We start from the raw sequence: 72,089 nt of genomic DNA, 5'->3' as shown, positions 1-72,089 counted from the left end.
AGAAGCTTGATAAGAATAACTTCCATGCTTGGAGGTTCAGGTTGACGAATTTCTTTATGGGAAAGGGCTATTGGGACTACATAGAAGGTGAGCATGAAGAGGCACCAGAGATACCGGACATAAATCCGACTGCTGCAGATGTGAAAGAGTTTAAAGACTGGAACCAAGGAGCCAGGAAAGTTATGTATTGGCTTTCCACCATTAGTATACAGGACACCATGATTGGGCACATTCAGGATGCCAAGTCCCCCAAGGAGGCGTGGGACACCTTGGTTAAACTCTATGAAACAAATACCAAGGCACGTAAGATACAGTTGAAGAATGAACTTCATACTGTGGAGAAAAAGAGCATGTCTGTGAATGACTATGCGCTGAAGATAAAGGGTATTGTGGAATCCCTTGCATCTATTGGTGTGTCAGTAGATGATGATGATAAGGTGGAAGTTTGTCTACGTGGTCTTGGGCCACAATACAAGGCATTTAAGAAGACCAACAGTCTCTTCACAAAACAAAAACAGTTCAGAGCACAACAGGCCTTCTACACAAGTTCGTAGAGGACGAGGTAGAGGAGGCCGTGGATGCGGTCAAGGAGGTGGCCGAACAGGTAATCAGAATTATGGCGAGCAGCAGCAACAACAACAATCCCAGAATACACAACAACAACAACAACAACACGCAGGTGGAAGAGGCAAATTCAGAGGCAGGGGGAGTCAAAGAGGCCGTGGAAATTGGCAAAGGCAGTATAATGAGCTGAGTCATAATACCAGTCCTGCAAATGTGATTAGTACATCACGTAAAGGAAAAGAGAAAGTGGTTGAGCCCCTTGGTATGCCTGACATTTTTGCAGGGCACTCATGTTGATGGAGAGTCTAGTGGCTCAGATATGAGCCTTGATGAGGAGCTTGGGATCCCAGCGATGAGAACACCAGGTGTAAAGAAGGCTATGGAAGCCATGAATGAAAAGCTGCGAAGATCTGGGAGAGTGAAAAATCCTGTGCAGAGATTTACCTATGATGGTTATGTGGCACATCACTATGCATATATGGCAAAGATTGTGCAGGTTGTTGAGCCCACATGCATTGATGAGGCTGTTGGAAATGTGTGTTGGGAGAAAGCTATGGATGAGGAGATGAATGCACTATATGGAAATGAAACTTGGGACTTAGTGCAATTGCCTGAAGGCAAGAAAGCCATTGGGTGAAAGTGGGTGTACAAAGTAAAACATAACAGTGATGGAAGCATAAACAGGTATAAGGCTAGGTTGGTAGCCAAAGGGTATGCGCAAATATATGGCATTGATTATGAGGAAACTTTCAGCCCAGTTGCCAAGATGGCAACAGTGAGAGTTGTGATAGCAGTGGATGCGTCAAAGCAATGGTCTTTACATCAGATGGATGTAAAGAATGCATTCTTGCATGGGGATTTGCAAGAAGAGGTGTATATGTTGCAGCCACTTGGCTATGAGGATGTGAGTCACCCCGAGCATGTTTGCAGGTTGAAGAAAGCCTTGTAAATGTCACAACCAGTGACTTCAATGTGCATACATACACCCAATGGCAACTGTAGACCTCTTTGCAGCACCCACAGTGTCTGCACAGTCAATCTGTCTTCCTGCAGTTCTTAAAACAGAGTTCTGCAGAGAATCGATGACTTACCCGCAGTACTCGAAATCGCCTGTTTTCTGAAAAACGGAGGTCCAGACGCGCTCGAAACACGTTTTTGGCCCAAAAATCTCAGTCCAATAAGACTATATAGTTGCCCTATAGCTTTACTCCCGCGAAGAAAGCTCCTCAATCAGAGATCGTTTGCCGATGCCTCCCGTAGAGCTCCCGACAAGGGTGTAGTCACCAACACAATAGGGAAGAGTAGTTGAAGCTCTCACCCTCGTACCGCTTCCTGTGGTTCTCTTGCTTGCAGCTCAGCCCTTAGCACGAACCAGGCTTTGATACCATGAAAAGATGCAGGGGGGAAGAGAGCTTGAGCTCTTGCAAGCACACACACACACTCACAAAACCCTAATAGAGAACACACAAGGTGAGAGGCTGAAAAATCTTCTTCTTCTCTACTCAACACTCAACACACCATATATAAAGATAAGAGTACACATAATATGAAAGGTACTCAACCAATACATACACGGGTTCTCTATAGTGTGAACCCGACTAAATGAGCTGGTGCTATAACTATGCCAGTCTCTAGAATGGCTGTCACACAGCCTGTCATCCCACTGGCCGCATATCTCCCATGATCTCACCAACCATGCTAGTGGTGTAAGTGTGGGGCCTATCCCCCAGGCGGGTCATCAGTGTCCACCGCCTCACTAGACGAGCTCGATATCTCAACAGATGGACACTACCACCGAGCTCCCCACCCTTGCCATCCCTCCCCAAAACCCTTTCCAACTCCTAGATCTTAACTTCCGAGCCATCCACCTCAACCTCCTCCAGCATAATATCTTCCTCGACAAACCCATCTCCCCCTCCACATTTTCATACATCCTCACCAAGCTCCACTCTGTCTCCATCTCCTCACCAAGCTCCCCTCTGTCTCCATCTCCTTTCCTACCACTCTTTTCTTTCAAGGCCAACTTTCCTTCACACATCCCACCACCCTCTTCGATTTTCCCATCCACCCCCTCCAAGCCAATCTCCTAAACTGGCCCCACCTACTTCGGCTCACGCAACTCACTACCCATGGAAGACACCATCAACCTCACCATCCTCGACGACAGGCTCTGCCCATATCCCTACTCCTCCTCGCACACCACCGAAGCCCTCTGCTTCCTCCACCACACAAGGTGGGAAATCATCTATGTATAATACAAGTCCCTCCACCACCGTACGAGCGCCCCTTACACCCTCGAAAGACTTCTCATCTTCTACCACCGCTGTCATCTTCAACTCCAAATTATCAAGGCCCCTGGGATCATACAATTTGATGACTCCCATGTGGCCTTTCCCCTTGAAATCTCCCCCTAAGAAGCCAAAGTTGCCCATCGATTCTTCCACTCCAAGGGCACCGACAATACCTCCTCTGACGACAATACCTCCAAGGGCACCGACAATACCTCCTCCTCCTCTGACGATAACAACAATGATCAAGATGGAGGCACGGCTTTGGGCAACCCCCTGCTAAGCCACCACCACCCTCATCTCCTCCGCATCAACCTCCCCTCCTCACCCATCCCGACCCAATACCAAATCCCAACTACCACCACCCCTGTGGGATCCTTGTTCCCACCGAGCAACAGATTCGGGGTACTAGCAACGGAAGTAGCACTTCTTGCACGGGACAGGAGTCCCACATTTGGGGCCTCGTCCACACAGATATCCGGACAAGAGACTAATCCGTCGGTTTTTCCAAAACCGGACTCGAAAAAACTTCCCTTACCCGGAAAGCACGGGCGATTCCACCAGGATAACTTTTTACTCTAACGTAGTCAAGACCATTACTTATCAAGCTGATCCGATTGCACCTATAAAGGTACTCGTCCAGATCAAGGAAGAAACTTGCACTTGAATCATTGGAATCAACGCTTTTTTTCCCATTCAAGAGGCACAGCCGTTGATTCCTATCCATAGAACAATTACTATCCGGGATTTACTTTATCTATCGTAATAACAGAAATTGAGTCTCGATATACGGATCCATCAGTCCAACCTAACCCCATCCGATCCCATGGGTTAGCCAACCGCCCCCAACCACTGTAGTGATGGGATCCAATTTGGAATTTGGTTAGGTTTTGTCCTGGGTACCAAGGAAAAGAGTTCCAAGGCCCCCTAGCCGGAAGTTCATGCAAACATAAAATTAGGCACACCACTTACACACCCAATATGAAATTGCCTTTTTCTTAGCATCAGCTAACTTTAAAACAATCCTTTAATGAAACCATAGTACCACTGATCACAGTCTTCCAAATTATCCGGTTGATCCTCAAATTTTCTATCATTCCTTCATCAGAGTATCTATGGCATCATTGGCAACTAGAACGCTCACCACCTGTCCACTCAGGGGCCGTTTCAATAGTTCCTAGCCCATAATACTCGGCAATATAATCACTTATCAAGATGGACTCTCGTTGAAGATCAGCAAGATCAACCAACAGATCCATATAAAGAGCCATGGACTCATCCATTGAAGACCAGCAAGGTCAATCAACCAGATCCATGCCCGGTTTCAGTAAACAAGTCTTACTCCTTGTTCCAATATCTTCCTCGACGCACGCGTGGGTATCCTAGGCGACATAGAGCCCGAGCACCGTATGGTCAGTACCCTCTAGGATCCTTCGCAGGTTACCTAGCGCTTCACTCATAGGCCGCTTCCTTGGTCCCTCATCCACCGTACCGGAAGCTCACCATTTTAATCGAACCCAAGCTGGGGGCCGACCTTGCTATGCGAGACGTCCTCCATTGACTCTCCGTCAGCAGTTGATTGCAACTTTAACAGTTCAGTCTTCATGACCTTAATCCTCAAGACGGTCAAAATGCTTCCCCAGCATTCTTGACATAAAACAACCATTTACAAACAGCATTTACAAATAGTTTACAAATACAGTTTCTATATTAACTCTCATTTTTCCACATTATCCCTCATTAATCCACATTACTTATTCCACATTCCATTTATATGTGTACTCATCCAATCACCTCATTTTCCATCTCTTCACTTTAGATTCCTTCACATCACATATCATATATTCACATCCATATCCACATCCACATCCACATTCACATCCATACATCCACATCTACATGCCTATCTCCATTTTTACATCCTCATTTATACATCCACATCCCATATCCACATTCATACATACACATCCATATCCACATCCACATGCATACATCCATTATCACGTCCTCATTCATACAGCCACATCCACATACATACTTACATCCACATCCACATTCCCATTCACATCTATATATCCATATCTACATGCACATTCACATCCATACATCCACATCTATATCCTCATTCACATCCATACATCCACATTCATGCATCCACATCTACATGCATACATCCATACATACACATCCACATTTACATCCATGCATCCACATCCACATCCTCATTCACATCCATACATCCACATTCATGCATCCACATCTACATGCATACATCCATACATACCCATCCACATTCACATCCATATTCTCACCCTATCACAACCCATATACATCTTATCCCATCACATACACTTCTTACCTCATCCCATACACATCCTATCACTTCTTAACTCATCTTATCACATCCTAACTCATCTCATATGCATCTTATCATATCTTATCACTTCCCATATCTTTTATGCATACTTCTATGCATGAAATTCAATTATGCTAAAAGTAACACTTTTATAATAAAATATTCATCTCTTATGCATACCTCTATGCATGAATTTCAATTATGCTAAAAGTAACACTTTTATAATAAAATATTAATCTCTTATGCATACCTCTATGCATGAAATTCAATTATGCTAAAAGTAACACTTTTATAATAAAATATTCATCTCTTATGCATACCTCTATGCATGAATTTCAATCATGATAAAAGTAACACTTTTATAATAAAATATTCATCTCTTATGCATACCTCTATGCATGAAATTCAATTATGCTAAAAGTAACACTTTTATAATAAAATATTAATCTCTTATGCATACCTCTATGCATGAATTTCAATTATGCTAAAAGTAACACTTTTATAATAAAATATTCATCTCTTATGCATACCTCTATGCATGAATTTCAATTAAGCTAAAAGTAACTCTTTTATAATAAAATATTCATCTCTTATGCATACCTCTATGCATGAAATTCAATTATGCTAAAAGTAACACTTTTATAATAAAATATTCATCTCTTATGCATACCTCTATGCATGAATTTCAATTAAGCTAAAAGTAACACTTTTATAATAAAATATGCATCTCTTATGCATACCTCTATGCATGAATTTCAATTAAGCTAAAAGTAACTCTTTTATAATAAAATATTCATCTCTTATGCATACCTCTATGCATGAATTTCAATTAAGCTAAAAGTAACTCTTTTATAATAAAATATTCATCTCTTATGCATACCTCTATGCATGAAATTCAATTATGCTAAAAGTAACACTTTTATAATAAAATATTCATCTCTTATGCATACCTCTATGCATGAATTTCAATTATGCTAAAAGTAACACTTTTATAATAAAATATTCATCTCTTATGCATACCTCTATGCATGAATTTCAATTATGCTAAAAGTAACACTTTTATAATAAAATATTCATCTATGCATACCTCTATGCATGAATTTCAATTAAGCTAAAAGTAACTCTTTTATAATAAAATATTCATCTCTTATGCATACCTCTATGCATGAAATTCAATTATGCATAATATAAAAATCAATTGCTCTAGGATTACAATGAATATCTTTCAATTAATCTAGGATGATAATTCCTAGAATATGGTAGGAAATCCTCTTTTTATGCTTTGAATGAAATTATTTTATGAGTAATTTTTATAAAAATTTTGCCATAGCTCCGCTGCTACGACTGATAAATCTCAAATTTTCTAAGGGATAAAGCTTATCTTTAAGGAAATAATTAGAATGATCCCTAATTGGATCATTAATCCCTAATGGATTGAATCATCAATATTCATGAAATACATAAACTAAAAGCATAGAAAAAAGCCATTAATTTGGCCTTAAGCATAGATTAATCTTGGATTAAGAAAAAGCTTTATGAAAAGCTTCATTTGGATTGAGAATGGGTCATGAGTATGACCATTTCTTGAGTGAGAGAGAGAAATTACATAAAAACCATTTGAATTAAGCATAAATGGAAATTTATGTAATTCTTAACTATCATTAAACAATTAACTTCAATAGCATTCATCAATTTATGTAACTCTTCACTACCATTCATCAATTAACTTCAATAGTATTCAAAAACCATTCCAATTAAGCTTCTCAAGCTTGAGAGGGGTTGAGAAGAGAGAAGCATTGAGAAATTATAGAGAAGATCAAAATTTACCATTTACCTTACAAATTGCTTGATTCTTTGTTCACGGTAGAGGCCCCCAACCAATCAATTGGTTAAGTATGTTGATGGAGCCACCAATGGGGATTGAAGAAAGAGGGAAGTTCCAATTTCTTCAATTTGGAGAGAATTTTAGAGAATAGTAGAAACTAGCATTATTTTAGCATAACTCTAGTATAGTAAAATTCTTCTCCTTTTTTCAAAGGACTCATGTTCTATTTATAGGAGAGGGAAGCTCTAACCAACGCTAATTGAATTCTAGAATTTTCTAAATTCAGTTTGGTTGAATTTGGACTAGATTTGGACCTAGTTTGGTTACTTTTTGATTCGGTTTGGTTCCATTTTGTTTTGGTTTGGTTCAAGAGAGAGGAGAGATAAAAATATCACATTATTTTAGAGTTTAAAACTCATTCAAGCATGTGAAATATGCACCTCCTTTAAAGAATTTCCCTTCCTTACATATGTGTCAAAATGGAATGATTATACCCAAAATATCTCATATTTTTAATATTGCTCATAGTTTTTTACTAATAAACCTTGTACATATTCAACTCTTCATCTTATGTGAGCATTTACTCATTTTTGGATACTCAATTTATCTCATTTTTTTGATATTACTCATAGTTTTTTACTAATAAACCTTGTACATATTCAACGAGTCTTCATCTTATGTGAGCATTTACTCATTTTTGGATACTCAATTTATCTCATTTTTTTGATATTACTCATAGTTTTTTACTAATAAACCTTGTACATATTCAACTCTTCATCTTATGTGAGTATTTACTCATTTTTGGGTATCTTCTTTTACAAATAGAATTTATCTTCTCCCTACACATGGATTGATGCTATTGGTCCATAGGAACCTTAATTGGACCATAATCCAAAAATTTCTGAAAATCTAGACCCTTAGACTATCCATTTTCAATTAATTCTAATTGCATATTGGAAAGTTCTGTTTGAATTTCTTTTTCAGGGGAAATTATTTTAATAAGATGAGTTATTTTCTATCAAAAAATATTCATAATCTGAATATTCTCTCTCTAGAATATTTTCTCTCTCTATGCCAAAACAGGCAGAGACAAGATTTCTTATATTTCAGAAAAGGGAATTGATTACAGGGGAATATGCTGGACATTTTGAGAGACTGGGGAGGAATCTTACATTCACTCCCACTTGAAAAACGCGAGATGTCCTCATCTCGCAAGCTTGGGATAATTTTGCAAGATGCACGAATATGAGACTTAGAGAAAAATTAATTAAGATAAACCATAAAAAAAAGTCTCAAAGAGAGTAAGATTTGAGATAAGAACAAGATTTAAACTTTATTCATTCTTGAAACATATACAGTAAAGATAGAAGAACTCTTTACACTTCCATAAGCCCGTCCATCATATGATCACAAAAGCAGCACTCACAAGCTGCGCACGTATAAGGTAACGCATCTATGGGAATAATTCTGTTGGTTATTGCCGCACCTATCTCTGTGGTATGAGGTGATGTAACAAAAGGACCTCTGAGAGGTAAGCCAAAAACGGGGTAAAGACATATCTTCTGATGAGGAAGAAAACACGCCAGTAAGAAGACCCGCTCAGAAAACCCAAGATGCCTTGATCTCATGACGCAGTAGTATCGGGGACCCAAACCCAAAGCTTCAATAACCATGGCCAAGCGAACATTGTTACGAAAGTGCTACTGACCCCAGGGTGTTACCCTAGTTATGTCTTGATAGGTCCGCCATTTGGTCTGAGCTACAGAAGTTCCCAAGTGAGGGAAAAGTGAGCGCTCATACTGTTCTATAAAATCCTTCTTCACAGACTCACTTGCGTCTTGAAGGTGAGAAATCATCATGGATAAAACTAATTCTTGTTGCCAAGCCATGAAGGAGATTAAGAAAGAAAGAAGATCGATGGGAGTAAGATTACTGTGAGTGACAAGTAAAAGTTACAACTTATATAAAGGAAGGAGCTAGCGTAACCTAGAAGCCAACGGTATCTTGCCACTGAAATTTTACCGTCTTTCCATGATTTGGGTTTGGCACATATATCTATAGAAGGCTTACATGAATACATTATGAACTTTGAGATGAGGAGGTAAAAGAAGCTCGTAGGCTAAATCACTTACTTTCTTTGAATTCAGATAAGGTTCACAATATCTGGGGGATAACTTCTTATACTCCCCAAGAGATAAAGAACTTCTTTTGGGCCGTACTCGAATGAAGACCAAAACCTTGGTATCCTAAACACCGATTTTCACTTCTGAACTCATTGTTCTGAATCCTTAAAATAGGCGTGACTCCTGAGAAGTATTCTAGGGAAAGGGTCTTCCTTTTTTAAACAGAATCTTTCTTTTATTTTAGAGAAGGAATAATTATAAGATCAAAAAGGGATATTCTTACTCCTGTACACCTCGAAGGCTGGGGAGGAATCTTACATTCTACCCCACTTAAAAAGTGCGAGATGTCCTCATCTCGCAAGGTAGAGGACGACTCTTTTTCTTAAGATCCAATTTTATTCTGGGGTTCCTTATATTTTCTGGTCAACCCAACAGAATACTGGGATAAATATCCCTTATATAGAACTCATCATTAATTAACAATTCATTCAAATCATATCATTCATATCTTTAACATGATAATGGTCCATTAGACCGAAAAAATTTCCTTCTGAATATTCCTCCATGGGAATTTCAGTCAAGTAAGTTCTCAATTTGTCATCCCTTAACTTGATCTACTGGTCAAGTGTTAACAGTAACAATTTGACAGCACAACCCACTAATCTCATAGTGATTTGTTGAAATCGTTATCATCATTCTAGTTATGAATATCATCACAGGGACTCGTCCCATTCACCCTCATTGTGGTTTCGTTCAGGTTATTATATTTCAACTAAATTTCAGAAATCATTATTTTTCAATCAGCATCCAAATCGATTCATCAATTCTCAAACAGAATTAAAAATCATACCAACCACATTCGAAATCATCATCTGGATAGCATTAACGCTTATAATTTCAAGTCTTAGATTTACTCGTATATACTGCCGGTAAAGAGCTGCAGTTATACCCTCGGTATATATGGGTAGTCATGGTACTTCGAACTATAAGGTAAATACTATCATGTTTAGGCCTCAAGCAAGTCCGGGATTCCATACAATTGCGGTAATTCCAATTGAAGACCCAATTGCTAATTTACGAATTTTCAGTTTGAATATCAAATTGTATGAATTATATCACACAATTACAACCTTTTTGTGCTTCTTGATAAATCTTTGATATATTTGGCTTCTCAGTTGATCTTTATTAGCCAATTCGCTCTGATACCAACTGTGGGATCCCTGTTCCCACCAAGCAACAGATTCGGGATACTAGAAGCGGAAGTAGCACTTCTCGCGCATTTGGGGCCTCGTCCACGGATATCTGGACAAGAGACTAATCCGTCGGTTTTTCCAAAACCGGACTCAGAAAAACTTCCCTTACCCGGAAAGCACGGGCGATTCCACCAGGATAACTTTTTACTCTAACGTAGTCAAGACCATTACTGATCAAGCTGATTCGATTGCACCTATAAAGGTACTCGTCCGGATCAAAAAAGAAACTTGCACTTGAATCATTGGAATCAACGCTTTTTTTCCCATTCAAGAGGCATAGCCGTTGATTCCTATCCATAGAACAATTACTATCCGGGATTTACTTTATCTATCGTAATAACAGAAATTGAGTCTCGATTTACGGATCCATCAGTCCAGCCTAACCCCATCCGATCCCATGGATTAGCCAACCGCCCACCAACCACTACAGTGATGGGATCCAATTTGGAATTTGGTTAGGTTTTGTCCCGGGTACCAAGGAAAAGAGTTCCAAGGCCCCTAGCCGGAAGTTCATGCAAACATAAAATTAGGCACACCACTTACACACCCAATATGAAATTGCCTTTTTCTTAGCATCAGCTAACTTTAAAACAATCCTTTAATGAAACCATAGTACCACTGATCACAGTCTTCCAAATTATCCGGTTGATTCTCAAATTTCCCATCATTCCTTCATCAGAGTATCTATGGCATCATTGGCAACTAGAACGCTCACCACCTGTCCACTCAGGGGCCATTTCAATAGTTCCTAGCCCATAATACTCGACAATATAATCACTTATCGATATGGACTCTCGTTGAAGATCAGCAAGATCAACCAACAGATCCATATAAAGAGCCATGGACTCATCCATTGAAGACCAGTAAGGTCAATCAACCAGATCCATGCCCGGTTTCAGAAAACAACTCTTACTCCTTGTTCCAATATCTTCCTCGACGCACGCATGGGTATCCTAGGTCCGAGCACTGCATCAGTACCCTCTAGGATCCTTCGCAGGTGACCTAGCGCTTCACTCATAGGCCGCTTCCTTGGTCCCTCATCCACCGTACCGGAAGCTCACCATATTAATCGAACCTAGGTTGGTCAAGACCTCGGCCGACCTTGCTACGCGAGACGTCCTCCATTGACTCTCCGTCAGCAGTTGCAACTTTAACAGTTCGTCTTCATGACCTTAATCCTCAAGACGGTCAAAATGCTTCCCCAGCATTCTTGACATAAAACAGCCATTTACAAACAGTTTACAAATACAGTTTCTATATTAACTCTCATTTTTCCACATTATCTCTCATTAATCCACATTACTTATTCCACATTCCATTTATATGTGTACTCATCCAATCACCTCATTTTCCATCTCTTGACTTCAGATTCCTTCACATCACATATCATATATTCACATCCATATCCACATCCACATCCACATTCACATCCATACATCCACATCTACATGCTTATCTCCATTTTCACATCCTCATTTATACATCCACATCCCATATCCACATTCATACATTCATACATACACATCCATATCCACATCCACATGCATACATCCATTATCACGTCCTCATTCATACAGCCACATCCACATACATACTTACATCCACATCCACATTCCCATTCACATCTATACATCCATATCTACATGCACATTCACATCCATACATCCACATCTATATCCTCATTCACATCCATACATCCACATTCATGTATCCACATCTACATGCATACATCCATACATACACATCCATACATACACATCCACATGCATACATCCATTATCACGTCCTCATTCATACAACCACATCCACATACATACTTACATCCACATCCACATTCCCATTCACATCTATACATCCATATCTACATGCACATTCACATCCATACATCCACATCTATATCCTCATTCACATCCATACATCCACATTCATGTATCCACATCTACATGCATACATCCATACATACACATCCACATTTACATCCATGCATCCACATCCACATCCTCATTCACATCCATACATCCACATTCATGCATCCACATCTACATGCATACATCCATACATACCCATCCACATTCACATCCATATTCTCACCCTATCACAACCCATATACATCTTATCCCATCACATACACTTCTTACCTCATCCCATACACATCCTATCACTTCTTAACTCATCTTATCACATCCTAACTCATCTCATATGCATCTTATCATATCTTATCACTTCCCATATCTTTTATGCATACTTCTATGCATGAAATTCAATTATGCTAAAAGTAACACTTTTATAATAAAATAATCATCTCTTATGCATACCTCTATGCATGAATTTAAATTATGCTAAAAGTAACACTTTTATAATAAAATATTCATCTCTTATGCATACCTCTATGCATGAATTTTAATTATGCTAAAAGTAACTTTTATAATAAAATATTCATCTCTTATGCATACCTCTATGCATGAATTTCAATTATGCTAAAAGTAACACTTTTATAATAAAATATTCATCTCTTATGCATACCTCTATGCATGAAATTCAATTATGCTAAAAGTAACACTTTTATAATAGAATATTCATCTCTTATGCATACCTCTATGCATGAATTTCAATTATGCTAAAAGTAACACTTTTATAATAAAATATTCATCTCTTATGCATACCTCTATGCATGAATTTCAATTAAGCTAAAAGTAACTCTTTTATAATAAAATATTCATCTCTTATGCATACCTCTATGCATGAAATTCAATTAAGCTAAAAGTAACACTTTTATAATAAAATATTCATCTCTTATGCATACCTCTATGCATGAAATTCAATTATGCTAAAAGTAACATTTTTATAATAAAATATTCATCTCTTATGCATACCTCTATGCATGAAATTCAATTATGCTAAAAGTAACACTTTTATAATAAAATATTCATCTCTTATGCATACCTCTATGCATGAATTTCAATTAAGCTAAAAGTAAATCTTTTATAATAAAATATTCATCTCTTATGCATACCTCTATGCATGAAATTTAATTATGCTAAAAGTAACACTTTTATAATAAAATATTTATCTCTTATGCATACCTCTATGCATGAAATTCAATTATGCTAAAAGTAACACTTTTATAATAAAATATTCATCTCTTATGCATACCTCTATGCATGAATTTCAATTATGCTAAAAGTAACACTTTTATAATAAAATATTCATCTCTTATGCATACCTCTATGCATGAATTTCAATTAAGCTAAAAGTAACTCTTTTATAATAAAATATTCATCCCTTATGCATATCTCTATGCATGAAATTCAATTATGCATAATATAAAAATCAATTTCTCTAGGATTACAATGAATATCTTTCAATTAATCTAGGATGATAATTCCTAGAATATGGTAGGAAATCCTCTTTTTATGCTTTGAATGAAATTATTTTATGAGTAATTTTTATAAAAATTTTACCATAGCTCCGCTGCTACGACTGATAAATCTCAAATTTTCTAAGGGATAAAGCTTATCTTTAAGGAAATAATTAGAATGATCCCTAATTGGATCATTAATCCCGAATGGATTGAATCATCAATATTCATGAAATACATAAACTAAAAGCATAGAAAAAAGCTATTAATTTGGCCTTAAGCATAGATTAATCTTGGATTAAGAAAAAGCTTTATGAAAAGCTTCATTTGGATTGAGAATGGGTCATGAGTATGACCATTCCTTGAGTAAGAGAGAGAAATTACATAAAAACCATTTGAATTAAGCATAAATGGAAATTTATGTAATTCTTAACTATCATTAATCAATTAACTTCAATAGCATTCATCAATTTATGTAACTCTTCACTACCATTCATCAATTAACTTCAATAGCATTCAAAAACCATTCCAATTAAGCTTCTCAAGCTTGAGAGGGGTTGAGAAGAGAGAAGCATTGAGAAATTATAGAGAAGATCAAAATTCACCATTTACCTTACAAATTGCTTGATTCTTTGTTCAGGGTAGAGGCTCCCAACCAATCAATTGGTTAAGTATGTTGATGGAGCCACCAATGGGGATTGAAGAAAGAGGGAAGTTCCAATTTCTTCAATTTGGAGAGAATTTTAGAGAATAGTAGAAACTAGCATTATTTTAGCATAACTCTAGTATAGTAAAATTCTTCTCCTTTTTTCAAAGGACTCATGTTCTATTTATAGGAGAGGGAAGCTCTAACCAAAGCTAATTGAATTCTAGAATTTTCCAAATTCAGTTTGGTTGAATTTGGACTAGATTTGGACCTAGTTTGGTTACTTTTTGATTCGGTTTGGTTCCATTTTGTTTTGGATTGGTTCAAGAGAGAGGAGAGATAAAAATATCACATTATTTTAGAGTTTAAAACTCATTCAAGCATGTGAAATATGCACCTCCTTTAAAGAATTCCCCTTCCTTACATATGTGTCAAAATGGAATGATTATACCCAAAATATCTCATATTTTTAATATTGCTCATAGTTTTTTACTAATAAACCTTGTACATATTCAACTCTTCATCTTATGTGAGCATTTACTCATTTTTGGATACTCAATTTATCTCATTTTTTTGATATTACTCATAGTTTTTTACTAATAAACCTTGTACATATTCAACGAGTCTTCATCTTATGTGAGCATTTACTCATTTTTGGATACTCAATTTATCTCATTTTTTTGATATTACTCATAGTTTTTTACTAATAAACCTTGTACATATTCAACTCTTCATCTTATGTGAGTATTTACTCATTTTTGGGTATCTTCTTTTACAAATAGGATTTATCTCCTCCCTACACATGGATTGATGCTATTGGCCCATAGGAACCTTAATTGGACCATAATCCAAAAATTTCTGAAAATCTAGACCCTTAGACTAAGGTCCTTCATATCCATTTTCAATTAATTCTAATTGCACATTGGAAAGTTCTTTTTGAATTTCTATTTCAGGGAAACTTATTTTAATAAGATGAGTTATTTTTCTATCCAAAAATATTCATAATCTGAATATTCTCTCTCTAGAATATTTTCTCTCTCTATGCCAAAACAGGCAGAGACAAGATTTCTTATATTTCAGAAAAGGGAATTGATTACAGGGGGAGTATGCTGGACATTTTGAGAGGCTGGGGAGGAATCTTACAACCCCCAGGAACCACCCTTTGTCTTTTTCCCTCAAAATCCTCTACACCCCCTCACATCCCTACTCTGCCTCCATCACCAACACTTGCCTCACTCCCACCCTCCAATTGGGCCTTCCCCTAAACCTTAAAGATATTTCCTTGATATGTCGGCAAGTCCCACACCTATCCTCACCTCAACCCTTGCCATGGAACCCTCTCCGTCATCACAACAGCCCCTCCACCCTCATCTCACAACAGCCCCTCCACCCTCATCACAATCACCCCCCTACTTCCCTTCCCCCACACCCCCTCCACCGGGTTGTTGCAAGATCAGGGTGTCCAATTTTATCCAGTTTTTGCTGGACTGGGACAATGCTTGGAGAGCAAATTTTAGGGGGTAAGGTACTTAAAATGAGATCAAGCAAATAATAGAAAATATGCTTGCCCTTAAATTAACCGAGTATAACTTAAATTAATATAAATTAGTCTAATTAATTTTCATTAATTAAAAGTATGATGAAATGATAAACAAATGATCTTTCCATACTTAGAGTGATCCAATTTTTTTTTCCATAGATGCACCATTACAAGTACACTAGTCCCTATAGGTTTTAGATGATTCACATCAAAAATGTAATTTTACTAATTAGATTATTAATATTTACAAGCCTTCTGATAGTCTGGAAGAATTTTAAAAAAGAGATCATTAAAAATCCAACCATTGGATTTGCAATTTTCACTAACCACCACATTCTACTAATGTCTCAGTATCTACCCACTCTTTTGATCTACAAGATTGAGGACTTTAAGTGGTACCTATTGTGGGTACAAAAAGTGGCGTATATTATAACACTTTAAAGACCTTGAAATATTTAAAGAAAATAGACAAATATCTTAAAATTTTCTCAAAAAATCAAGTTAAGCTTCATATTATGTGAATAAGGTACAAAGTGGGAATCTCATATGAGTTTATATGTAAAAGATATTAGCATTTTATGGAATCAGCTCAAATTTGGGACAGGGTGTATACATTGACTTTGTACCTAAGAAAATGAGGACTTTTGACTATCTAATGCTTAATCAAATTATGCAACTATATTTTCAACTTTGAATATGACGTTTCAACAAAAGAGCTTGAAATGAAATTCCTTCATTTACTAGGAGAGATAAGCCACTAAAGGTAAACAAATGCCTGTTTTTTACTGTTTACAGGGTGCCTGAGTGGACAAAACTGGGCACCCTGATCTTGCAACCACCCCACCCTCATCTCACAACAACAGCCCCTCCACCCTCATCACAATCACCCCCCTACTTCCCTTCCCCCACACCTCTGGAGGAAGGCGAAATCCTCCCCTGTTATAATTTCGTGGTGCTCATGCTAGATCATTATGTGGAGGAGAGAGACTCACAAAATACAAGAAAATATCTTGCTTATTAAGTTGCTCAAAATACAACTAGGCTTCTTGCTCTTGTGCACTTTGAAGCACATACATTGCTAGGTCTAAAGCAGTGGCCTCATATAAGCTTATGTGTTTAGCATATCCATGAGCAACCCTCATACTTGAATGCTTTGTCTCTGATAAATTCACAGAAGGAACAAATCATGTGTCCTTCTTATATTGTTGCATGAATGATCCCCCCCATTGGGAAACCCATATATCCCACCATGCCAACCATGTCTCAAGGGCAGACAACTCACCATATTTTACATGCATAGGTGTCCACTTCTTTAAAGCAGCTTTACAAATCTCTACACTAGCATCCAATGTCGCTCTCTTCCAGTTTCTACACATCTGCTTATTCTCTTCTTGAAAAGGAGGCCTAATGCAATTCCTTGTATGCTCTATCATCCTCATTTCCCAATGAAAACCACATGTTCTCTCTTTACCCTCCATCACATTATCAGGTCCACAATTATACAATATTCTAACTGCAAGCCAATTTTCACCTGCCTCTAAATTATGACAAAGGGAATCCATTTTATAATATTTGATCATTAATGAGCTGCGAGAACTTTATCTGTGCATCAGTTTCTTCGAGCTTAAATTCACATGTAGCAATTGTGAGAAGCTCTCTGATGAAAAGGTCATACACATGGGCACCCATGGTAGACCATCCCTTAACCCGATGGACATGGTCAAAGTGCAACCATTGTTTCCCCAAGCTACCACTTGGCCTCATTCTATTAACCAAGTCAAACCCTGAACCTGGACCAATAGTAGACATCTTGAAGACATGAGGTTGTTGATCATTTGAGAGTTGTCCAAGAAATAGGATACTCTTTAGAAATGGATATCTGCACTGTCATTTTAAATTCAGCAATGAATCAAGCCCACAGTCCACTCCTTCTAACCCATAGCTACCTGACTACACGGATCTTTGAATCCTCCTTCTTTGTGACAATAATGGTGTGATTGTCTGAAGAACTTGCTGAACACCAAGCTCATCCAACTTCGCAGTTGCTTCCTCTTTACCAATAATCAACATGTCCATGACAATATCTTTGGCAACACCAACTTCAATATTTTTGCAAGACATGAAAGGGTTCGTTCTTGCATGGTTTGATACCATTTCATCTACTTTATTTTTTTTACCTCAACCACTCCCCTTATCCAACAGGATGCTCATGAACTCCCACATGCATTGCACATCTTGAAGTATGTTCTCACGATCATGCAGAATGCAGCAGTAAATGAAAGCTTTACATTGTGCAACACAGATTGGTATCTCACCACAATTAATGCAAACCAAGAACCACACTCTCTATCAATTGGACCCACTGGACATGTTTTTCCCAATTTTCCTTTCCATTGAGTTTCATTGCATAGTTTTGTCCGATCGATATAAGGGCACAATCTAAATTGCAACACCTCAAGTAGCCCACACACCTACTTATTCGAACCATTCCATTGAAAGAGTCTTGCGAGCTTAGCAAAGGGGGCTCCCGGGAGGCCACGATATCGCGGCCTCCCGAGAGCCCCTTTTGCTCATTTTTAATGGAACTTCAAAGTGTTGAGAGACCATCAATGCCATGAAGTGATGGTGGCCATGTCTATGACAAAATATTGATGATATGATAAAGCTAACATTGATCGATGTCATGGAAAAAATGTCTTTGTTGATGGTGAGTGTGTGGTGAAGACTAGTAAAGGAGAACAAACCTCTTTTGCATTTTGGCATTATGAATGCTTTAGTTTTTTGGTTGTATCTTTGACAAATATTTTGATTTTATAAATGCCTTTATGCTCAATCATCAATGCAAAGCCTCATAAGTAATCCAAGTTATGTGTATGTACAGATGGATATGGGTGAAAGTACAACTCTTCCTTTAAAGACTAGAGGGAAGGGAAAAGACAAAGCCTCAACACCTCCAAAGAAGATTGGGAGAAAGAGAAATCCTCCACTTCATGCATACACTGAGGAGGGTGCATAGTGGGGATAGATCCGAGATGAAGGCTCCTACAGGCACAGAGGACACATCTACAAATGTCAATGATTTAGATGGAGAGGGAGATAAGACAGACTCTTTCATTGAGGACATCTCGGGGGGGTCACTCGTATAAATATGTAAGTATCACGTGGGTTCAACAGAAGGACATTTTAAATATTTAAAACTTACAGAAATATATTTATAGAGGGGATTTATTTATTGTATTTCAAAAAAAATTTACAGATTTGAATAGGAAAGGATACATTATATTCACTAAAAAATTCACAGATAAGGGACTTTTTAAATAGGCCTTGAACGCACGTGATATAGAGGATTTACATATAGTGACCCCCCCCGAGGAGGACATTAGCTTGGATCTTGTGGGAGGGGGTGACATCATTTCTAGATGTAGGCTACTCACTTTAGATGAGTGCCCTAGAATCCCATTGTGTAGACTCATTACCTATGCTAGAGTAAGGGGATTGAGAAGTATGTCATTGCACTTAAGAGTGCGTTCCAGTATGAGGGATACCTCCCAAAAAAGGGTGCATTTATAATTTATATCTTCTTACGTAGTGGGGAGGAGACCTAGGTTACACCAGCACATTGAGGGAGTCTTGGTCACCCATGTGTGTTAAAATTACAGCAATGTGATGAGCTATGGTGGATCAAATACTAGAATCAACATCATTAACAAAGTGATTAGATAATAATTAAGATATGATTAGTGAGTAATTAACTAATAGCTTAATACATGTAGGCATGGATAATCAAAAACCAGCAAATTCTCATTAGGCCAATGCCTCAATTGATAGAGTTTACATCCAAGCATCTAATCCCACTGATTTCTCCTTGATTCACTCCACCTCTTTTGCTTGATTCTCTCCACCTCTCCCAGAATATCTCCACACTTCCTAAATCTTCTCATGCTACCCTTTATTCACTCCCAGTAGATTCTTCTCACCTTTTCATTGGTTCTCTCACATTTACACATTCTCTTTTATAGCCTCTTGCCAAGGGCTTGTTCCCGCACACATCCTATTCACTTGTATATTTCAACACCTCCCCTCAAGTGAATACTCCTAGCACACCTGGACCCTATACCAAGTGAATACTCCTAGCACACTTGGACCCTATACCAAGTTTCCCTCTTACTTGATAGTCAGCAGCGACCAGTGTCTAGCACACCTCCCCTCAAGTTAACTTAGCACACCTGGACCCTATACCAAGTTTCTCTCTTACTTGATAGTCCGCGACCAGTGCCTCAAGTCCCTAAACTCATAGTCCTTGACACTCTCTCTATGTGTCCAAGGCTACTACAAGTGCCCGCGACCTTGACTAAAGTACTCACACATACATATACCATGTGGCCTACATCATCGGTGGCTCAGAGGTGGTTTTACTTTTTTGGGGCAGGTTACATTGGGTTGTGGGGTCTCTCTCTCTCTCTCTCTCAGAAAAGATTATCCGACTCCACTTCCTTTGGAGCCTCCATGAAGTTTGCGATGTCGTTCTTTCTCCATTGGGTTTTCTGTAGCAGTCTCTTGCCATGTGTCCTGGCTTGGCAAGTGAAGGTCCTTCCTCCTACTCTGCCTCTTCCTCGTCTTCGTCCTCGAGAGAATCCTCCTCGAGTGAAGAATACTTTTTCTTCTCTTGCTGTTGAGTCGAGCCATTTCTTCTCTTTGCCTCTTCTCTCTTGCTCTAGTAGAGCTCCTTCTATCTCATGTAGCTTCAATTCAGGTACATTCTTTTAGTGTTGCTACAATGTTTTCATATTCACCTTTGTCCACACTCTTCAGCAGCACTGCTAGTGCCTCATCATCTTCTACCTTTTTGCCAAATTTTGCTAGTTGTTGCGTAATGCTTTTATATTTGTTCAAGTGTGTGATTAAAGGTTCACTTTCCTTCATATCCAATTTGTAGATTTTCTCATGAGCAAATACATGGTTTTTGTCTGCCATGTGTAAAATTGCACCCCATTAAATTTGACTATTTCTTGTGCTGTACTCATGATAATGTGAAGGGGGTCTTACCTCTTGATCCAATTTCAAGATTCAAAGGAAGTGTCTACCCTTTTACAACTCAATCTGGTGTTTAAGAGATGATTACAACAGATTTATCAGCATAAAATCACCAGAAATTACATTAAATCAAGGGTAACCAATTTGTACGGAATGGTTGGAGTATCAAACCATCTTCGAATTGAAATCTGAAGTTATAGGGATCTATATCAGATATCTAATGGTTAATTTGAACTCTCAATTATTGCACCAAAATACAGTGATTAGCACTGATTAATCACTGATTATAGCAAATTAATCCTCTGTTTTGTGTGCAAAAAACAGAGTATGCGGGGAGCCCAGATCTGAGGCCTTAGAGTTCAAATGAGCTCAAATCCTTTCAAGGCCATCAATAGCAATTAGTATAGTAGAGGATTAAGCCAAGAAACACAAGATTTGACCAAACATTGAATGCTTAATCTTTGTTTTACCAAAGTCACCTGAGATTTGATGAAGAGCTTGGATCTCACTGTAAACTTGATCAAATTGAATTCTGACTTCACCAGCTTGTAGAGCATGCTTGAAAACCCTCGGGTCTAAGAGGAATTAGGCTGATTTGATTTGATGAAGTAGAGATATTTGATTTGCTACAGAAAAACGGTGCCTACTAATCAGCGAATTTCCAGAGTTCTACGCAGCGATTTGACGTTCTGTCTTGATGAGCTAAATCGTGGGATCATGGCTGTATGTGGCTAGAAGCAATGGGCCTAATGTTGAGCATGGAGGGAGATCAAGCCCCTCCACCAGTTGGGGGTGCAGAGAATAGTTGAAAAAGAGGAAAAAATTATAATTAGCTACTAATCCTAATTAGCAAAGTGATTAGCAAGATAATGGGCTCACAAATTAATGGATTCTAGGCTTGGCTCTGATACCATATTAAAATTACAGCAATGTGATGAGCTATGGTGGATCAAATACTAGAATCAACATCATTAACAAAGTGATTAGATAATAATTAAAGACGTGATTAGTGAGTAATTAACTAATAGCTTAATGTAGGCATGGATAATCAAAAACCAGCAAATTCTCATTAGGCCAATGCCTCAATTTATAGAGTTTACATCCACGCATCTAATCCCATTGATTTCTCCTTGATTCACTCCACCTCTTTTGCTTGATTCTCTCCACCTCTCCCAGAATATCTCCACTTCCTAAATCTTCTCATGCTACCCTTTATTCACTCCCAGTAGATTCTTCTCACCTTTTCACAGGTTCTCTCACATTTACACATTCTCTTTTACAGCCTCTTGCCAAGGGCTTGTTCTCGCACACACCCTATTCACTTGTATATTTCAACAATGTGGAGGGAGGTGGATGAACAATTCGATAAGGAGTTATAAGCTAAATAGGAGTTCTAGTACCTTTCTAGGAAGATGTTCTATGTGTAGGAGAGCAACCATAGAACCATGGCTTAGATGTCAGTGATTGCAGAGTCATACAACAGAGAGACTCAAGCATGGCATATTCGGGTCATGTGCACTTTGATAGACCCACAGAAGACAAGTGAAATTGCGCTGCTTTTGCAGGGCTATAGAGGATGAACTTATAAGCCTTTTTCTCTTTTTCCTTTCTTGTTTTTGTCTACTTTAATTTTGATTCATTTAATTTTAAAAATTTATGTTTGTAGATTGAATGAGCATGCAGTTATTAAACCAAGCTTGAGGGATGTACTCACACGAATGCTAATAACATTTGTGAGCGCGATGCTCAAGTTTTCATGAGCTCCTTGACTCCCCAAGAGCTTCAGGTCATAAACAATGCAAGAACTAGGGAGTGAAAGGAACTGTGGGCTGTTGGTACCCTTTAAGTAGAGGCTACTTAGCAAGGCTTATATTTTAGGTCGTCAGAGCAATGTCCCTTTTCTTGCCTCTTGTTTGTTTGGGGTATTGACTCGTATTTTTTGGACGTACATTCTGTTTGCTTTGTAAATCTGTTGCAGGTTGAGTTTAATACAAACATTAAGAAGGATAAAGGCTACAGTTCCCATGGAGGAGAGAGCAACTGTAGAGAAGAAGGAGATTCAAGCAGTGCAGCGGAAAATATCTGATCGGATGGACAAGATATAGTATCTACACTCTATGTTTGACATTTGTAAGTGGTGTTGAGTGTGAGAAGTTTGCGTCTTCTTACTATTGAGTTAATGTTGTGTAGGTCTTAAATTGCCTTGACCCACAGCTTGGAGATGTCTGGAAATCGAGATTATTTTCCTTGAATTTTGAGACTGCAGATAAGGACATCACTCTAGAGAAAATTAAGTTCATTGCACTTGCTCCCCTTAAGGTGGAGAAAAAAAATAAGTATCTCTCTTTGTTGGAGGCTAATGCTATCATGAGGAATATGTATTACATGCCTTCAACAAATACTCCTTATAGAGGGTGAGCTTTGTATTTGGTGTCTTTGTTTAGCATTGATAATATTATTTGTGTTGAATTCAATCTTTTGATGCATTTCTTTATTGCAACTAAAGATAGTTAGCTAGAGAGATTTTTTTGGATAAGATAGAAAATCATGCCCTTGCAGTGCTTGAGGAGCTCGACTATAGCAAATATAAGGCAGTTTTTACTCTACCTCCAGGCTACAGTCTCACTCACAGTATATTATGAAGACATAAAGCCGGAGGGGAGAAAGTATATGTTCACCTCTATGAAGATAAGAGAGAGTAGTGAACTAAGAGGTGTTGGGAAGGCTGAGAATTTAGTTGCCAAGAAGAGAGAGCTCGATTAGGCAGCACATAGGGTTGTCTTTAGGTAAGCACTTCATTCATTATTTTTGCTAATGTCCATTTAAGTTTCATTATCATTGTGCCATGCATAAATTTAATAGTTTTTTTCGGTTGGAATGACCTAGATATCTCACATACTTGAAGAGTGAAGCCAAGTTTGATGACCTTCCTCAACATTGCAAGGGGTGGACAGAGATTGAAACCCCTACAACATCCATGTATCCAATCTCCATGCATGGCTGCTCCTAGTGGGAGTTGGCCAATTGCCATTGGTGGTTGGATTTTTCTGGTGGAAATGTGCTAACACGAGAGCTTGATCTCTATAAACGGTATTCTACCACCAAGAAAACCGATGATCCTCCCAAGGGTCAAGATACTCCCCGAAGGTCGAGATCACGGAACAAGGATAAGAAGCACTACAAAGAAGGTTGGTTTTTTTTCAGTGTTTGCAACATGATACATGGAGTGCAGTATACCAAAAGAAGTAAGATTATATGGTGTTTAACCTTTCTTTTTTGTTCTTGCTGATAAGGGTGGATGTGGAGTGGACACCATCTCCGCCACCTGGGGATTCCACTCTTGATATTCATGATGGCGGTGATGGTAATCTAACTACTCGTTTTATATCATGAGTTTTGAATTGCATGTGATATGGGTAGGTAGTTTGGTAGATGTATATGTTTCTTGATGGATTGCTGTGAATATCATTGAATTCACTCATTGGGTTTTAATTAGCTAAAAGGGTAGTGAAAGTTGTCACTCCCTTTATCTATTATTAACCACCCTGACTAGATAGGACACTGGGCCATGGTGGATTGGATACATTTGGATGCTCAGTAGGCGACTATATCTCCATGGGTCAAGATTTTTTGCGTGGAAAAAAAAAGGACATGTATGCCAAGATACATGACTTTTTTTTGCTAGCATGTGACCCTAGTAGGGAGTATAAGACGAAGATGAGAGTAGTTCGATGGGCAGTAGATTTCATTTTCTTAGACTTTCCCACCATTAGGGCCAATTTGGATGAAAAAAGGGCTGTTTAGGGTTTCTCTATTCTTGATCTAAGGGTCAAGGAGGAGCCACGTGTCAAGAAGTATGGCATTTTTGTGCACGTGTCAAGATCTCCTTCACTTACTTTTGGAATATTTTGCACTATTTTAGCCATAACTTTTACATATGAACTCCAAATTTAGCGCTCAAATGGTCCACAGGTGGCGCTTTGATGAGCTCTATCCAATGAGTACCCATGTTGAATAGTTTTGGTAAGATCTTCATGGTCTTTTTTAAGTTGCCCCTTTTTAGATCCTTAGACAGCCCTTTTCTTGTCCAAATTGGCCCTAATGTGAAGCTCGCCATTGCCTCCTTGGAACTTGCTTTCATAGGACCATGTCAAATATGGTTTAGCCACATCCGCTTCTAGTTTGGGAGATAGTGGATGGCTTGCCATGGTTTCCCCCATTGCAAGTAATGTAGGATATTCATATGCTAATTGAAAAGTGTATGCCTTTTTTCTTGGTTTATATGATGATCTTAAATAATGTGCTACATTTCTAGGTCCTTGCTTGACATGGATCGAGAGGTACGTCAAAGTCTAGGACCTCCAAGTGATGAGAAAAGTGGTGGTGTTGGACAAGAACGAGTATGGATTTGTTAAACATTATGGGGAGGACATGCCGGTACATACATCCGCTTCATCTCTATTATTGAAAATGGTTTCTATTGGAATAGATTTCAGTGTTATATGAAGTGTCTACTCTTGTGTAGCTTTGTACTTCTATGTTGGTGTTTGCATGTCACAATGGAGCCACGCCACCCATATTCATGGCCGAGGGCCTTTCCCTATTTGAGATACATTGTGTGTGAACAAGTAATGACATGTGGACCCACTACATGATGGAGGTACAGTAGACTCATGGCCTCTCATCTACGAGTGCACTAGTTCAGGGTGCTAGGGGTGCACTAAAGCGCTCATGTGGATTTGTTTCTATGATTTTGAGTTTGCTATGTGTGTCGAGAGGTCTAGTCCTGGAGATGGGTTACGGCACAGGCCCTCTCATGAGGTCATGTCAAGTTAGTGGTAGCTCTTATTATTCATTTGATGTGGATGCACTCATAGTGGATATGCATGTGTTACCACTAGCGTAGGCATCTGTTGGCAAGAGAACTAGTAGGGATGCACTCATAGTGGATATGCATGTGTTACCACTAGTGTAGGCATCCCCGTTGGCAAGAGAACTAGTAGGGATGACAGAGAGGGTGGGGAGGATGATTATTTAGCAAATCCCTTTTCTAATCCCTTTGATGACAAGATGTGACATGGACACATACCCAAATCATTGATTTGCTAATTATTTGGCCTACCTCTGTGGGAGGGATCAGGTTTCCAATAGCCTACATGCTCATCAGCAGCTAGCTTCTTCTATTCTTGCTTAAATTTCTTTCTTTGATCCTCATTAAGGTTTCCAGAAGGACCTGAGCTAGACTTGCACTCCTCCTTTTGGTGTTTAGCATACATTTCCTTCTCCTCCTCTAGGCACGTACCTTTATGCATCTCAATCTATCTCTAGACTTGCACTCCTCCTTTTGGTGTAAATAGCATACATTTCCTTCTCCTCCTCTAGGCACATACCTTTATGCATCTCAATCCACCATGGGAGCTTCTATCTTTCCCACTCTTAAAGTACTATGGTGCCTTCTGCCACCTTTCCCTCACGAAAAATAGAGCATGTGTACATATAGAACTGTTGATCTTTAAGCATTGTCTCCATGATTTGCATACTTGTGGAACGGACCCAATCTTCTTTGTGTTGGCTAGACGATGTAAATACCTAGCAAGAAAACAAGCCTATGCACATTTCTCCAAACTCTAATGACAAACACAATAAGCAAGGAAGTTGTCTCAAGACCAAAGAGTTAATTACCTATAAACCGGCCAATAACTCACATTAAGCAAATCCACTTGCTTCGAAGGTGGGGTCTCCATTGAGAGAGATCTCTCAAATGGCTCATACACATCTTTCATGTGTCTAACTATCACATCCTCATAATAATCAACCAATGTGGGATGGTCGGGTAACTCAAGAAGTGTGTCACCAATAGTTGTCTTCGCTACCTACGCAACCTAGTAGCATCACACCAAGTATTGAAAACTTCTTTTGCAAAAGCCATGGTATGAAAGCATGGTCACTTGAAGGCGCATCTCATAAGTGCTCTTTAGATTAGCATCTGCACTAAGCAAAGATAAAATTGCCAACTGTTTTGGCTCGCCAGATGCCACAATGGAAAGCTGGTACAATTTATCAACTTGGCGGAAGGGTTCTCAAAGGGCAAAGACCATAGTATGTCAAACCATTGATTAGCATCTGAACCAAGAAAATAAAAAATTACCAATTGTTTTGGCTTGCCACATGCCGCAATGGAAAGCTAATACAATTTATCAATTGTCAACTTGGCACAAGGGTTCTCAAAGTGTAAAGACCATAGTATATCAAACCATTATTTTCCAAGTAAAGGATTTACCATAAAAAATCTACAATCATTTCAAAAACACAAAAGCACAAACATTTCCTACAAACCTAATACATGCAAAAAAGGAAAGAAACTTCCAGTCTCACCCTATGCAGTTTTCAACGATAAGTACTTGTAATACTCTTGTTTATTGCATTGACTTTCACATCACTCTCAAATTTATCCAGGCCTGGTGGTAACTTTTTTCCATGCATCATCAAAATCTGCCTTCCATTTTGTCTGCAATTCAAGATGCAAGAATTGTTTTTGTACCACACCTCACTAACTATAAGATTATAGTGCAACCAATTTTTGCTTACCGAAAAAACCATTCGATGAAGAACTGCTTAAGTGAGTGGATACTACATTGTCTTGCCCGAAAGAAACTCCCTATTTCTCATGACTTCATTGTTCAACTTCTCCTCTTCGATAAAGTGTGGAAGCATCACAATTGGACAATGAACTTGTATGGGAGAGGTAGTCCTTGAGATTGGTGGCAATGACTACATGCTCATTCATACTTTGGAAAACAAATGGGTGGGAAAGTTAATTTAAACCATCACAACCACCAAACACGAGGAAAAAAGGAAAGAATATACTTACAAGTTAAATCTTTGTAGAGCAGCGCATTATGATCTCTGCCCGTGACTCTAATGTGTCTTGACTTGTTGTTGACAAACAACTCATCAATTCTCTCCATCTACGAGGCTGTCCTATGGTTTTCCTTCCACACCCAAAACATCTTATTGCTCAAGACCCCATCGTGATCATCCTTTATCTTATCTTCAAACTCAATATTGACAATGTGCCAATTTTTGTCCCACTTAGCTTTTCTTTCTTCATCAACCTCTTTTGAGGTTCCATCGAGCAAAACAATCGACAAGATAAAATTCCCCTTTGTAGTTACGTATCCCTCAGCCTCAAAAGCTCTCTTCAAGACAATTAGATCACTACGGAGTTGTCTAACAACAGGGTTAAAATTTGTGAATCTACAAAGTGGAATTCTAGGACAAGGAACACCAAGATTTACTGTCAAGCTCTATATAATGGATGACCCCATTGGCCTATCAATGGACTCGGGTATAATGTCATCAACATCCATTTCTTGCTTATCCTTGCCTTTCTTTCTTGTTGAAGATGGGTTTTCAACATTTGATCCAAGCCATCATCTCCTAACATGTCTTTCTCTTGTTTTCCCTCCATTACAATTGGTATGGCTAGCTCTTTATCTTGAGGGTGTTTTTTCTTTCTCCCAATATTTCTTGCATCTCCTGTTGCTTTCCTTTTTTGGGTGGCATGACTTCTACCAAAAAAAAAACACACATTTAAACATAGAAAGCATTGAACCTTGCTTAATCTAAAGTGGAGTATAAGCTTAGTTCTCCTCATGTGGTAAGTAACAAATCTTTCTATCTTTACTTAATCTAAAGTGGAGTATAAGTTTAGTTCTCTTCACTTAGTTTGTGCACTTGCTATCATTGCAAAATATGAGACTTCATTTCCCTAATATATAACCAATTGGGAACCCAATACATAGTCCACTCCCCCCCCCCCAAAAAAAATAAAATAAAAATAAAAATGTTCATGGTTATGTACATTGAAACCATATGAAGAAATGTTCACATTGTCCATACTCTCCGCATTCAAACAAGTTGACAAGAAGAAAAAAGGATCAACATGCCCTGCATGTAGCAACTGATAGATGTGTGTGTCATGATAGGTCATGATGCCTTCCAAGATATGTAGCAAGATAGTAGCAATCACCATCATTAGCTCTTAATAATGATAAGGCATAAGAAGATATTTGTTGTGAAGTAGATAAAAGAACCAAGAGGAAGATTTAGCATTAAGAAGCATTCCAAGCATTGCAATAAAAAAGAGGAACGATAGTGAAGACAACAGGTTTACAAGAATAAAAAATGTTGTTCCCACTTGTCCACCTGCATGTCCAGACGATCTTTCCTTTGCATACACCTGAATCAAATCAAGTGACTATCAAATTAAAAAAGAAAATTCACTCATCGAAAAGATTAGGAGATAATGATGATAAATTTCATGAGATTCCATGAAGCTAAGAGTGGCAGAATGAGGCCCATAGGGTACTTCACCAACGGAATACCCCTAAGATGATGGTTTTGGACTGTGCGCCTAGTTTTGGATGTTGTAGTGGGACTCTACCATTGGGATGCTCCCTATTCTCTAGTTATGTTTTCTTAAGGAGGGAGGAGGCATGTGTGTGTATTTGGTGTCTGATTAGACTCAACAAGGACTTCCACTGCCAACTGTTGGCCTCTAAACTATGGGAGCTCCATGGGGATCTTGACCCTTTTTTTTTTTTTTGTGTAGTTTGCTTAGCTCATCCAAAGCAACAATTGCCAGGGTGCGTTCAGGTCAACAGCAGGTTCATTCAACAGGTTCAATGTTGAATTCCAACAATAGGCCCCGAGGGTATTCCACCAGCGGAATACCCCTAAGGCGCCTGCATAGCGGCCAAAACACACTTTAGGTGACGGATGCAGGCGCTCCTAGAAGGCTAAAGGATTTTGACCGCCTCTTTGTCGAGATGAGCTACGACGTTAATTCCGCCCACTTCCCCTCCTTTCTCAGCCAGAAGCGTAGCTCCGCTGATAACCGAAGGTATGCATGGCCTTGGTTTCCGCCGGTCTTCTCTCGTCGAATATCCCTAAGGTGCCTGTATACATGATGACTGAAGGTATGCATGGCCCTGGTTTCCGCCCGTCTTCTCTCGTCGAGGCCCCAAGGGTATTCTGCCAGTGGAATACCCCTAAGGCTCCTGTATAGCCCTTGCCCGCCCACCCAATTGACTGCGTATAGGCCAAAACAAACCACAGGTGATAGATGCAAGCGCTCCTAGAAGGCTAAAGGATTTCGACCGCCTCTTTGCCGAGATGATCTATGACGTTAATTGTGCCCACTTTCGCTCCTTTCTCAGCCAGAAGGGTAGCTCCGCTGATCAAAGGTATGCATGGCCCTGGTTTCTGCCCGTCTTCTCTCGTCTATTTTCTTCTACACTTCCATGGCAATAACAGGAAAATAGACGAGAGAAGATTCTCTTGTCACTAGCCCTTCTTGTCTCGTTAACAGGAAAATTGAAGAGAGAAGCCCAAGGAGCAGAAACCTAAGGCCAACGAGAACAAGCCCATGATGAATGAATAGCCATGGATAGAGATTACTCAGTAGGGACGGATGATAACAGTGATGATTTCAATATAGTGTACTGGCTTTATGCGTTGATTTTTTTTTTCTTCACGCACTCTATGTATGCCCACAGCTTGAGCTTATATTGTCTCTCCTAATAGCATGTAAGCACATTGTGTGGTGACTCGGTGATGGCCTCTACTATACCACCAGTAGGCACACAAGAAAAAAATGTATAAGGAGCAGATCTTAGGGACACTAGGATCCCAGCCCAAAAGGCACCAATCAACAAGGAATCAATCCTCTAACCTTTGGCTCACACAAGCGGACACATCTACACCTTCAATCCAACTTGGTTGATACCTCTAACTGTCCTCTCAGGTTAGATCTAACTACCAAGAGCTTTGATCTTCAGCCTAAATGTCTTAGCTAACTACCTCTGACAACTAGCTGGCCTAAATCCCTCCCAACTCATGTAAAACTGATCAAATTTTGACTATAGTCTAGATGGATGCCTACTGCTACTGTCAATCCCAGTCACAATTGTGTCTACTTGACCTCCAGAATGATCTCCAATGTCATCCAACTTCAAATACTAGACCTAGAACTTCTTAGAACCTATCGATTCTCCTTTGCTAACACCCTGCGTACACTAGTCTGTCCTAGCTGCCTGAAAATTGACTCAGAAGACTGATGTGATCCAATATGTGTCCTCCTAGCTCTCTTGTTGTCCTCCTATCTCAGCTAACCTCAATCCTTCTACCCCAAAACCATGCAAAACACCTTCCTTACACTTCGTGGATCTTCAGCTGACATCAATCCGACTGGACTTTACACGGATATCGATTCAGCTAATGGAGATAGAACTAGCCGACATAGAAACCTTACCTGGATCACGAACTCTCTCTTACTTGTCTATTGAATCCTCCTAACCCTTATACTGCCTTGATGTTAAAGAGATGCCACAATAAAGACTCTCCACTGGCTCCCACACTGACTATATTCTGACTGATCTGATCATCGACAGGGCTGACAACTGATTCAACTGGATCAGACTTTCTTAGCTCTAAGTCCTCTAACACCTCAGAACCCTTCAAAAACTCAAACCACACAAAGATACAACTCTATAGACATCCAGCTGATTACAACCTACTTACAAACCCGACTGCATGACTTCTGACTTTTGTTAGAATTCTGACTATTAGAATCAACTCAAAACAACTTCCCTTGAATCTAAAAAGATCAAAAGAACCCTTTTACCTCACCAACAGACCCCCTTGATGCAGAGCTGCCTGACACTCTTCTGACCCTATCTGACTGCATTCTCTCAACAAAAGATGACTGCTTCAATTAAGAGACAACTTTGACTCCTAGGACGTTAGACATACCTTCATAATTATTATATCTCAAAAAAGTCAATCAAAATAACACATATCAAGATCCATATCAAAAATTCTCATCAATATTAACACAGATTCAAGCTTTGAACTCTCACCGTTCTTCACGAAAACAAAGAAAGACTCTGTCTCAACACCCTTGAGGCAATGGGTCCAAACATATCAGAAGAACACACTAAGAACTTGGGGGTTTTCAGGTGATAGACCCCGATGACTATTCAAGCTATAATGAATTTACAACCACAAACAGTAGGCCTTCCCTAAACAGACACAATTCAACAGCAACAATTGAGCTAGAATTGAACTAAATCATGTCTCTAACAGAGTCGCCACACAGAAATTAAAGGGAATCCTCTTCTAGCATGATTCCTTGGCCCTCAGTGCATTCTCTACTCTTATTTATCTGAATTTGTCTCTACTGCACTAAACTTCACTCTACAACCATTGAATTTTGTTAGGCCTTCAATTTGAAGGTGGTCTCTTCACTCACTATAGTCTCACTTCACTCACTCTTCACTCTCTTGATCCTCTTGCTTCTCTACCTCGTTTTCTTGTCCACTCTTGTGAAAATTATCTCAATTCTCCCTTTTTGGCCTGTCGTTGTCGCCTTGCCACCTTCTGGATTGTTGCGTCACCGGCTTTCTTGTTCTTTCATAAACCTTCTATTTTTTATTTTTCGCACTTGCTCTTATCCTGTTGGGTCGCCACGCTGTTTTTTTTTGTGACCTAGGATCCATGTCATCTCACCTAATGTACATTATACGTTCCCACATTCCATGTTTGTTTTCAGCTCTAGGCTCCTCTCACATATTGCCCAACCCTTCAGTGAAACATTTTCAAGTGTTTCACACTTTGTTTTATGTTTCACATGGCTCTAACATGATATGGCCTCAACCTTAGGCCATTAACTCTGCTAACATGCATCTGACCTCCCAAGTCCAGCAAATGATGTTCCATTAGGAAAAACTTCATGTACAATAAAAGGTCCTTCCCACCTGACTGTGAACTTGGTCTGAAATGTAGTATGTAAAGCATTATTGTACCTTAGAATGACCAACATTGCCCATTAGGGAAAATATGGACTCTCATTTTTGCCCCTTAAGGATCTCCACACCTCCTCTCTCTAGAAAAATGGACTCATGGTAATTTTTTTTGCAAATCAACTCAAAAGTGAGCGGAGTTTGGACATTCGAAATCTACTCTTTGAGACCTTTCCAATGATATATAGCATGATAAGCAATTTTGAATATTCAAGAAGTCCCCAAATTTGTGATGATATGGTATGTAACATGCCATATCATCACAAATTTGGGGGCTTCTTAAATAATCAAAATTTTCCATCATACTATATATCATTGGAAAGGTCTCGATGAGTAGATTCCAAATGTGCAATCTCCGCCAAATTTTGATTTGATTTGCAAAAAATTCACCCCATGAGCCCATTTCTCTAGAGAGAGGAGGTGTGGAATTCCTTAAGGGGAAAAAATGAGAGTCCATATTTCACCTAATGTTCTTTAGATCTTTGCTTCGCAACTTATCATTAAAAGTCTCAATCCTCTTTTGATTGACCATTTCATACCATTTAATAGCTTCCTCTCTGTCCAACAATAAAGAATATAAACTAGTCAATGTAAAACCTATGGTTTTATAGGATAGTATTAAGTATTATTAGGTTTTAAACCTTTACTGGAGATATCAGGAGTCATGAGTTGAAGAGTCGTGTCATGTTATGTCTCTTGGGATCTTTATAGTAAAGGCAGTTAAGCTTTGAATGCCGTGCATAGATATAGGAATGTGTGTAGCTATTGGAAAAATCATCTGCTATCTTGGAAGGAGTTTTTTTACTATTGTGTTATGTCCGACATGTTTGCCTTCAATTGAAAAGATATCAATGTATACTTAGGAATTACCAATGAATGAAGTGTTGTAAATGTTCACATTGTGCAGAAGATAGAATACTTGAAATGACAGGAAGAATTAATGTAAAGATCATCTGGTGCTGAGTTAACACTCAACACTTTTGGCGATCCTACGGTATCAAACCTAGGGTCCTTGTTCATGGGAAAGGGACAGGACAGCAGGAATTTACAGAAGAACTGTTAAGATGGATGAATGGAGACAAGAGTTTAGTTAACTGGGTGACATAAGAAGAAGAATATGCCGCGTACGCAGATAAATTCTTGTGCATCAACGATTTCCTTCCTTACTACCTGCAGACGTGGTGAGGTGCATACAAACCCAGGTGTGGAACAAATAAAAGCAGGAGTTTTTGCCTTTTGGGGTGGTCCACGAAGGGTTAGAAGAATTCTCTAGGAGTCCTATTATCAGCAATTTCATGCATGTGGGGTTTGTGGTAGTCATAGGCATTTTGGGGTGGTCCACGAAGGGTTAGAAGAATTCTCTAGGAGTCCTATTATCAGCAATTTCATGCATGTGGGGTTTGTGGTGGTCACAGGCATTGCATTAGGAAAACCAGTGAATGAGTGGGGAATATTACAATCTCAGAAGACCTACTCATGGGTATGATACAAGATTAAGGGGTAGATTAGGAGAAAGGTTTGCTGTAGATGCATAAAATATCCACCCAAAAAATAGCTTAGAGTAGAGGATCATGGACAGAGATTCAAAACTCAAAACGGAATCGTTCTCTAGGACAGCTTGTGGAACACTTGAGAAATTCAACACATTAATTCAACCATGAAAACACGCAGCTTTGCAGGTTTCAACAAAATCAAATAAATTAAACAAAAGTATAACAAACATAAACTTAGCTCCAAGACAAACATACTGGGTGCAATCTCCCCCCCCCTTGTGCGTGGCCTTCCCCCACACAAGAGTATTTTTATTAGCTTCCAAGCAAAAATAGGCCATAGTCCCCAAAAATATCGAAAAGTGTGCTTTTAGAGAGCATGACACTCTTCCATAACAAAAATAGAGTGTCCCAAAAATTGGGGCTAGGGTAAAGCCTTTAGGCTTTAATAAATTCAACATTATAAATATACTTTTCCCAATGTATCAAAATGGAAAAATCAACTACTAAGGTTACAAGCTACGCTTGTAAAAATAAATATGATGCACATAAGAAACATTCTCCTCAACATTATTCATCAATCCTCATAATCTTCTTCACCTCAAAATATAAGCCCAATTAATAATTAAATTAATTCCACAAATATTAAACAGGCACAAACCATAACCAACTCATGACTACCAGGCGTAAGTATCCCAGGAATCACCCTGCCATACAAACCTAACTGAAATAATCATAGACGGTCCCAAGCATACGTCATATACCATACGTATTAATATTTATAGTGGTGTCACCCACGATATTAACCTAGCCGGCATGACGCAAGAGTAACCTAGGCGTCCCCAAATTACTCAAGAGAGAAAAATAATATTCTTAAAGAGGACTTAAAATATATTCTCATGACATCCCTCTTGCTTGAGTTTGCAATTGCCCTCAATTGCAGGTTTGCTGGGTTTGAAAAGAACGAAGGATCTCAGGATACCACTGAAAACGGAATCGTTCTCTAGGACAGCTTGTGGAACACTTGAGAGATTCAACACATTAATTCAACCATGAAACCACATGCTTTGCTGGTTTCAACAAAATCAAATAAATTAAACAAAAGCATAACAAACATAAGACTTAGCTCCAAGACAAACATACTGGGTGCAATCTTCCCCCCCTTGTGCCTGGCCTTCCCCCACACAAGAGTATTTTTATTAGCTTCCAAGCAAAAATAGGCCATAGCACCCAAAAATATACAAAGTGTACTTTTAGAGAGCACGACACTCTTCCATAACAAAAATAGAGTGTCCCAAAAATTGGGGCTAGGGTAAAGCCTTTAGGCTTTAATAAATTCAACATTATAAATGTATTTTTCCCAATGTATCAAAATGGAAAAATCAACTACTAAGGTTACAAGCTACGCTTGTAAAAATAAATATGTTGCACATAAGAAACATTCTCCTCAACATTATTCATCAATCCTCATAATCTTCTTCACCTGAAAATATAAGCCTAATTAATAATTAAATTAATCCTACAAATATTAAACAGGCACAAACCATAACCAACTCATGACTACGAGGCGTAAGTATCCCAGGAATCACCCTGCCATACAAACCTAACTGAAATAATCATAGACGGTCCCAAGCATACGTCATATACCGCACGTATTAATATTTATAGTGGTGTCACCCACGATATTAACCTAGCCGGCATGACGCAAGAGTAACCTAGGCGTCCCCAAATTACTCAAGAGGGGAAAATAATATTCTTAAAGAGGACTTAAAATATATTCTCATGACATCCCTCTTGCTTGAGTTTGCAATTGCCCTCAATTGCAAGTTTGCTGGGTTTGAAAAGAACGAAGGATCTCAAGATACCACTGAAAACGGAATTGTTCTCTAGGACAGCTTGTGGAATAGTTGAGAAATTCAACACATTAATTCAACCATGAAAACACATGCTTTGCAGGTTTCAACAAAATCAAATAAATTAAACAAAAGCATAACAAACATAATACTTAGCTCCAAGACAAACATGCTGGGTGCAATCTTCCCCCACACAAGAGTATTTTTATTAGCTTCCAAGCAAAAATAGGCCATAGCTCCCAAAAATATACAAAGTGTGCTTTTAGAGAGCACGACACTCTTCCATAACAAAAATAGAGTGTCCCAAAAATTGGGGCTAGGGTAAAGCCTTTAGGCTTTAATAAATTCAATATTATAAATGTATTTTTTCCAATGTATCAAAATGGAAAAATCAACTACTAAGGTTACAAGCTACGCTTGTAAAAATAAATATGATGCACATAAGAGACATTCTCCTCAACATTATTCATCAATCCTCATAATCTTCTTCACTTGAAAATATAAGCCCAATTAATAATTAAATTAATCCCACAAATATTCAACAGGCACAAACCATAACCAACTCATGACTACCAGGCGCGTAAGTATCCCAGGAATCACCCTGCCATACAAACCTAACTGAAATAATCATAGACGGCCCCAAGCATACATCATATACTGCACGTATTAATATTTATAGTCGTGTCACCCATGATATTAAACTAGCCAGCATGACGCAAGAGTAACCTAGGCGTCCCCAAATTACTCAAGAAGGGAAAATAATATTCTTAAAGAGGACTGAAAATATATTCTCATGACATCCCTCTTGCTTGAGTTTGCAATTGCCCTCAATTGCAGGTTTGCTGGGTTTGAAAAGAACGAAGGATCTCAGGATACCACTGAAAACAGAATCGTTCTCTAGGACAGCTCGTGGAACACTTGAGAAATTCAACACATTAATTCAACCATGAAAACACATGCTTTGCAGGTTTCAACAAAATCAAATAAATTAAACAAAAGCATAACAAACATAATACTTAGCTCCAAGACAAACACATTGGGTGCAATCTTCCCCCCCCTTGTGCGTGGCCTTCCCCCACACACAAGAGTATTTTTATTAGCTTCCAAGCAAAAATAGGCCATGGCCCCAAAAATATACAAAGTGTGCTTTTAGAGAGCACGACACTCTTCCATAACAAAAATAGTGTCCCAAAAATTGGGGCTAGGGTAAAGCCTTTAGGCTTTAATAAATTCAACATTATAAATGTATTTTTTCCAATGTATCAAAATGGAAAAATCAACTACTAAGGTTACAAGCTACGCTTGTAAAAATAAATATGATGCACATAAGAAACATTCTCCTCAACATTATTCATCAATCCTCATAATCTTCTTCACTTGAAAATATAAGCCCAATTAATAATTAAATTAATCCCACAAATATTAAACAGGCACAAACCATAACCAACTCATGACTACCAGGCGCGTAAGTATCCCAGGAATCACCCTGCCATACAAACCTAACTGAAATAATCATAGACGGTCCCAAGCATACATCATATACTGTACGTATTAATATTTATAGTGGTGTCACCCACGATATTAACCTAGCCATCATGACGCAAGAGTAACCTAGGCATCCCCAAATTACTCAAGAGGGAAAAATAATATTCTTAAAGAGGACTTAGAATATATTCTCATGACAAAAATCCTCTATAACAGGTTGTTGGTAAATCAAAGACCAACAACTGAACAATTGGGAGATTATGTAAAGGCCTCAGGAAAAACCTACAGAGCTCTGTTGCTGGTAGGGACATTCAGAATGATGTTGATTTCACTAACATGGTGAATATAGCACTGAGAGCTAAAAGGAGAATGAGCTCCAAATTCAAGAAGAAATCAGAAGATTCTGATGATGATGAGGAAGATTTTGATGAAGAGGATGACAGTGACTCAGAAGAAGAGGACACTGAATCTGATAATTCAGATGAAGAAGAGTGGGTAGAGAAGAAAAAGAAGAAAAAGAAAACAAAGAAGACAAAGAAAAAAGAGGAAAGCAAAAGCAAAGAAAAGAAAATGATTAAAGTAAACAAAGAAGATGATTTGGAAAAGAGGAAATCAAGAATATGGGCATGGCACCTGTGGTGGAGTCAGCTAGCCCATCTTGTGAGATATGTAAAAAATTGGGGCATGTTGTAGCCAACTGTTGGTAGAATCCACAGTATAGGGGGATATTACCTCCACATATTGTGTCAATGAGTCAACCTGTAAACCCACAAGCCAATCAAGTTGGGCTAAACAAAATAGGAGAGCCATAGGTCCTCCTATGAGAAATCAGAATTTAAATCAAAACCAATTCCAACCCATGAATCCAAATATGAACCGATGGGGGGAGCAGCAGAGGAATTATAATCAGAACAGGGGATTTAACAACAATAATACCTGCAATTACTGTGGGGTGCAGGGACATAGACAAGGACCATCTTGTGAATTATGATGCAAGCACAGGAATGAGAGGGGAATTCCTATCATCAGATACAATGATACACTAGAAGAAAATCAAAATCAACAAACTCAACCTCCTGCCCAATTGAATGTGGTAATGTTGGAGGAAATAATTCAAGAACCTGAAATATCACTAAAACAAACAAAAAATAGTGAAGGAGCACATTGGAATTGTGATTGTACTCAATGTATAAAGGTGGAGGAAGTTCAGGATCTTCATGATGTATTGGCTACTGTTACAATATCCAAAAATCAGGGTGGCAAAAAGCCAACTAAAAGTTCAAGAGAAAAAGATATTGAACCTATTGTTTGGGAAGCTCAGAAGGAAATAAGAACAAAAGTTTTAAAGGAACTCAACAGGTTACAAGGGGAATAGGTGGAAGAACCTGTCATACCAGTAACACCCTCTGAAGATGTCAAAATCTTACCAATTTATCATAGAGATGGGTTGGGAGAAAAACAGGACATGAGTTTAGGAGAAGATGGACTGTTACACGATTTGATGCAAGCTAGGCTCAACCTAACTTTGGAACAAGTACTGAATTCAGTGCCCGCATTTAAAGAGAAATTAATGGAAAAATGGGCAATTGGTAAGGTCCTCACAGTTCAAAAGGTTTTCCCATAACCACAACAAGAAAAGCCATCACAAGTGGATGATGTGGATTACAAGGTACCCATTTTGGATGTAGTATTTGCAAATTGTAATATTAAAGGGGCTTTATTGGATGGAGGCTCAGGAGTCAACATCTTACCATAATTCATTTGTAGACAATTAGGTATTACTAAGTTTGACAGTGCACCATTCCAAGTTAAGATGGCAGACCAGAGGAGAGTGCAGCCACTAGGAATAGTCAGAGGAAAAATTATACAGGTGGTAGGACTCAACTTTCCAGTAAATTTTGTTGTGCTAAAGCTTGAAGAGTCAGAAAACCCTTAGTGAATGATCTTGGGAAGGCCTTGGTTGAGAACTGCCAAAGTGAAGCAGGATTGGGGAGCTGACCAAATAGTGATCAGAAGGGGAAAAAAGAAGGTCAAAATGGATATGGGGTCCAAGAGGACCATTCCTAAAGTTTTCAGGCCATTGATGGTAGAAGCAATCAATATGGTACCAGAATTGCAAGAGGATGAAGAAGAAGAGTTTCTGAGGAGAAATCCTTCAGTTATCCCTGTCTTTGAGGTGTGGATGTAGAAAATATTATCCAACAATATGCTTTTCAAAAGGATTTTAAGATGGACCAGCATGCCATAAAAACAAATCAGGAATTAGACCTGAAAATGCACAAGAAAATTATAGAAGGAGAGGATGAAGAAATAATGGAGAACACAAAAGAAGGAATACAGGCAGTTACCCAGGCAGAAAGAGATTTTGAGGAACATATGTCCAAGACATGTAGGGTTAAAGAAGATGAACTTCAAGATTTGAACTTAGGGACACAGGAGGAGCCAAGTAATGTCAGAATTAGTATTAATCTGAAAGGACAGTTTAAAGAGGACTTGACAGGTCTGTTATAGGAATTCAAAGATATTTTTGCTTGGCATTACACTGATACGAAAGGAGTTGATCCAAGGTTCTACCAGCATAAGATCAACCTAAAGAAGGATGCCAGATCTGTAGTGCAGCAGAGATATAGGACGAACCCTAACTTTCCAAAGCAAGTGAAAGAAGAAATTGATAAACTCCTAAAGGTGGGGTTTATCTACCTGTACATCAGGTAACTTGGTTATCTCCCATTGTAATTGTACCTAAGAAGAATGGGAAAATCAGGGTATGTGTTGATTATAGGAAACTTAATGCAGCTACTATTTCAGACCCATTCCCTTTACCCTGTGATACCCTTGATTCAGTTAGGGTCATGAAGTATATAGCTTTCTTGATGGGTTTAGTGGCTATAATCAAATATTGCTGGCACCAGAAGATAGGGACAAAACAACATTTATAACAGAATGGGGAGTATTTGCAAGTAATGTTATGAATTTGGGACTGAAAAATACTCCCCCAACATTTTAGAAGTGGGTACAAGAAGTTTTTGAACCATTTTTTACATCATTCATGAAAGCCAACCACTGATATCAGCAACCCTCTCCCCTCCTAATATGCCTCAATCATTGTTGTATGAATGCCAATTCCATATGAAATCATGTTAATACATGTTGTCCAACCATGTTGGTGAAGTGTCACCAACATCAAAGCATGTAAAGCCTTGTGATGTTGGTGAAGTGTTACCAACATCACAGCATCTAAAGCCTTGTGTATGATCTCGAGAGTGACTCAGAGGTTGTCCTAACACTCCTCCCATCATGGAGGATACCTACACCATCATTAACATGATATAGCATATAACATATGCAAAATTCTCAACTAAAAAACCAATACGATGATGAGATAAAATGATGGTGTAGATAGCAAGGCAACATATAGCAGAACATACCACACGTCAAACTAGCGTAGGATCATGCAATCCATATTTTGCCTCATGCTCAACATACACAAAGCCTCTATGTGTCTGTACATAGTCCTCTTCATTGTGTACATAAGCAGGTTCTCATAGCATCAAAATGTGCCTATCAAGTGGTCTCATCGCTCCTTGAACTCCCTGGCTCTAACACTATTGGAACACTATGATGTTCACCCACCCACGAAGAGTAATGGAGGAATATGTATGGATGCATTTGAGTCACTACAATCCTACACATTTAGATTAAGATATGCTCACAAGAAGAATTAACAGTGAGATGATTAATGAAATGAATAAGGCGCAAGCGACTACCATGTGTATTGAAGATTTTCGTAAGACTAATTCAAGTTAGAAAATGTTTAAGGAATGCTTAGTTAGAAAATGTATGTTCATTTTGAAATTAATTTCATTTATGTGAGGAATGCTTAGTTAGGAAATGTATGTTCATTAAAATTTTATTTCATTTATGTAAAGAATGCTTAGTTATAGTAGAGTTTTCTTAAGTTGAATAAGTATATCCTAGAAGTGTATCTTTGAAACCATAGATCTTTCTTAAGAATGCTTAGTTATAGTAGAGTTTTCTTAAGTTGAATAAGTATATCCTAGAAGTGTATCTTTGAAACCATAGATCTTTCTTAAGAATGCTTAGTTATGGTAGAGTTTTCTTAAGTTGAATAAGTATATCCTAGAAGTGTATCTTTGAAACCATAGATCTTTCTTAAGGTGAATTGTATATACATTTTGTAACTTTCTTTTAAAACGTGCAGGAAGGCTTCTCGACAAAGACACACTACACAAGTGGATTATTGGGCCAAGCCTACTTGGTGCCATGTTAAAGATGAGGTGTGGCAAAGGGTGAGCTTTTTTGCTGCACAGCAAAGGGCCAAAGAGGAGTGATTGCGGGATACGGTCATGCCTTGGTCTTGGTGGATTGAGGAGCTTCCTCATCCATTTTGTAAAGTAAATCAAGCGTTAATCTTCTCAATGTTTTCATTCTAGTATACTTAGACCATTAAAATGTTCTAACATATATTACCACAAACCAATTGTAGGAAAATATCTTTGTCCATCCACCTACCGGAGGATAGAGCATACGCCACCCATGGTTACACCACCCTAGTTTGGTGATAGCTGGAGTCTTCCCTATATGCACTTATTTAAAGTAAAAATTGAATCTATTCGTAACAAGTGATTGCAACATAAAGAACCAAGAAAGAACATTGTATGTCTAAATGTATGTCACTGTCATTCTTTTCTTGAATTTCCATAGGAGGCTATTTTGAGGCGCGAGTTCTAGCAAGTATTACTAGGTACCAGATGAGATGAGCGTAGAGGAGATGAGCATAGGGAGGATGATGATGAGGTCAATAATGATGGTTCCATGAGTCTGGACAATGATCCAATGCCTTAGAGTAACACCCTCCTCCATATTGTGTTGTATCTAGTATATTTGTAGCTAGTATCTTGAGCTGAAGTGCTCACGAGATCAGTTGTATATACATTGACTTATGTATATATATATATGAGACTTTGGCCAATTTTTATTTACCCTTCTCCCCTAAATTTTGGTAATTGTACAGTTTGTTACATGTCTATGATCCAAAATTCAGTCTTACATGCATACATTTAAAAACATAAAGAAATTAGCATACCTGATGATCCACCATTGGTACGACGTAACACATGAAAAGTGGCAAAACATGAATGTTGAGTTAGCTATTGTTGCACAACGTGTTTGTATATTATACAAGTGTGTGTGTGTGTGTGTGTGAGAGAGAGAGAGAGAGTAGGAGAAAGAGTGAGAGTGAGAGTGAGAGAAAGCAAGAGAAAGAGTGAGAGTGAGAGGAAGCAAGAGAGAGAGTGAGCGAGAGAGCAAGAATTTTTTTGAGAGTGAGTGAGTGAGTGTGAGTGAGAGAGAGAGAGAGAGAGAACGCACATAGGAGTAGCATAGCTAGGAAATAGGAAATGGCTAGTTTGTTATTTTTTTACCCCAACACATAGAATCACCATAATATTTGATGCATAGTGTCCCTAAATAACTGACGTTGCATAGCATCCAAATCTGCTGATGTTAAATTTAACACTATGCGATACGTGGTTGCGTCATATTTTATGTCACTAAATTTTGATGATATAAGTGCTGCTATAGGCCCCTATTCCTTATGGTGGAGACCTCTTTCTTGAAAATACTAGACATTATCTAGGAGGAACTTGATCATAGGCCTTGTCTAGGTCCAGGTTAGTAATAAGCATATAGTGGTGATTTAAAGCCAAGGCATAATCAATCAAGCATAAATCCATAGAGATTTCTCCACCTAAGAAAGAAAAAAATCTTGCAGAGAAGCTTGTTGCTACATTAATGAATGAAATGATGTAAGAGTAGAAAGATGAAGTAAGAAAAAAACCACTCCAATCATAGACAGTATGGTAGGTTTGGGAAGATTACCCACACTGTTAGGCATACATGCTCAAGTACCATGGGATGATATATACCAAGGTTCCTTTTGTAACTAGGTACCATGGGATGATATATACCAAGGTTCCTTTTGTAACTAGGTACCAAAGAGTAGGGGGTTTCCCTCTATGGAAAGGATTCAACTAGCACTTGGAAAAAGCTCTTCCTGGCAAAGTGATATCTGACCAAAGAGTCTTTTTCTTTAAACACCACCAAGAACCATCTTTTGAAATCATCTTTCTGCTGTGATGGGACCTCTGAAATGTAAAGAGAATGTGGGGGAGAGGGAGAACTTAAGTTCCTGCAAGTAAACACACACACACACAAGAGAGTGCAAGACACAAGAGACATATGGATGGCTGAATTTTCTTCTATCTTCTTCTCTTCTCTATAACCAAAAGATAAGAGTACATACATAAAGGGAAAGTACTCTCCTACAATAACATATAAATGGTCACTCCATAGTGTGAACCCAACTATATGAGCTAGCATTATAACTATGCCATAACTCTAGTACTCCAAAGTGTCTATCACATAGCCTGTCATCCAATGGTAGTATATCAACCATAATCTCACCAACCATGCTAGTGGCATAAGTGCGGAAGCTATCACCCAAGTGGGTCATAAATGTCTGCCCATATCACTAGTTTGAGCTAGCTATCTCAACACTCCCTCTCAAGCTAAACTTCACACACTGAACTCTAAGTAAGCTTCTAAACTTGTGGAGATTCTCAGTGCCCAAATCCTTCATGAAGATGTCAGCCACACCTGATCCTTTGTGTTGACATATACAAAATCTACATCCTCTATGCTAGAAACTTCTCCCTCACAAAGTCATAATGTACCTCAATGTGCTTCATTCTAGCATGGTATATTAGGTTACTAGCCAAGTGTATGCTACTCATGTTGTCACAGCAGTAAATGACAACTTCCTTATCCACAAGCTATCACCAAGTAGCTTCTAAAACCAAGCTACCTCACAAGCTGTCATAGTAGCACCCATAAGTCTGTGCATAGCCCTTGGAAACCAATCTTGCCTTATACCTTCTCACTGAACCATCATCATTATGCTTGACTTTACGCACCCACTTACATCCAATTGCCTTCTTTTCCTTAGGCAAAGATACAAACTCCCATGTTGAATCTGCATCCTGCATCCAATGCTTCCATCTCCTCATTCATGGCATCTTCCCATTTTGTATTTCCAAGAGCTTGCTCAAAGCAAGTGGGCTCCAACTCCTATATTGCTTTCATCATGTAAGCATAATGAAGGGTTGTATATCCATCATATCTCAACCTATCAATAAGGTACCTAACCCTTGTAGACTTGCATACACCTGGATCACTGCCACGTGTCCTCACAATTGCCCTCATTCTCCTTACACTAAGAGTAACCATAGATAGAATGCCAAGCTCTTCACCAAGGCTCTGATCACTACCACGTGTCCTCATTCTCCTTACACCAAGAGTAACCATAGACAGAATGCCAAGCTCTTCATCAAGGCTCTGATCAGAGCTGCTAAAATCACCATCCACATATGATAGACTTGCATACACCTGGATCACTGCCACGTGTCCTCATTCTCCTTACACCAAGAGTAACCATAGACAGAATGCCAAGCTCTTCATCAAGGCTCTGATCAGAGCTGCTAAAATCACCATCCACATATGATTGACCTGCTAGATCAGGCACAAAAGATTGATCTACCTTTTCCTTCCCTTTGCATGATACATGTGTACCTACATCTGTCCTCCTCAACTTGCCTGACCATAGACTGATATTGGATCCATTGCTAGAGGACTCTCCAAGTCCACTATGCACATGTGATTTGCTGCTCTATATGTGGTGCAACGTCATCACTTCTTACATCTGCATCTTCTGTTGCCTTCATCTCGCTAGTGCATACTAGCTACTCATCTCATCAAAGAGACATCTTTACTTACTCACATCTCATGATCTATAGGGTTATAACATTTATAACCATTTTGCTTCATAGTATAACCAATAAAGATACATTTCTCTACTTTTGGATCCAACTTTGTTCTTACTTTGTTCTTACTTTAACAGGAACATGCACATAGGCAATACACCCAAACACTTTCAAGTGAGACACATGTGGTCTTATGCCTATAAATTTCTATTCATGTGTCATACCAGGAACAACTACAGGTGTCCTGTTCATAATGTACATAGCATTTGCTACTACTTCTACCCAAAAATAATGTGGCGTATTCTTTTCAGCCGCCATCAAGGAAGGTGCCACTTGTGTAATGTGTCTATTTTTTCTTTCTGCAATACCATTATGTTAGAGAGTATACCTGCATGTAAATCGTCTCTTAATTTCTTGCTTTCTCAAGAAATCACTGAACTCACTGGAGAAACATTCTCCCCCATCGTCTGATCTTGGGCATTTTATTTGTATGCCTTTTTACTTCTCGACCAAGGCCTTAAACCTTTGAAAGTGAGAAAACACCTCACTTTTCTCCTTCATGAAGTAAACCCACACTTTCCTAGTGTGGTCATCAATGCATGTAACATAATACCTGCAACCTCCAATTGTTGCAATCTTGGCCGATCCCCATACATCTGAATGTATAACATCTAATGTCCTTGGCTTGACATGCTTTTCATGTGGGAAATCATGTTTGGCCTGCTTACCAAGTTGTCATGCTTTTCACATACTTTATGCATACCATCAACCTTAAACTTTGGCAAACTTACAACAATATATTAGGATTGCATAGACCTCAGCCCGCTGTATATTCACATGACCAATACGCTTGTGCCATATGTTAGTATCTGCAATGAAACCTATTCTATGTGCAAACATGGTTTCCTTTACCTGAGGCATGTTCATATCCAAAGTAAACATCCTGCCATTTTTTTCACCCCTTTGCACCCCTTTGCAACCAAGAAACACTGATTTTTGAAGTCTTCCACAAAACATCATTGAGGATTAAACCTCACTTGCAAATCCTTCTCAACCATCTGTCCCCAACAGAAATCAGATTCTTTGTAATATTTGGAAAAGAAGTAGATATGCAAGTACATTTTTCAATCCTGGATAGACAATGGCACTTTACGAACATGCACAATGGGATGTGTAGTTTCATTACCTGTTTCTACATAACCTGGTTTTTCCATTTTTTGCATGTCTCTAAACCACTCACCATGACTAGTCATGTGGTTAGAGGCACCAAAATCCACATACCATATAACTTAAGATCATAACATCTCTTGTTGTGGAACTAATCATGTGTTGCATCACTTCAATTATCACCACCCTGTTTACTGGATGATGCATAGTTGCCTTGCTACAACTTTCCACTTTTAATGTTATTTTGATTTTTATAGCAATCCTTTTCCATGTGCCATGGTTTGCCACAATAATAGATCTCTATGCTATTTACACTCTAATTTCTTTTGCCAACCACCTTGGCCTCTTTAGCTCCCCCCTACCTCTAGACTGGCCTCTTCCACCTGTGTATAATTGCTGCTGCCTTCTACGAATCATTGGCCTATTGTTTTCCAGAATTTTGGTTGCCTTCTCGGCCACCACTTTGTCCTTTACCACGACCTCTAACTATGCCTCTACTTGAACTAGAGTAGAAGACCTACTATGATGTGTTCTTGCTTTGTCAAGAAGATTCCTCACCTAGAGACTCTTCTTTTATGATCAGCAAAGACGCCAAGTCCCAAAATTTGGGAACATTCTCTCTGATTGCAATGGAGGTCTTAAATGGGTTGTACTCTTTGCCAAGCCCATTCAAATAGACACTCTCACCAAATCATCATCTTCCACCTATACATTAATAGACCTAAGGGATTCAAAAATGCCCTTGATCTTTAAAGCATACTTATTGATAGACATGATTTTCCTTTCCACAATATGCAAGTCTTGTTTTAACTGGAGTTTCTTTCTCTTTATACTGGTTTGGAACATCTGCACAAGGTTATACCATGCAACTGCTGGAGTATTGGCATCCTGTATATGTCCTATCATTGTGTCTGTGATAATGATCGAAAGCCAATATATGACTTTCCTTGCACCCTGATTCTAGTCCTTGAATGCCTTTATATCTATTGGAGTGGCATTCTCTCTAGACAACTCTAGAGGCTCCTCATTATCTCCTTCTACATAGATCCAAAATCCTTTACCCATTAGGAAATTGCTCATTTTGAACTTCTTGGCATGGAAGTTATTCTTGTCTAGCTTCTCACTGATAATCTGATTAAGTCTGTTAGTTATCTTTGCATGCACGATCAAAAATCTGTAAACATGTAAAATCTATATGCAACCTATAACACAACAAGATCTATTGTGAGACTATTACAGCAGTGCTTCAACACAACCTGTATGTCATTAGATCTGACTAAAGTACATGTTCATATACCCAATATTAATAGTACATGTGCAAACACTATTTGCACCCCCAAAATACACTATTGCACTGCAAAAACCAAATTTTGACCAGAGATAGTTCTCCACCAGAACTTCTCAAAACTACTGAAATTACTTTGCAGTGACAAAACGGAGACTGAAACATGGCCGAGCGTGACTTTTCTTGCAAAACAAAGACTGAAACATGGCCGAACATGACTTTTCTTGCAAAACTATAATACAAAGCACTGCATACCACATAGGCACCTCCAAGCTTGTGAGAATGACAGCTCTTGAATCGGTGATGTGTAGCTCCCAGAGCTATTGAGGGGGTGTTGTACCTAAACAAGAAGGGGAAGAGATGATGATGCTCTTACCCGTCTAATGCTTCCTTTCTTGCTTGAAGATCCAAGAACCCAAGTACAAGATGAGTACACCAAAACAATGGTGAAAATTCCATAGAATAATTTGGGTCAATACTTTCAAGATGATTAGTCCAACACATTACTACTAGTCACCACATCAAGAGCATCACAGTAATGTGAGTCCTAGATGGTGGTCTCGAAGTGAGTATAATCACCTAAAAATGATGGGAAAAAATGGCCAAACCCAAGCTTGAAGTCTTAGAAATTGTGGTTAAAATGGCTGATGATACTCTTACGAAACCAATTAGAATGTTTTGCAACCTTAAGATCAAGGTGTTGAAATATTTGGTAAGGCATACGTTCATTTTCATGGACGTCTCCAAGACACCTGATTCTTATGAAATGATATTACAAAGACCATTTATGCATTAAGCTTAAATGGTCCATGATTTGTCCAAAAACCATGTCTACCTACAATGTTACGACTCAATCCTTAGAGTAGACCTTATGATTGGTCATATACATCCAATGGGTAGTGGTGGACTATTTGACCAGAGATCTCATACTACCATCCATTCAATGCCTTTACAATAATTCTATAATTGCAAAGAAGAGATTGATGTAGGGAAGGAGACCCACCCTATAAAGATGTAAAAAAACAATCTATTGAGCCTAAAGATGATCTAAACTAGATACATATGATGCCTACAATTGATAGTTGGGGAGCTAGAGGATCTACATGGGTTACACCTAATGGTGAGGATCTCCCTAAGGTTGTGCTCCTATGAATGATTTGTGCTCTACCTTCTGATGTCACAAGAGGATTGGTTGTAGTGAGCTTGAGTTCACATGGGATGACTCAAGCTCAAGCACCAATAGTGGTGAGGAGTCTAAAATAGAGACTCAAAGCAACACAAACTCTTTAGAGCTAACACATTAAACAAAACTACAGGGAGGGATGAATTTCTTCAAAACACCAAGGAGAATCTCGGAAGATGGTGGAGACCTAAACGCTATGCAACGAATCATAATAGAAGGCTGCAAGAGAGAAAAACTACCACCCAATGGCTCTAGTACATGGGTGTAATAGACTTACATTTTTATACAATTGAGGAGAGGAGTTACAAAACTTCAATTATTGTAGGCCACCCCCAATTGATATAGGTAAGGTGAAAGAAAGTCTCTAATGAACCAAAATCAAGTCGTTCTAGAAGAAAACAAAATCGAGTTGTTCATCCCCAGGACAAAACAAAAGCAAGAACTCGTAGAGAAGGAACAAGAGGCTAAGGTTGTAGTTGAAGCAGCTCACGAAGGAAATGAAAATGAGCCTGATTTGCATCCAAAACCTAAGCATTAAAAGTCATAAACCATAGGGAATGCAAGTTAGTGTTTGATAATGAAAAATGCAACTCCACACGTGAGAGTGGAGGAGTCTATGATAGGTTTGCAAAGGTCAAGGAAGTAGACTTGGATGAACTAGGAGAAGTTCCTAAGCTTGTCTACATAGCCAAGGACATTAATAAGGCTGTGGAGGCTAACTTGTATCTCTCCTCACATGGAGTATAGGGACTACTTTGTGTGGACTTATCATGACATGAAGGGAGTGCCTACTGGTGCTGTACAACACACCATACCAATGGTACCAACAACCATATCCAATGAATCCTAAATATGCCAAAATTGTGAAGGATGTAATTAAAAATCTTAGTGAATGCGGACTCATTTATGAGATCGAACACTCAGAGTGGGTTTCACCTATTGTGCTTGTGCCTAAGAAAAATGGACAACTTAGAGTGTGTGTAGATATCAAGAAGGTGAATGTTGCCACCTGCAAGGATCACTATCCCATACCTTATTCTAAACATGTGCCAGAGAGAGTTGCAGGAAAGAAAGCTCATCACTTTTTAGATAGACACTCAGGCTATAATAAAATTTCCATTGTGCTTAAGGACCAAGCCAAAACAACATTTGTTACAACACTTGGGGTGTATGCTATCATGGTATGCCATTTGGCCTAACCAATGCACCAGCCACGTTCCAAAAGCTAATGAACACTGCCACTTCTTAAGAGAGTTTGTTGAAGCTTTCTTAGATGACTTATGTGTCCATTCATCCAGGAAGAACATCTAGCATGCTTAAGAAAGAACTTTAAAAGATGGAGGCTTTATCGCATATTATTGAATCCTTTCCAACGTCAATTTTGGGTGGAGTGATCTTGGGACATATAGTGTCCAAAAATTGTATTTCTATAGATCATGGAAAAACCAAATTCATTTTGTACATACCGCTTCCCACAAACTACAAGGGAGTTCAAAGATCTATGAGTCATGCTGGCTACTATCATTGGTTCATATTATTCTATGCTAAAATAGCTGAATGTTCATACAAGCTTCTCATTGTATTTGAGTGACAAAAGAATGCCAATTAAATGGAGTGACCATAAGCTAAGAGTTGGGATAAATAATTATGTAGATTAACACGCAATTAGAAATAAATCATACACATGCTTAAGTGATTTAGTATGTCACCAAAGGATGGAAATAGCCTTCCATAAGCCAAGGTATGGTAGCTCTAGACTCTAATGTACATAACAAGAGTCATATGATCAAAATTATAAAAAGGTACAAATAAAGATCCATGACCCCTGTAAGATTCCTCCCCCACCCCCTTTTTGATGTCTAGTATCTTTCCCTGTAATCAATCCCTCTTCAGAAATATAAAGACCTTGTTTCTATCTGTTTTAGCCTAGAGAGAGAAAAATTATTCTAGAGAGAGAATATTCAGATTTTGAATATTTTTGGATAGAAAAATATCTCTTCTAATTCAGATGAGTTTCCCTGAAACAGAAATTCAAAAAGAATTTTCCAATGTGCAATTAGAATTAATTGAAAATAGGTATAAAGAACCTTAGCCTAAGGGTCTAGATTTTCAGAAATCTTTAGACTATGGTCCAATTAAGGTTCCTATGGACCAATAGCATCAATCCATGTGTAGGGAGGAGATAAATCCAACTTGTAAAAAGAAAATACCCAAAAATGAGTAAATGCTCACATGAGGTGAAGAGTTGAAAATGTACAAGGTTTATTAGTAAAAAACTATGTGCAATATTAAAAATATGAGATAATTTGGGTATAATGATTTTATTATGACACATATGTAAGGAAGGGGAGTCCCTTAAATGCTCACATAAGATGAAGAGTTAAAAATGTACAAGGTTTATTAGTAAAAAACTATGAGCAATATTAAAATGATTCCATTATGACACATATGTAAGGAAGGGGAGTTCTTTAAAGGAGGTGCATATTTCACATAAGATGAAGAGTTGAAAATGTACAAGGTTTATTAGTAAAAAACTATGAGCAATATTAAAATGATTCCATTATGACACATATGTAAGGAAGGAGAGTTCTTTAAAGGAGGTGCATATTTCACATAAGATGAAGAGTTGAAAATGTACAAGGTTTATTAGTTAAAAAAAACTATGAGCAATATTAAAATGATTCCATTATGACACATATGTAAGGAAGGGGAGTTCTTTAAAAGAGGTGCATATTTCACATGCTTGAATGAGTTTTAAACTCATAAAAATTGAGATATTTCATCTCTCCTCTCTCCTCATTCAAGTCTAGTTCCAAAAAGTTAGCTTAACTGACCTAAAAATGGTCAAATATTGACCAAACTGATTTAGAAAATTCTAGAATCAGTTTGTTTGGTTAGGAGCTCAATTTTTCCTATAAATAGAAGCCTCCCCCTTGTTGAAAAATAGTTAGTGTTTATGCATCGTTACTCTACTCCACCTAAGCCAAGAACTGTGAATTCATTTAATAATTCACTAGTTTTTGGAGCTTCCCTCTTTCTTCTATCTCCATTAGTGGCTCCATCAACATACTTAACCAATTGATTGGTTGGGGGCCTCTACCGTGAACAAAGAATCAAGCAAGTTGTAAGGTAATTAGTGAATATTGATCTTTCTATAATTTCTCAATGTTTCTCTCTTCTCAACCCCTCTCAAGCTTGAGAAGTTTAATTGGTATGGTTTTTTTTTAAAATACTATTGAAGTTTGAATAGTAGTGAAGAGTTACATAAGTTAATAAATGCTATTGAAGTTAATTTTCATTTATGTTTAAATTCTAATGATTTTTATGTAAATTCTCTCTCTCACTCAAGAAATGGTCATACTCATGACCCGTTCTCAATCCAAATCAAGCTTTTCATAAAGCTTTTCCTTAACCCAAGCTTAAGCTATGCTTGAGGCCAATTTAATGGCTTTTTTCTATGCTTTTAGTTTATGCATATTGATGATTCAATCCACTATAGATTAATGATCCAATTAGAGATCATTTTAATTATTTCCTTAATGATAAGCTTTATCCCTTAGAAAAAATTGAGATTTATCAATCATAGCAGCGGAACTATGGCAAAATTTTTATAAAAATTATGCATAAAATAATTTCATTCAAAGCATAAAAAGAGGACTTCCTACCATATTCTAGGAATTATCATCCTAGATTAATTGAAAGAATTTCATTATAATCATGGAGAAATTGAATTTTAATATCATGCATAAAGGATAATTTTTTTTATATCAAAAGTGTTACTTTTATCATTTTTAATTTTCATGCATAGAAGTATGCATAAAGGAAAAAAAAAATTATATCAAAAGTGTTACTTTTATCATTTTTTAATTTTTCATGCATAGAAGTATGCATAAAGGAAAATTTTTATATCAAAAGTGATACTTTTATCATTTTTAATTTTTCATGCATAGAAGTATGCATAAAGGATAATTTTTTTATATTAAAAGTGTTATTTTTATCATTTTTAATTTTCATGTATAGAAGTATGCATAAAGGATAATTTTTTTATATCAAAAGTGTTACTTTTATCATATTGGATTTCATGCATAGAGGTATGCATAAAAGTTGAAAATTTTATTATAAAAGTGTTACTTTTAGCATAATTGAATTTCATGCATAGAGGTATGCATAAAAGATATGGGAAGTGATAAGATATGATAAGATGCATGTGGATGTGGATGTGGATGTATGAATGTGGATGTATGGATGTGAATGTGGATGTGGATGTGGATGTATGAATGTGGATGTATGGATGTGGATGTGGATGTATGAATGTGGATGTATGGATGTGAATATGGATGTGGATGTGGATGTATGAATGTGGATGTATGAATGTGGATGTATGGATATATGAATGTGGATGTATGGATGTGAATGAGGATGTAGATGTGGATGCATGGATGTAAATGTGGATGTGGATGTATGGATGTATGCATGTAGATGTGGATGCATGAATGTGGATGTATGGATGTGAATGAGGATATAGATGTGGATGTATGGATGTGAATGTACATGTAGATAAAGATGTATATATGTGAATGGGAATGTGGATGTGGATGTATGTATGCATGTGGATGTGGATATGGATGTGTATGTATGAATGTGGATATGGGATGTGGATGTATAAATGAGGATGTGAAAATGGAGATAAGCATGTAGATGTGGATGCATGAATGTGGATGTATGGATGTGAATGAGGATATAGATGTGGATGTATGGATGTGAATGTGCATGTAGATATGGATGTATATATATGTGAATGGGAATGTGGATGTGGATGTATGTATGCATGTGGATGTGGATATGGATGTGTATGTATGAATGTGGATATGGGATGTGGATGTATAAATGAGGATGTGAAAATGGAGATAAGCATGTAGATGTGGATGCATGAATGTGGATGTATGGATGTGAATGAGGATGTAGATGTGGATGTATGGATGTGAATGTGCATGTAGATATGGATGTATATATGTGAATGGGAATGTGGATGTGGATGTATGTATGCATGTGGATGTGGATATGGATGTGTATGTATGAATGTGGATATGGGATGTGGATGTATAAATGAGGATGTGAAAATGGAGATAAGCATGTAGATGTGGATGTATGGATGTGAATGTGGATGTGGATGTGGATGTATGAATGTGGATGTATGGATGTGAATGAGGATGTGGATGTGGATGCATGGATGTAAATGTGGATGTGTATGTATGGATGTAGGCATGTAGATGTGGATGCATGAATGTGGATGTATGGATGTGAATGAGGATATAGATGTAGATGTATGGATGTGAATGTGCATGTAGATATGGATGTATAGATGTGAATGAGAATGTGGATGTGGATGTGGATGTATGTATGTATGTATGTATGTGGATGTGGATGTATGAATGAGGACGTGATAATGAATGTATGCATGTGGATGTGGATATGGATGTGTATGTATGAATGCGGATATGGATGTGGATATGGATGTGTATGTATGAATGTGGATATGGGATGTGGATGTATAAATGAGGATGTGAAAATGGAGATAAGCATGTAGATGTGGATGTATGGATGTGAATGTGGATGTGGATGTGGATGTATGGATGTGGATATGGATGTGAATATATGATATGTGATGTGAAGGAATCTGAAGTGAAGAGATGGAAAATGATATGATTGGATGAGTACACATATAAATGAAATGTGGAATAAGTAATGTGGATTGCATGAGGGATAATGTGGAAAAATGAGAGTTAATATAGAAATTGTATTTGTAAACTGTTTGTAAATGCTGTTTGTAAATGGCTGTTTTATGTCAAGAATGCTGGGAAAGCATTTTGACCGTCTTGTGATTAAGGTCGTGGAGACCTAACTGATAAAGTTGCAACTGCTGACGGAGAGTCAATGGAGGACGTCTCGCGTAGCAAGGTCGGCCGAGGTCTTGACCAGCCTCGGTTCGATTAAAATGGTGAGCTTCCGGTACGGTGGATGAGGGACCAAGGAAGCGGCCTATGAGTGAAGCGCTAGGTCACCTGCGAAGGATCCTAGAGGGTGCTGACCATACGGTGCTCGGGCTCTGGGTCGCCCAGGATACCCACGCGTGCGTCGAGGAAGATATTGGAACAAGGAGTAAGAGTTGTTTCTGGAACCGGGCATGGATCTGGTTGACTGACCTTGCTGGTCCTCAACGGATGAGTCCATGGCTCTTTTATATGGATCTGTTGGTTGATCTTGCTGATCTTCAACGAGAGTCCATCTTGATAAGTGATTATATTGTTGAGTATTATGGGCTAGGAACTATTGAAACGGCCCCTGTGTGGACAGGTGGTGAGCGTTCTAGTTGCCAATGATGCCATAGATACTCTGATGAAGAAATGATGGGAAATTATGAATCAACTGGATAATTTGGGAGATTGTGATCAGTGGTACTATGGTTTCATTAAAGGATTGTTTTAAAGTTAGCTGATGCTAAGAAAAAGGCAATTTTCATATTGGGTGTGTAAGTGGTGTGGCTAGTTTTATGTTTGCATGAAATTCCGGCTAGGGGGCCTTGGAACTCTTTTCCTTGGTACCCGGGACAAAACCTAACCAAATTCCAAATTGGATCCCATCACTACAGTGGTTGGGCGGTTGGCTAACCCATGGGATCGGATGGGGTTAGGCTGGACTGATGGATCCGTAAATCGAGACTCAATTTCTGTTATTACGATAGATAAAGTAAATCCCGGATAGTAATTGTTCTATGGATAGGAATCAACGGCTGTGCCTCCTTGGTGGGGAAAAAAGCGTTGATCCCAATGATCCAAGTGCAAGTTTCTTCCTTGATCTGACCAAGTATCTTTATAGATGCAGTCGGATCTGTTTGATCAGTAAGAGTTTTGACTACGTTAGAGTAAAAATTATCCTGGTGGAATCGCCCGTGCTTTCCGGATAAGGGAAGTTTTTCCGGGTCTGGTTTTGGAAAAACCGACGGATTAGTCTTTTGTCCGGATATCCGTGGACGAGGCCCCGAGTGTGGGACCCTGCCTCGCGCAAGAAGTGCTACTTCCGCTGCTAGTACCCCGAATCCGTTGCGCGGTGGGAACAGGGATCTCACAGTTGGTATCAGAGCATTTGGTTAATAAAGATCAACTGAGAAGACAAATATGTCAAAAATTTATCAAGAAACACAAAAAGGTTGTAATTGTGTGATATAAGTCATACAATTTGATATTCAAACTAAAATTCGTAAATTGGTAATTGGGTCTTCAGAGGGAAGTACCGCAATTATATAGAATCCCTGACTTGCTTGAGGCCTAGACATGATGGTATTTACCTTATAATTCCAAGGGCCGTGACTACCCGTATATACCGAGAGTATACTGCAGCTCTTTACTGACAGTATATACGAGTAAATCTAAGACTTGAAAGTATAAGCGTTAATGCTATCCAGATGATGAATTCGAATGTGGTTGATATGATTTTTAATTCTGTTTGAGAATTGATGAATTGAATTGGATTCTGATTGAAAATTCTGATTGAAAAATGATGACTTCTGAAATTAGTTGAAATATAAAAATCTGAACAAAACCACAATGAGGATGAATGGGACGAGTCCCAGTGATGATATTCATAACTGGAATGATGATAATGAATCCAGCAAATCAGTATGAGATTAGTGGGTTGTGCTGTCAAATTGTTACTGTTAACACTTGATCAGTAGATCAAGTTAAGGGATGACAAATTGAGAACTTGCTTGACTGAAATTCCCGTGGAGGAATGTTCAGAAGGAAATTTTTCGGTCTAATGGACCATTATCATGTTAAAGATATGAATGATATGATCTGAATATTAATGATGAGTTCTATATAAGGGATATTTATCCCAGTGTTCTGTTGGGTTGACCAGAATATAAGGAACCCCAAAATAAAATTGGATGTTAAGAAAAAGAGTTGTCCTCGACCTTGCGAGATGAGGACATCTCGCACTTTTTAAGTGGGGTAGAATGTAAGATTCCTCCCCAGCCTTCGAGGTATACAGGAGTAAGAATCTCCCTTTCTAATCTTATAATTATTCCCTCTCTAAAATAAAAGAAAGTTCCTTTTAACAAAGGAAGACCCTTTTCCTAGAATACTCCTCAAGAGTCCCACCTGTTTTAAGGATTCAGAACAATGAGTTCAGAAGTGAGAATCGATGTTTTGGATATCAAGGTTTTGGTCTTCATTCGAGTACGGCCCAAAAGAAGTTCTTTACCTCTTGGGGAGTATATGAAGTTATCCCCCAGATATTGTGAGCCTTATATCTGAATTCAATGAAAGTAGGTGACTTAGCCTACAAGCTTCTTTTATCTCTTCATCTCAAAATTCTTAATGCCTTCTATAGAAAAATGTGTCAAACCCAAATCATGGAAAGACGGTAAAACTTCAGTGGCAAGTTACCGTTGGCTTCTAAGTTACGCTAGCTCCTTCCTTTATATAAGTCGTAACTTTTACTTGTCGCTCACAGTAATCTTACTTCCATCGATCTCCTTTCTTTCTTAATCTCCTTCATGGCTTGGCAACAAGAACTAGTTTTATCCCTAATGATTTCTCACCTTCAAGACGCAAGGGAGTCTGTGAAGAAAGATTTTATAGAGCAGTATGAGCGCTCACTTTTCCCTCACTTGGGAACTTCTGTAGCGTAGACAAAATGGCGGACCTATCAAGACATAACTAGGGTAACACCCTGGGGTCAGCAGCACTTTCGTAACAATGTCCGCTTGGCCATGGTTATTGAAGCTTTGGGTTTGGGTCCCCGATACTACTGCGTCATGAGATCAAGGCATCCTGGGTTTTCTGAGCGGGTCTTCTTACTGGCGTGTTTTCTTCCTCATGAGAAGATATGCCTTTACCCCGTTTTTGGCTTGCCTCTCAGAGGTCCTTTTGTTAGAACACCTCATACCACTGAGATAGGCGCAGCAATAACCCACAGAATCATTCCCATAGATGAGTTACCTTATACTTGTGCAGCTTGTGAGGACTGCTTTTGTGATCATATGATGGACGGGCTTATGGAAGTGTAAAGAGTTATTCTATCTTTACTGTATAAGTTCCGAGAATGAATAAAGTTTAAATCTTGTTCTTATTTTGAATCTTGCTCTCTTTAAGACGTTTCTTGGTGGTTAATCTTGATTAAAATTTTTCTCTAAGTCTCATATTCGTGAATCTTGCGAAATTATCACAAGTTGCGAGATGAGGACATCTCGCGTTTTTTAAGTGGGGTAGAATGTAAGATTCCTCCCCCACCCCCTTTTTGATGTCTAGTATCTTTCCCTGTAATCAATCCCTCTTCAGAAATATAAAGACCTTGTTTCTATCTGTTTTAGCCTAGAGAGAGAAAAATTATTCTAGAGAGAGAATATTCAGATTTTGAATATTTTTGGATAGAAAAATATCTCTTCTAATTCAGATGAGTTTCCCTGAAACAGAAATTCAAAAAGAATTTTCCAATGTGCAATTAGAATTAATTGAAAATAGGTATAAAGAACCTTAGCCTAAGGGTCTAGATTTTCAGAAATCTTTAGACTATGGTCCAATTAAGGTTCCTATGGACCAATAGCATCAATCCATGTGTAGGGAGGAGATAAATCCAACTTGTAAAAAGAAAATACCCAAAAATGAGTAAATGCTCACATGAGGTGAAGAGTTGAAAATGTACAAGGTTTATTAGTAAAAAACTATGTGCAATATTAAAAATATGAGATAATTTGGGTATAATGATTTTATTATGACACATATGTAAGGAAGGGGAGTCCCTTAAATGCTCACATAAGATGAAGAGTTAAAAATGTACAAGGTTTATTAGTAAAAAACTATGAGCAATATTAAAATGATTCCATTATGACACATATGTAAGGAAGGGGAGTTCTTTAAAGGAGGTGCATATTTCACATAAGATGAAGAGTTGAAAATGTACAAGGTTTATTAGTAAAAAACTATGAGCAATATTAAAATGATTCCATTATGACACATATGTAAGGAAGGAGAGTTCTTTAAAGGAGGTGCATATTTCACATAAGATGAAGAGTTGAAAATGTACAAGGTTTATTAGTTAAAAAAAACTATGAGCAATATTAAAATGATTCCATTATGACACATATGTAAGGAAGGGGAGTTCTTTAAAAGAGGTGCATATTTCACATGCTTGAATGAGTTTTAAACTCATAAAAATTGAGATATTTCATCTCTCCTCTCTCCTCATTCAAGTCTAGTTCCAAAAAGTTAGCTTAACTGACCTAAAAATGGTCAAATATTGACCAAACTGATTTAGAAAATTCTAGAATCAGTTTGTTTGGTTAGGAGCTCAATTTTTCCTATAAATAGAAGCCTCCCCCTTGTTGAAAAATAGTTAGTGTTTATGCATCGTTACTCTACTCCACCTAAGCCAAGAACTGTGAATTCATTTAATAATTCACTAGTTTTTGGAGCTTCCCTCTTTCTTCTATCTCCATTAGTGGCTCCATCAACATACTTAACCAATTGATTGGTTGGGGGCCTCTACCGTGAACAAAGAATCAAGCAAGTTGTAAGGTAATTAGTGAATATTGATCTTTCTATAATTTCTCAATGTTTCTCTCTTCTCAACCCCTCTCAAGCTTGAGAAGTTTAATTGGTATGGTTTTTTTTTAAAATACTATTGAAGTTTGAATAGTAGTGAAGAGTTACATAAGTTAATAAATGCTATTGAAGTTAATTTTCATTTATGTTTAAATTCTAATGATTTTTATGTAAATTCTCTCTCTCACTCAAGAAATGGTCATACTCATGACCCGTTCTCAATCCAAATCAAGCTTTTCATAAAGCTTTTCCTTAACCCAAGCTTAAGCTATGCTTGAGGCCAATTTAATGGCTTTTTTCTATGCTTTTAGTTTATGCATATTGATGATTCAATCCACTATAGATTAATGATCCAATTAGAGATCATTTTAATTATTTCCTTAATGATAAGCTTTATCCCTTAGAAAAAATTGAGATTTATCAATCATAGCAGCGGAACTATGGCAAAATTTTTATAAAAATTATGCATAAAATAATTTCATTCAAAGCATAAAAAGAGGACTTCCTACCATATTCTAGGAATTATCATCCTAGATTAATTGAAAGAATTTCATTATAATCATGGAGAAATTGAATTTTAATATCATGCATAAAGGATAATTTTTTTTATATCAAAAGTGTTACTTTTATCATTTTTAATTTTCATGCATAGAAGTATGCATAAAGGAAAAAAAAAATTATATCAAAAGTGTTACTTTTATCATTTTTTAATTTTTCATGCATAGAAGTATGCATAAAGGAAAATTTTTATATCAAAAGTGATACTTTTATCATTTTTAATTTTTCATGCATAGAAGTATGCATAAAGGATAATTTTTTTATATTAAAAGTGTTATTTTTATCATTTTTAATTTTCATGTATAGAAGTATGCATAAAGGATAATTTTTTTATATCAAAAGTGTTACTTTTATCATATTGGATTTCATGCATAGAGGTATGCATAAAAGTTGAAAATTTTATTATAAAAGTGTTACTTTTAGCATAATTGAATTTCATGCATAGAGGTATGCATAAAAGATATGGGAAGTGATAAGATATGATAAGATGCATGTGGATGTGGATGTGGATGTATGAATGTGGATGTATGGATGTGAATGTGGATGTGGATGTGGATGTATGAATGTGGATGTATGGATGTGGATGTGGATGTATGAATGTGGATGTATGGATGTGAATATGGATGTGGATGTGGATGTATGAATGTGGATGTATGAATGTGGATGTATGGATATATGAATGTGGATGTATGGATGTGAATGAGGATGTAGATGTGGATGCATGGATGTAAATGTGGATGTGGATGTATGGATGTATGCATGTAGATGTGGATGCATGAATGTGGATGTATGGATGTGAATGAGGATATAGATGTGGATGTATGGATGTGAATGTACATGTAGATAAAGATGTATATATGTGAATGGGAATGTGGATGTGGATGTATGTATGCATGTGGATGTGGATATGGATGTGTATGTATGAATGTGGATATGGGATGTGGATGTATAAATGAGGATGTGAAAATGGAGATAAGCATGTAGATGTGGATGCATGAATGTGGATGTATGGATGTGAATGAGGATATAGATGTGGATGTATGGATGTGAATGTGCATGTAGATATGGATGTATATATATGTGAATGGGAATGTGGATGTGGATGTATGTATGCATGTGGATGTGGATATGGATGTGTATGTATGAATGTGGATATGGGATGTGGATGTATAAATGAGGATGTGAAAATGGAGATAAGCATGTAGATGTGGATGCATGAATGTGGATGTATGGATGTGAATGAGGATGTAGATGTGGATGTATGGATGTGAATGTGCATGTAGATATGGATGTATATATGTGAATGGGAATGTGGATGTGGATGTATGTATGCATGTGGATGTGGATATGGATGTGTATGTATGAATGTGGATATGGGATGTGGATGTATAAATGAGGATGTGAAAATGGAGATAAGCATGTAGATGTGGATGTATGGATGTGAATGTGGATGTGGATGTGGATGTATGAATGTGGATGTATGGATGTGAATGAGGATGTGGATGTGGATGCATGGATGTAAATGTGGATGTGTATGTATGGATGTAGGCATGTAGATGTGGATGCATGAATGTGGATGTATGGATGTGAATGAGGATATAGATGTAGATGTATGGATGTGAATGTGCATGTAGATATGGATGTATAGATGTGAATGAGAATGTGGATGTGGATGTGGATGTATGTATGTATGTATGTATGTGGATGTGGATGTATGAATGAGGACGTGATAATGAATGTATGCATGTGGATGTGGATATGGATGTGTATGTATGAATGCGGATATGGATGTGGATATGGATGTGTATGTATGAATGTGGATATGGGATGTGGATGTATAAATGAGGATGTGAAAATGGAGATAAGCATGTAGATGTGGATGTATGGATGTGAATGTGGATGTGGATGTGGATGTATGGATGTGGATATGGATGTGAATATATGATATGTGATGTGAAGGAATCTGAAGTGAAGAGATGGAAAATGATATGATTGGATGAGTACACATATAAATGAAATGTGGAATAAGTAATGTGGATTGCATGAGGGATAATGTGGAAAAATGAGAGTTAATATAGAAATTGTATTTGTAAACTGTTTGTAAATGCTGTTTGTAAATGGCTGTTTTATGTCAAGAATGCTGGGAAAGCATTTTGACCGTCTTGTGATTAAGGTCGTGGAGACCTAACTGATAAAGTTGCAACTGCTGACGGAGAGTCAATGGAGGACGTCTCGCGTAGCAAGGTCGGCCGAGGTCTTGACCAGCCTCGGTTCGATTAAAATGGTGAGCTTCCGGTACGGTGGATGAGGGACCAAGGAAGCGGCCTATGAGTGAAGCGCTAGGTCACCTGCGAAGGATCCTAGAGGGTGCTGACCATACGGTGCTCGGGCTCTGGGTCGCCCAGGATACCCACGCGTGCGTCGAGGAAGATATTGGAACAAGGAGTAAGAGTTGTTTCTGGAACCGGGCATGGATCTGGTTGACTGACCTTGCTGGTCCTCAACGGATGAGTCCATGGCTCTTTTATATGGATCTGTTGGTTGATCTTGCTGATCTTCAACGAGAGTCCATCTTGATAAGTGATTATATTGTTGAGTATTATGGGCTAGGAACTATTGAAACGGCCCCTGTGTGGACAGGTGGTGAGCGTTCTAGTTGCCAATGATGCCATAGATACTCTGATGAAGAAATGATGGGAAATTATGAATCAACTGGATAATTTGGGAGATTGTGATCAGTGGTACTATGGTTTCATTAAAGGATTGTTTTAAAGTTAGCTGATGCTAAGAAAAAGGCAATTTTCATATTGGGTGTGTAAGTGGTGTGGCTAGTTTTATGTTTGCATGAAATTCCGGCTAGGGGGCCTTGGAACTCTTTTCCTTGGTACCCGGGACAAAACCTAACCAAATTCCAAATTGGATCCCATCACTACAGTGGTTGGGCGGTTGGCTAACCCATGGGATCGGATGGGGTTAGGCTGGACTGATGGATCCGTAAATCGAGACTCAATTTCTGTTATTACGATAGATAAAGTAAATCCCGGATAGTAATTGTTCTATGGATAGGAATCAACGGCTGTGCCTCCTTGGTGGGGAAAAAAGCGTTGATCCCAATGATCCAAGTGCAAGTTTCTTCCTTGATCTGACCAAGTATCTTTATAGATGCAGTCGGATCTGTTTGATCAGTAAGAGTTTTGACTACGTTAGAGTAAAAATTATCCTGGTGGAATCGCCCGTGCTTTCCGGATAAGGGAAGTTTTTCCGGGTCTGGTTTTGGAAAAACCGACGGATTAGTCTTTTGTCCGGATATCCGTGGACGAGGCCCCGAGTGTGGGACCCTGCCTCGCGCAAGAAGTGCTACTTCCGCTGCTAGTACCCCGAATCCGTTGCGCGGTGGGAACAGGGATCTCACAACCCCTTTTATATTTGAGCCCATGCCCATGCCCTAACTAAAGTTCCTACTTTATTACAAACTGTCTCTTCCCCAAAGAGTTTGTCCTCAAAATCTTCTCTACATACACTTAGATACATCCTCCAATATACATCACTGAAGAGGATGGTAATGATCTCATAATAGGCTACAAATGCATCGATCAAGTAGTCAATTATCTCCTCAATGTATACAATCCTCACGATGACAATTGCAGTCCCATAGCAAGCCTTTAAATGAACTTCTACAAAATCTCCCCAGAAAATTCTAACATGTATATTTCCTCATGAAACCCTTGTAAATCCAAAGAAAATCTTGCCACACGGTCAAGAAACACCCTCCATAGATAAACCTTGTTGTTGCACATAATAAAATGGTTTTCATGTAGCCTCATCCAAGTTAAATGCTTCCATTTAATGATGAATTGTTCAATACTTCTATTCCTCAATTCTCTTGTTCTTCTCCCAACAATCCTCTCCACCAGCTCAAATATCATCTCCCCTTCTTCATCCATGGATGGAAACTCTCCATCACTTGAGGTATAGGCCCCAAAAATTTCTTAAGATTGGATACACGAAAAACATTATGGATTCTTGTTGAAGTGGGAAAATCAAGCTTGTAGACCAAGTAACCAACCTTCTTTAGCACAAAATATGGCACATAATATCTATGAACAAACTTTGGGTTGGTGGAGCCTTTGAGAATGTTATGACTACTCGTTTGAAGCTTCAACAACAGATAGTCAGCCTCTTGAAGCTTCACATTGCATCTATGCTCATCTGCATTAGCCTTCATGACATCACATCTCATCCATTCACATCTATCCCGATTCTCATCACATCTCATCCACTCACATCACATCACATCTCATCCACTCATCCACTCACATCTATTCCGATTCACATCACATCACATCACATCCATCCACTCATCCACTCACATCACATCTCATCCATTCACATCTATTCCGATTCACATCACATCACATCTCATCCATTCACATCTATCCCGATTACATCACATCACATCCATTTCACAGCACATCACATCACATCACATCTATTCACATCTATGCCAATTCACATCACATCCATTCACATCTATTTACATCACGTCACATTCACATCCACTCACATATCATCGCATCTATTCACATCCATCACATTCATTGCATTCCCATCCCATCACATACATTCTATCCACATTACATCACATCCACATCTATCCACATCATATCTCATTCATTCCATCCACATTACATCACATCCACATTCATCCATATCTCATCACATCCATACACATTCCATCTCATTCATCCACATCCATACACATTCCATCTCATTCATCCACATCCATCCAGTCATTCACATGCACGTCTATTCACATCCATCCATTCATTCACATTCACATCCACATATATTCACATCACATCACATTTCACCCTCATCTCATCACATTCACATCCACATCCCTTTACATCACATCACATCTAATCCACATCCACCACATCCATTTACATCACATCACATCACATCCTTTCACATCCACATCCACATCCATTTACATCACATCACATCCTTTCACATCTACATCCACATCCATTTACATCACATCCTTTCACATCCACATCCACATCCATTTACATCACATCACATCCTTTCACATAACCTCACATCTCATTCTCATTCTCATCTCATCATTCACATTCACATCCACATCCATTTACTTCATATCTCATCCACATTCATTTACATCACACCACATCCTATCACATCCCATTCACATCTTATCACATCCATTCATATCCTATCACATCTCATTCCCATTTTAGTAGCTTTTTCTACTTTGATACAGACGATGGGACTTTTTCTAAATTTCTGCCAATTGCATGGCTAGTTAAAGGTTCTTTTTCTCAACAGATATTTTCGTATTCTTTCTCAATTTTCTCAAGAGAAATATATTCAATATTCTTCTTTTTGAGTAAAAGATTCATGGGATTTACAAAAATCAATTCTATACCCATATTTTCCAATAATGCTCAAAATTTCACTTTTGATAAATACTCATAATTTGAATTATGCTAGAAATTCCTCTTTTTCTATTTAATTTCTTGGATCTCAATTATCATGGGAATTCCTCTTTTTGCATTTAATTAATTGCATTCCAAATGTCATGGAAATTCCTCTTTTATCATAAAATAAATTTATCTAAAATTTCTCTGTTCTTTAATAAAAATATCCATTATCCAAATATGCCAAGAACTCCACTTTTACCATTTAAATGATTGAATTCCAAATGTCATGGGAATTCCTCTTTTATCATTTAAATTTTCTCATGCATAAGATGCATTTATCTAAAATAAATTATCCATTAATTCCAATATGCTAAGAATTCAACTTTTTCCATTTAAATGATTGAATTCCAAATGTTGTGGAAATTTCTCTTTTATCATTTAAATAAAATTACCATAATTTTCTCTTTTCTTAATTATTTAATTATGCATAAATCTTAAAATTTACTTTACCATGAATTTGATAAAATCATTATTTTAGCCTAGGATATATAATCCTAGAATATGGTAGGAAGTCCTCTTTTCATGTTATGCATAAGAATGAATTATGTATCAATTTTTTAAAAATTTTGCCATAGCTCCACTGCTATTACTGATAATTTTTAATATTTTTAAAAAGAATCAACTTAGTAATACAATTATGATAGTATAAATATCTTCTAAACTTAAATCTAACTTATGGATTTAAATCATAAGATTATCATAATTTTAGAAGCATAAAAAGCCACTTTCTTAACCTCTAGCTTCACAAGCCTAGAGTTTGATTTGTGAATTGAGAATTTATCAATGAAAAGCATCATTTGAATAGAGAATTGGTCATAGGAATGACCATTCTTTTGGGGGGAGAGAGATAAACATAAGAAACATCCTAATTAAGCATAAATGTAAACTTTTCTTAATTATTGTACGTTGAATGTAGACATGCCTGAAATGAGTGCTGCGATGTTTGCAAATGGTTCAAAAATTGTTGCAGACACAGACATTTGGCATAAAAGAATTGGACATGTGAATGTGTAGAGAATGAAGTCTATGATGCAGACTAAAGGAATTGTGACAGGGCTGCCAAAGTTTCAAGTGGAAGGTATGCAGAGAATATGTGAAGCATGCCAATTTGGAAAGCAAACAAAGCATGTATTTCCACGTAACAGATATGTGAGCAGAAATGCACTAGATGTTGTGCATTCAGATGTATGGGGTCCTACAAAGACCATGTCTATGGGAGGCTGCAGGTATTATGTGACATTCATTGATGACCACACAAGGAAAGTGTGGGTATACTTCATGAAGGAGAAAGGTGAGGTGTTCACTCACTTTCAGAATTTCAGAGTTATGGTCGAAAAGAAAACAGGGAAATATGTAAAGTGCCTAAGGTCAGATGGAGGGGGAGAGTACTTCTCCAATGAGTTCTCTGAATTTTTGAAGAAGAATGGTATTCGGAGACAGTTTACATGTAGATACACTCCACAGCAAAATGGAGTTGCTGAGTGGAAAAATAGGCACATTGCTGAGATTGCGCGAGCATTGATGGAGAAGAATATGCCGCATAGCTATTGGGTTGAGGCTGTTTCTATAGCAGAGTATATATCATGAACAGGACTCCAACTGCAGCCATACATGATGTAACTCCAGAGGAGAGGTTTACTGGGGCAGAAAACCTAATTTGTCTCATCTGAAAGTCTTTGGATGCATTGCATATGTGCATGTGCCAGATGAGCTGAGAACTAAGCTGGATCCAAAAGCTAAAAAATGTGTGTTTATTGGATATTCCCTTGAGCAAAAGGGATACAGGTGTTATAACCCTGCTACACGTGAGTTGAGGGTAAGTAGGGATGTTGTCTTTGATGAGATGAGCAGCTGGTATGCTGTTGAAAAAGAAGCTGTTGGGGCTGATGTGAGTGGAAGTGTGGTTGCACAGAATGCAGGTCAGCAATCACAGTCTTTGAGTGGACCAAGAGAGTCCTCATCTACTGGGTCTGTTGATAGACCATGGAGTGGCTGGCTGCGTCATAATACCAGTCCTGCAAATATAATTAGTACATCACGTAAAGGAAAAGAGAAAGTGGTTGAGCCCCTTGGTATGCCTGACATTTCTGCAGGGCATTCTCATGTTGATGGAGAGTCTAGTGGCTCAGAGAGATGAGCCTTGATGAGGAGCTTGGGATCCTAGCTATGAGAACACCTGGTGTAAAGAAGGCTATAGAAGCCATGAATGAAAAGCTGTGAAGATTTGGGAGAGTGAAAAACCATGTGCAGAGGTTTACCTATGATGGTTATGTGGCACATCACTATGCATATATGGCAAAGGTTGTGCAGGTTGAAGAGCCCACATGCATTGATGAGGCTATTGAAAATGTGTGTTGGGAGAAAGCTATGGATGAGGAGATGGATGCACTATATGGAGCACTATATGGAAATGAGACTTGGGATTTAGTGCAATTGCCTGAAGGCAAGAAAGCCATTGGATGCAAGTGGGTGTACAAAGTAAAACATAACAGTGATGGAAGCATAAACATGTATAAGGCTAGATTGGTAGCCAAAGGATATGCGCAGACATATGGCATTGATTATGAGGAAAGTTTCAGCCCAGTTGCCAAGATGGCAACAGTGAGAGTTGTCATCCATTTCCACATTATCAAGAGTGTGCACGACTCGTATTAGGGGAAGCTTCATACATTTGTTGGCTATGCCGCTCTTACTTTCGACGATATGGCACGGGCTTAATGAAACAAATTGTGGGAATTACACCCCAATGCCATAACCTTCTGGATGTGAGAGTACCAGACCGAGGACCAAATCAACGTAGATTACCTGAGGAGGTTCAAGCACAACAATGGAGGGATACATGCATAAATGACTTGCAACCACCCTCGGGGGGGTCACTATATGTAAAATATCCCTATCGCGTGCGTTCAAGGCCTATATTTTAAATCCCTTATTTGTGAATTTTTAAATCTATATAATATCCCCTTTTCTTTAAGAATCTGTAAATTTTTTTGAAAAAATTTTAAATCATACTCTTATGTAAATATATTTCTATAAGTTTCATAAATTAAAATTATGCTTCTGTTGAACGCACGTGATATTCACATTTTTTTGTGAGTGACCCCCCCGAGCAACCACCTATCTTGCAAGCCCTTCTTCCCCCCCAGCCCTTCTTCCCCCCCAGCCTCAACATGTTAATTTTGGATCACTATGAGCAACTACATTGAGTAATTCCAAAATTAGCATTGTCTGGTTAACCTTCCCATAGAAATAATGCCATATTTTAGCGCACTCCTTCCTCTACCACCTTCTCCAGAGGCCGGCTTTTGTACAGGGTTGTCCTTGCATCCTGAAGTGATTGATACAATCTTTCCAGCAGAAGTGGGCATGGATCCACCACTAGTGCAAGGATAAGCTCATCAACTCCACAATAAGATCAACAAGCCAGGGCACTTTTCTCCCACTGGGTTTTTCCCCTCGGCTATATTCGGTGATTGGCACCAATAACAAATTTTATTCTTTTCTTTTCTTGTTTGTTAATAAGACATTTTGCAAATATCTCAACTAAACAAGAGCATACAAACACGCTCCAACAGTCCACCTACCGTGCACACAAATTAGGAAGAGGGGAGACATGCAATGCCTACAAAGAGCAAAAGAAGTAATCTGCACATCAGCAATGCATCAAGACAAACGCGCCACATCAACGAGCACTACAACAGGTGTATTCAAATCATAATCTTTATTTCTTTATGTGATTTTCACTTTTGCATATATTGTTTGCATGTTCACACATAGTTGGCTGGTTTAAGTTTTAAATTAGTTGTTACTATGTGGCGAGTGATTTCTAGATTCTTAGAGGACCTGGTAGAAGGTATTTCTATTTGAAGACGGTGTAAGACATATACCAATGGAGTATGGCAAGTTCTTATGCTCTAGAAGTATATTAGTTATCCCTAGTGGTAGCTACCTCTTAGGTATGGACTAGGTGCTATGATAAACAAAAATTTACAAAACACATGCCCTAGAAATATATAGAAGTGACTTGAGACATGATGTGTCTACGGCCATGTGAGATGCTTGGTAGGACCTTGGGTTGTTTTAGCACCTTGGGGCCAATGCCTTGGTTGCCATGGGGTGAACATTGACGTCTAAAAGATTAAGAAGAAGACCTACGAGGACTCTATCGCCTTGATAGATGCTGGTAGGACTCTTGGGCACATTATGGGCCCTCGAGACCGATGCCCTCATCTTCATGGGGTACTCCTTATGTCAAAAAGAAAGAAAAGAGTCTGTCGCCCTTGAGATACTTAGCGGCCTTTAGATTCTCTTCGGGGAGGTCTCTTGGCCATTGCTTGGGTCTCATTGGGATGGAACCTTCCTCTTTATCAAGCTAAAAATAATAATTCTCTTTAATCTTCTGCTCTTTACACACACAAAAAAAGAAAGAAAGAAAGAAAGAAAGAAAGAAAGGTCCAATCACCCATGGCTTATATTGAGGAGTAGGGTTACCACTTAGGAATAACTTAAACACTTGTAGGACATTGAGACTGTGGTCATAACCTACGGTGTACAAGCACACTTGCCTTTGCATATAGCACTATATCTACCACTTAGTCTCACTTTGACTAGTCTTTACTTGCTTCTTTTAGCACTCTTTAAAACTCTAATCGGCCTTTCACTTGCATGCTCACGTGTGAGATTGTCATTGCTGGTTTTTTTTTCAATAAAAGACTTTACTTGTCTTCCATTGTTTTTTGCAGCTTTTGTTTCTAGTGCGCCTGAGGAGTGCGCGATTTAGGAAGGGGGGAATGTTCCACGGGAACACTCACGGGAACACGGATTATGGAAGGAGGCCAGAAGCAATTAATGCGAGAGAGAGGGATTGTAGCCATGGGAACATAAAGACGCACATAATTTTTTCATATTTTTGTGCCAAACTGCAATGTAAATCGTTTTAGGCCTTAGTGTAGTGGGTTTAAGGGATTGAGAGATTGATTGAGGTGTTGAATGGTTGAATCGTCAAGTGGTGGTTCGTGTATGTGAGCTCTCCCGCAAGGGATAAGCCTTCATGCACTAATCGGGTCGAGTCCTCGGATTGATAGTGTGTTTCTCAACACATTTGTTGATCGGTAGTACTCTATGAGCACTATATTGCACGGTAGAGAGAACCGCTCTTCAATACTATAGATGAAAATGAATTGTGTCAGAAATTAGGGTTTTATATCTCTACAGTAGGCATGTCAGACAAATGACACGTTTTTACTTTTTTTTAATAACTTTATAAGTGATTGACACGTTTCACTTCTTTTTGGTGCTTTTTTTGAGATTTCTCCTGTCGTTTTTCTTATGTGTGCCTTCTCAGTGCTCAGGTCTCAATGCAATTTTATACCTAATGCATGGTTCATGATGTGACCCACTATATGATTGAGGAGGGATGCATGAAGAATATGATCCTATCCTTTTGATGGGAAAAAGACTCATTGACGGGCGGTGAGGATATTGGAGAGTACTTGTCATAAGAAGATTATTAGTTTTTCAAAGAATAATTGCATTGTGTATGTGCATGGGGAAAAACAATTGTGCTTAATGCATAGTGCCATGTAATGTTGCAGTCTTATATGATAATGATGCATGGAACATGTGTGTGAGATGAAAACATGGTTTTGGGCTTTTGGTGCGAGACTCTTCCTATGGAATCTACTTTATTCCACTGGCTAGCACTTAGATATATTCACGTATTGACCATTTTCCTACCCCTCCTATACATGTGACACGACTGTCCCTTTCCTTGCCTCTTCTAGCACAAGTGACTCTCATTAGCCAGATTGGCCACCAATACTAATATTACACTATACTCACTAATAACTATAACTATATAATATATAACCTATATAATACTATCTATATTAACTATATAATATATTACTAACTATGTTACTAACTATATACTATAATTAACTATACTACATAATATAAACTAACATAATATAATTAACTATACTACATAATATAAACTATACTAACAATATAATACTAACTATAATTGACTATACTAAATACTATAACTTATAACTAAAAACTAGAATAGTTATACTATACTATATTAATAATATTATATTGTACTAACTAATATATTAACTAATAACTATAACTACATAATAATATCTAGATTAACTATATAATATATTACTAACTATATAGTAACTATATACTAACAATAACTAACTATATTAACAATAATACATACTATAATAACAATATAATTAACTATACCACATACAAACTA

At 38.0% G+C, this 72,089-nt stretch overlaps 1 pseudogene; it reads left to right on the top strand.

Moving 5' to 3' along the window:
- The first annotated feature begins 30,164 nt into the window (after nt 1-30,164).
- LOC147608671 (wound-induced basic protein-like) lies at nt 30,165-30,432 on the top strand (annotated as a pseudogene).
- The last annotated feature ends 41,657 nt before the right edge of the window (nt 30,433-72,089 follow it).

This window comes from Cibotium barometz, chromosome 52, assembly GCF_041138505.1.
Source record: "Cibotium barometz isolate CiBa-2024 chromosome 52, ASM4113850v1, whole genome shotgun sequence".
NCBI classification, from domain to species: domain Eukaryota; kingdom Viridiplantae; phylum Streptophyta; class Polypodiopsida; order Cyatheales; family Cibotiaceae; genus Cibotium; species Cibotium barometz.
Note: the sequence above shows the minus strand (reverse complement) of the source record. Positions and strands in the feature narration are given on the sequence as shown.